At 43.8% G+C, this 72089-nt stretch overlaps 5 pseudogenes; all 5 read right to left on the minus strand.

Annotated features, from left to right (window-relative positions):
* Window positions 1-16300: 16300 nt before the first annotated feature.
* N4bp1l1 (Nedd4 binding protein 1 like 1) lies at window positions 16301-22894 on the minus strand (annotated as a pseudogene).
* Window positions 22935-23575, minus strand: LOC120102149 (NEDD4-binding protein 1-like; annotated as a pseudogene).
* On the minus strand, window positions 37413-41192 carry LOC148006234 (NEDD4-binding protein 1 pseudogene; annotated as a pseudogene).
* Window positions 41193-44663: 3471 nt separating this feature from the next.
* Window positions 44664-48446, minus strand: LOC148006235 (NEDD4-binding protein 1 pseudogene; annotated as a pseudogene).
* Window positions 48447-66418: 17972 nt separating this feature from the next.
* LOC148006236 (NEDD4-binding protein 1 pseudogene) lies at window positions 66419-70201 on the minus strand (annotated as a pseudogene).
* Between the last annotated feature and the right edge of the window lie 1888 nt (window positions 70202-72089).

Here is a 72089-nt window from a genome sequence, read left to right on the forward strand (position 1 = left end):
AGGGGCAGGCTCTGAATGGTTGTTCCTTCTGCCTCTGTTCTAAATCTTGACTCCCTATTCCCCATCAAGGGTATTCTTGTTCCCCTTTAAAGAAGAGTGAAGCATTTACATTTTGGTCATGCTTCTTGAGCTTCATGTGTTCTGTGCATCAAGGGTAATTCAAGCATTTGGACTAATAGCCACTTATCAATGAGTGCATAATATGTGTGTTTTTCTGTGATTGGCTTACCTCACTCAGGATGATATTTTCCAGTTTCATCCATTTGCCTATGAAATTCATATTAATTTTTTGATAGCTGAGTAATATTCCATTGTGTAGATGTATCACATTTTCTGTATCCGTTCCTCTGTTGCAGGGCATCTGGGTTCTTTCCAGCTTCTGGCTATTATAAATAAGGCTGCTATGAACATAGTGGAGCATGTGACTTTGTTATATGTTGGGGCATCTTTTGGGTATATGCCCAAGAGAGGTGTATCTGGGTCCTCAGATAGTACAATGTCCAATTTTCTGAGGAACCTCTAGACTGATTTCCAGAATGGTTTTACCAGTCTGCAATCCCACCAACAATGGAAGAGTGTTCCTCTTTTTCTACATCCTTGCCACCATTTGCTGTCAACTAAGTTATTGATCTTAGTCATTCTCACTGGTGTGAGGTGAAATCTCAGGTTGTTTTGATTTTCATTTCCCTTATGACTAAAGATGTTGAACATTTCTTTAGGTATTTCCTAGTCATTTGGCATTCCTCAGCTGTGAATTCTTTGTTTAGCAATGAACACCATTTTTAAGAGGGCTTTTTGTCTCCTTGCAGTCTAACTTCGTGGGTTCTTAGTATATTTTGGATATGAGCACTCTATCAATTGAAGTATTGGTACAGATCTTTTCCCAATCTGTTGGTTGTCGTTTTGTCCTAACAACAGTGTCCTTTGCCTTACAGAAGCTTTGCAGTTTTATGAGATCCCATTTGCTGATTCTTGATCTTAGAGCATAAGCCCTTGGCGTTTTGAGGAAATTTTCTCCAGTGCCCATGTGTGTGAGATGCTTCCCCACTTTTTCTTCTCTATCTGTTTTGATGTGGAGGTCTTTGATCCACTTGGACTTAAGTTTTCTACAGGGTGATAAGCATGGATCAATCTGCATTCTTCTATATGCTGACCTACAGTTGAACCAGCACCATTTGCTGAAAATGCTATCTTTTTTCCATTGGATAGTTTGGGCTCCTTTGTCAAAAATCAAGTGCCCATAGGTGTGTGGGTTCATTTCCAGGTCTTAAATTCTATTCCACTGGTCTATCTGTCTGTCTCTGTAGGAATACCTTGAAGTTTTTATCACTATTGCTCTGTAATACTGCTTGAGTTCAGGGATAGTGATTCCCCCAGAAGTCCTTTTATTGTTGAGGATAGTTTTAGCTATCCTGGGTTTTTTGTTATTCCAGATGAATTTACAAATTGTTCTGTGTAACTCTCTGAAGAATTGGATTGGCATTTTGATGCGGATTGTATTAAATCTGTAGATCGCTTTTGGTAAAATGGCCATTTTCATAATATTCATCTTGCCAATCCATGAATATGGGAGACCTTTCCATCTTCTGAGATCTTCTTCAATTTCTTTCTTCAGAGGCTTAAAGTTCTTATTGTGGAGATCTTTCACTTGCTTGGTTAAAATCACACAGAGGTATTTTATATTATTTGGGAATATTACGAAGGGTGTCATTTCGCTAATTTCTTTCTTGGCTTGTTTCTCTTTTGTGTAGAGGAAGGGTATTGATTTATTTGAGTTAATTTTATACTCAGTCACTTTGCTGAAGTTGTTTATCAGCTTTAGTAGTTCTCTGGTGGAACTCATGGGATCACTTAAATATATTATCATATCATCTGCAAATAGTGATATTTTGACTTCTTCTTTTCCAATCTGTATCTGCTTGATCTCCTTTTGTTGTCTGATTTCTCTGGCTAGAACTTCAAGAGCTACATTGAGTAAGTAGGGAGAGAGTGGTCAGCCTTGTCTAGTCCCTGATTTTAGTGGGATTGCTTCAAGTTTCTCTCCATTTAGTTTTATGTTGATGGTGTTCCAAATATTAAACCATCCCTGCATGCCTGGGGTGAAGACAACTTGATCTTGGTGGATGATTGTTTTGATGTGCTCTTGGATTCAGTTTGCCAGAATTTTATTATTTTTGCGTTGATATTCATAAGGGAAATTGGTCTGAAGTTCTCTTTCTTTGTTGGGTCTTTGTGTGGTTTAGGTATAAGAGTAATTGTGGCTTGATAGAAGGAATTCAGTAGTGTTCCATCTGTTAAATTTTGGGGAATAGTTTGGATGGTATCGGTATGAAGTCTTCTATGAAGGTCTGATAGAATTCTGTACTAAACCCATCTGAACATGGGCTGTTTTTGGTTGGGAGACCTTTAATGTCTCCTTCTACTTTGTTAGGAGTTATGGGGTTGTTGAAATAGTTTATCTGTTCCTGATTTAACTTTGGTACCTGGTATCTGTCTAGGAAATTTTCCATTTTCTGCAGATTTTCAAGTTATGATAAATGTCGGCTTCTGTAGTAGGATCTGATGATTTTTTGAATTTGCTCTGATTCTGTAACTATGACTAACTTTTTATTTCTGATTGTGTTAATTTGGACAAAATCTCTGTGTACTCTCGTTAGTCTTTCTAAGGGTTTATCTATCTTGTTGATTTTCTCAAAGAACCAACTTTTTTTTCTGTTGATTATTTCTATAGTCCTTTTTGTTTCTACTTGGTTGATTTCAGCTCTGAGTTTGATTATTTCCTGCCTTCTACTCCTCCTGGGTGTATTTGCTTCTTTTTGTTCTAGAGCTTTTAGGTGTGCTGTCAAGCTGGTGACATATGCTCTCTCCTGTTTCTTTCTGCAGGCACTCAAAGCTATGAGTTTTCCTCTTAGCACAGCTTTCACTGTGTCCCATAAGTTTGGGTATGTAGTTCCTTTATTTTCAATAAAATCTAAGAAGTCTTTAAATTCTTTCTTTATTTCTTCCTTGATCAGGTTATCATTGAGTAGAGCATGGTTCAACTTCCATGTGTATGTGGGCGTTCTTCCCTTATTGTTGTTGAAGACCAGCTTTAGCCCGTGTTGGTCAGATAGGACACATGGGAGTATTTGTATCTTTCTGTATCTGTTGAGGCCTGTTTTATGACCAATTATATTGTCAATTTTGGAGAAAGTACCATGAGGTGGTGAGAAGAAGGTACATCCTTTTGCTTTAGGATAGAATGTTCTATAAATATCTGTTAAGTCCATTTGTTTCATGACTTCTCTTAGTCTGTCTAGGCCTCTGTTTACTTTCTGTTTCCATGAACTGTCCATTGATGAGAGTGGGGAATTGAAATCTCCTACTATTATTGTTAGAGGTGCAATATGTGTTTTGAGCTTCAGTATGGTTACTTTTATGTATGTAATTGCCCGTGTATTTGGGGCATAGATATTTAGGATTGAGAGTTCATCTTGGTGGATTTTTCCTTTGATGAATATGAAGTGTCCTTCCTTATCTTTTTGATGACTTTTAGTTAAAAATTGAATTTATTCGATATTAGAATGGCTACTCCAGCTTGCTTCCTCTGACCATTTGCCTAGAAGGTTGTTTTCCAGCCTTTCACGCTGAGGTAGAGTCTGTCTTTGTCTCTGAGGTATGTTTCCTGTAGGCAGCAGAATGGAGGGTCCTCATTGCGTATCCAGTTTGTTAATCTATGACTTTTTATTGGAGAGTTGAGACCATTGATGTTGAGAGATATTAAGTAATAGTGATTATTGCTTCCCGTTACATTCATACTTGGATGTGAGGTTATGTTTGTGTGCTTTTCTTCTCTTTGTTTTGTTGCCAAGACTATTAGTTTCTTGCATTTTCTAGAGGGTAGCTTGCCTCCTCATATTGGGCTTTACCATTTATTATCCTTTATAGCGCTGGATTTGTAGAAAGATATTGTGTAAATTTGGTTTTGTCATGGAGTATCTTGACTTCTCCAGCTATGTTAATTGAGAGTTTTGCAGGATACTGTAACCTGGGCTGGCATTTGTGTTCTCTTAGGATCTGTATGACATCTGTCCAGGATCTTCTGGCTTTCATAGTCTCTGGTGAAAAGTCTGGTGTGAATCCCATAAGTCTGCCTTTATATGTTACTTGACATTTTTCCTTTATTGCTTTTAATATTCTTTCTTTATTTTGTGCATTTCGTGTTTTGACTATTATGTAACAGAAGGAGTTTCTTTTCTAGTCCAATCTATTTGTAGTTCTGTAGGCTTCTTGTATGTTTATGGGCATCTCTTTCTTTAGGTTACGGAAGTTTTCTTCTATGATTTTGATGCAGATATTTACTGGTCCTTTGAGCTAGGAGTCTTCACTCTCTTCTGTACGTATTATCCTTAGGTTTGATCTTCTCATTGAGTCTTGGATTTCCTGTATGTTTTGGACCAGTAGCTTTTTCCATTTTACATTATCTTTGTCATTGATTTCTCTCTTTCCTTCTTTCTTTCTTCCCTTCTTCCTTCCTTTCTTTCTTTTTTATTTAACTTGAGTATTTCTTCTTTACATTTCGAGTGTTATTCCCTTTCCCGGTTTCCGGGCCAACATCCCCCTAATTCCTCCCCCTCACCTTCTTTATGGGTGTTCCCCTCCGCATCCTCCCCCCATTTCCGCCCTCCCCCCACCAATCACCTTCAGTCCTAGCAGGACCCACGACTTCCCCTTACACTGATGATCTTACTAGGATATTCAATGCTATCTATAAGGTCAGAGTCCAGGGTCAGTCCATGTATAGTCTTTAGGTGGTGGCTTAGTCCCTGGAAGCTCTGGTTGCTTGGCATTGTTGTTCATATGGGGTTTCGAGCCCCTTCAAGCTCTTCCAGTTCTTTCTCTGATTCCTTTAACGGGGGTCCTGTTCTCAGTTCAGTGGTTTGCTGTTGGCATTCGCCTCTGTATTTGTTGTATTCTTGCTGTGTCTCTCAGGAGAGATCTACATGCAGTTCCTGTCTGCCTGCACTTCTTTGCTTCATCCATCTTGTCTAATTGGGTGGCTGTATATGTATGGGCCAAATGTGGGGCAGGCTCTGAATGGGTGTTCCTTCAGTCTCTGTTTTAATCTTTGCCTCTCCCTTCCCTGCCAAGGGTATTCTTGTTCCCCTTTTAAAGAAGGAGTGAAGCATTCACATTTTGATCATCTGTCTTGAGTTTCATGTGTTCTATGCATCTAGGGTAATTCATGCATTTTGGCTAATATCCACTTATCAATGAGTGCATACCATGTGTGTTTTTCTGTGATTGGGTTATGTCACTGAGGATGATATTTTCCAGTACAACCATTTGCCTATGAATTTCATAAAGGCATTGTTTTTGATAGCTGAGTAATATTCCATTGTGTAGATGTACCACATTTTCTGTATCCATTCCTCTGTTGAAGGGCATCTGGGTTCTTTCCAGCTTCTGGCTATTATAAATAAGGCTGCTATGAACATAGTGGAGCACATGTCTTTGTTATATGTTGGGGCATCTTTTGGGTATATGCCCAAGAGAGGCATAGCTGGATCCTCAGGCAGTTCAATGTCCAATTTTCTTAGGAACCTCCAGACTGATTTCCAGAATGGTTGTACCAGTCTGCAATCCCACCAACAATGTAGGAGTGTTCCTCTTTCTCCCCATCCTCGCCAGCATTTGCCATAACCGGATTTTTTGATGTTAGCCATTCTCACTGGTGTGAGGTGAAATCTCACGGTTGTTTTGATTTGCATTTCCCTCATGACTCAAGATGTTGAACATTTCTTTAGGTTTTTCTCAACCATTCGGCATTCCTTAGCTGTGAATTCTTTGTTTAGCTCTGAACCCCATTTTTTAATACGGTTATTTGTCTCCCTGAGGTCTAACTCCTTGAGTTCTTTGTATATTTTGGATATAAGGCCTCTATCTGTTGTAGGATTGGTAAAGATCTTTCCCAATCTGTTGGTTGCCGTTTTGTCCTAACCACAGTGTCCTTTGCCTTACAGAAGCTTTGCAGTTTTATGAAATCCCATTTGTCGATTCTTGATCTTACAGCATAAGACATTGGTGTTTTGTTCAGGAAATTTATTCCAGTGCACATAAGTTTGAGATGCTACCCTTGTTTTTCTTCTATTACTTTGAGTGTATATGGTTTGATGTTGAGGTCCTTGATCCACTTGGACTTAAGCATTGTACAGGGTGATAAGCATGGATCGATCTGCATTCTTCTACATGTTGACCTCCAGTTGAACCAGCACCATTTGCTGAAAATGCTATCTTTTTTACATTCGATGGTTTTGGCTCCTTTGTCAAAAATCAAGTGCCCATAGGTGTGTGGGTTCATTTCTGGGTCTTCAATTCTGTTCCATTGGTCTATCTGTCTGTCTCTGTACCAATACCATGCAGTTTTTATCGCTATTGCTCTGGAATACTGCTTGAGTTCAGGGATAGTGATTTCCCCTGAAGTCCTTTTATTGTTGAGGATAGTTTTAGCTATCCTGGGTTTTTTGTTATTCCAGATGAATTTGCAAATTGTTCTGTCTAACTATTTGAAGAATTGGATTGCTATTTTGATGGGGATTGCATTGAATCTGTAGATCGCTTTTGGTAAAATGGCCATTTTTACTATATTAATCCTGCCAATCTATGAGCATGGGAGATCTTTCCATCTTCTGAGGACTTCTTCAATTTCTTTCTTCAGATTCTTGAAGTTCTTAGTGTACAAATCTTTTACTTGCTTGGTTAAAGTCACACCGAGGTACTTTATATAATTTGGGTCTATTATGAAGGGTGTCATTTCCTTAATTTCTTTCTCGGCTTGTTTCTCTTTTGTGTAGAGGAAGGCTACTGATTTATTTGAGTTAATTTTATACCCAGCCACTTTGCTGAAGTTGTCTATCACCTTTAGTAGTTCTCTGGTGGAACTTTTGGGATCACTTAAATATACTATCATATCATCTGCAAATAGTGATATTTTGACTTCTTCTGTTCTTATCTGTATCCCCTTGACCTCCTTTTGTTGTCTGATTGCTCTGGCTAGAACTTCAAGAATTATATTGAATAAGTAGGGAGAGAGTGGGCATCCTTGTCTAGTCCCTGATTTTAGTGGGATTGCTTCAAGTTTCTCTCCATTTAGTTTAATGTTAGCAACTAGTTTGCTGTATTTGGCTTTTTCTATGTTTAGGTACGAGTCTTGAATTGCTATTCTTTCCAGGACTTTTATCATGAAGGGGTGTTGAATTTTGTCAAATGCTTTCTCAGCATCTAATGAAATGATCATGTGGTTTTGTTCTTTCAGTTCGTTTATATAATGGATCACGTTGATGGTTTTCTGTATATTAAACCATCCCAGTCATGCAGGAGCATACTTGATCATGGTGGATGATTGTTTTGATGTGCTCTTGGATTCGGTTTGCCAGAATTTTATTGAGTATTTTTGCATCGATATTCATAAGGGAAATTGTTCTGAAGTTCTCTTTCTTTGTTGGGTCTTTGTGTGATTCACGTATAAGAGTAATTGTGGCTTCATAGAAGGAATTGGGTAGTGCTCCATCTGTTTCAATTTTGTGGAATAGTTTGGACAATATTGGTATGAGGTCTTCTATGAAGGTCAGATAGAATTCTTCAGTAAACCCATCTGGACCTGGGCTCTTTTTGGTTGGGAGACCTTTAATGACTGCTTCTATTTCCTTAGGAGTTATGGGGTTGTTTATCTGGTTAATCCGTTCCTGATTTAACTTCGGTACTTGGTAACTGTCTAGGAAATTGTCTACTTCCTGGAGATTTTCAAGTTTTGTTGAATATAGGCTTTTATAGTATGATCTGATGATTTTTTGAATTTCCTCTGAATCTGTAGTTATGTCTCCCTTTTCATTTCTGATTTTGTTAATTTGGACACATTCTCTGTGTACTCTCCTTAGTCTTTCTAAGGGTTTATCTATCTTGTTGATTTTCTTAAAGAACCAACTTTTGGTTATGTTGACTCTTTCTATGGTCGTTTTTGTTTCTACTTGGTTGATTTCAGCTCTGAGTTTGATTATTTCCTGCCTTCTACTCCTCCTGGGTGTATTTGCTTCTTTTTGTTCTAGAGCTTTTAGGTGTGCTGTCAAGCTGCTGACGTATGCTCTTTCCTGTTTCTTTCTGCAGGCAGTCAGAGCTATGTTTTCCTCTTAGCACAGCTTTCATTATGTCCCATGGGTTCGGGTATGTTGTACCTTCATTTTCATTAAATTCTAAAAAAGTCTTTAATTTCTTTCTTTATTTCTTCCTTGACCAGGTTATCATTGAGTAGAGAATTGTTCAACTTCCACGTATATGTGGGCATTCTTCCCTAATTGTTATTGAAGACCAGGTTTAGGCCGTGGTGGTCTGATAGCACACATGGGATTATTTCTATCTTTCTGTACCTGTTGAGAACGTTTTTTGACCAATTATATGGTCAATTTTGGAGAAAGTACTGTGAGGAGATGAGAAGAAGGTGTGTCCTTTTGCTTTAGGATAGAATGTTCTATAAATATCTGTTAAGTCCATTTGGCTCATGACTTCTCTTAGTCTGTCTACGTATCTGTATAATTTCTGTTTCCATGATCTGTCCATTGATGAGAGTGGGGTGTTGAAATCTCCTACTATTATTGTTAGAGGTGCAATGTGTGTTTTGAGCTTTAGTAAGGTTTCTTTTATGTATGTAGGTGCCCTTGTATTTGGGGCATAGATATTTAGGATTGAGAGTTCATCTTGTTGGATTTTTCCTTTGATGAATATGAAGTGTCCTTCCTTATCTTTTTGATGACTTTTAGTTGAAAATTGATTTTATTTGATATTAGAATGGCTACTCCAGCTTGCTTCTTCTGACAATTTGCTTGGAAAGTTGTTTTCCAGCCTTTCACTCTGAGGTAGTGTCTGTCTTTGTCTCTGAGGTATGTGTCCTATAGGCAGCAGAATGCCGGGTTCTCATTGTGTATTCAGTTTGTTAATCTATGTCTTTTTATTGGGAAGTGGAGTCCATTGATGTTGAGAGATATTAAGTTATAGTGATTATTGCTTCCTGTTATATTCATATTTGGATATGAGGTTATGTTTGTGTGCTTTTCTTCTCTTTGTTTTGTTGCCAAGATGATTAGTTTCTTGCTTCTTTTAGGGTGTAGCTTGCCTTCTTATGTTGGGCTTTACCATTTATTATCCTTTGTAGTGCTGGATTTGTAGAAAGACATTGTGTAAATTTGGTTTTGTCATGGAATATCTTGGTTTTTCCATCTATGTTAATTGAGAGTTTTGCACGAAACAGTAACCTGGGCTGGCAGTTGTGTTCTCTTAGGGTCTGTATGACATCTGTCCAGGATCTTCTGGCTTTCATAGTCTCTGGCGAAAAGTCTGGTGTGATTCTGATAGGTCTGCCTTTATATGTTACTTGACCTTTTTTGCTTACTGCTTTTAATATTCTTTCTTTATTTTGTGCATTTGGTGTTTTGACTATTATGTGGCAGGAGGTGTTTCTTTTCTGGTCCAATCTATTTGGAAGTCTGTAGGCTTCTTGTATGCTTTTCCAGGGTTGTTTCCCTGTGTTCTTTCTTGATGCTTCTATTTCCATATTTAATTCCTTGAACTGCTTGATTTTGTGTTCCTGGAATTTTTTCAGCGATTTTTGTGATTCCTCTCTATAGGCTTCTACTTGTTTATTTATGTTTTCCTGTGTTTCTCTAAGGGATTTCTTCATGTCTTTCTTGAAGTCCCCCAGCATCATGATCAAATATGACTTTAAATCTAGATCTTGCTTTTCTGGTGTGTTTGGATATTCAGTGATTGCTTTGGTGGGAGAAATGAGCTCTGATGATGCAATGTAGTCTTGGTTTCTATTGCTTGGGTTCCTGCGCTTGTCTCTCACCATCAGGTTCTGCTTTCAGTCGTGCAGTCTTTCCTCTCTATTGTTCTTCAGCTGTTCCTGTAGGCCTGTGTCCTCAGTCCACCAGGCAGGTTGCTTGGAGCAGAAAAATTGGTCTTACCTGTGGTGCTGCGGCTGAAGTTGCATGTGGGGGTCTGCTTTTGAGCTCTCTGTGAGGGCGACAACCAGGAAGGCCTGCAACGCATTTCTGGAGGCTCCTGTGCACCGGGGTCCCAGATGGCTTTAGGTGTTTTCCTCTGGAGTCAGAAATGTGGGCAGAGTGTAGTCTCTTCTGTCTTCCCAGGCCTGTCTGCCCCTCTGAAGGTTTAGCTCTCCCTCCCATGGGATTTGGGTGCAGGGAACATTTGAACCGGTCAGCTTTGGTTCTGGGCGGTATCTGGAACACAGAGGACCTGCCACTTGAGTGCTCTTGTCTTCCAGTTCCCCAATGTTTTTCTTTCTTTCTTTTTTTTTTTTTGATCATAGATAATAAACTATTTGTCTTCTGATCAAGTAACTTTCTTTCCCCTTTGTCTCTCAGGTCCAGGATCTGACCCACATCCTCTTCTTTTACTTTCAGTTTATTTAGTTTTACAAGGTGGTCTTTGATCTACTTGGACTTGAGCTTTGTAGAATGTGATGAAAATGTATCAATTTCCATTCGTCTACATGGAGATCTCCACTGGAAAGAGCACCATTTCTTGAAAATACAGTCCTTTTTTTTCTATTGGTTGATTGCAGATCCTTTGTCAAGATCAAGTGACCATAGGTGTGTGAGTTCACTTCCGGGTCTTTAAATCTATTTCCTTGTTCCTCCTGACTTTTCTTGTACTGGGAACTCTTTATCTCTATTGCTCTAAAATACAGCTTGAGGTGATGGGTGATGGTTCTTATTTTTTTATTTTGAAGCAGCAACATATTTCTTATACACTGTAGTTGAATTACCCCTTCAGTGAGACTAAACTTTCCAACGATACGGATTTATGTGTTCTTTAAAACTACAAGCAAACAAGCTAAATGCGAATACTTTTCATCAGCGAAGATGCAAAGAATAGTATAAAAATATTCTTCTAAATTTATAATAATATTATACTATGTGGTGGTGACATCTCCTATTAATGTGTGGTTTTCTCTATAAATTGAAGCTTGAGTAATCTTTCTTTTACACTTCTGAGTGTGCAAATATGTTTAGAGCATGAATGTTCACAATAAAGATGCAATGTTGGTGGGTTTATCTTTCATGGGTATAATATCTTCCTCATCATGTCTTTTGACTCAATGTGGTTGAATCTCTATTTTCCTCGATATTAAAATGTCTCCTCCAGCTTTTTTGATGTGTCAGATTTCTTGGAATATTTAATTCAGGGCTTTATTCAAAACCTGCAACTGCTTTTGTTGCTGAGGTATGTTTCTTGTGTGTAGCAGATTGAAGAATTTCTATTGCATCCATTGTTTCATGTTTTGCCTACTAGGTTGGAATTGAGACCCTTGATGTTGAAAGATGTTAATAACTAATGATGTTTAATTTAGCATAATTAGGTAATTGTTGTGGTGGTGATTGTTTTGTTGGGTGTGGGAGTTGGAGGAAGGCAGGAAGAAGATAGAATGAGGTAGTGAATGCACGAAGAGGAAGACAAAAAAGGAGGAGAAGGAGAAGGAGAAGAAGAGGAAGAAGAAGAAGAAGAGGAATTTTGATCATAATGCCATTACAGAGACAGGCCAATTCACGATCAAATCCCCCATTGTTAGGAGTCTCATCTGTGCATGCCCATAGATCACCTTAAGTCTTTGACTTCTTCCAGTATTCTCTCAGGCCCAGAGATGTCCCATTACCAATACATGTCTCTCTACCCCCATGATCGATACCCTGCCTTACTTATGACCAACACTGAACCCTCTGTCTATCTACCCTCAACTTTTACTTTATCTCTTCTTCTGAGAACGGTTTAATAATTCTCCATCTTTTCTCTTTGTTGTGTGGTTTTGGAGGTTCTTTGGATTCTGTTTAATTTATCTTGTATTTTACAGGTAATATCCATTACAGGTGAATAGATACCACATAAGAAATTTGTGTCTGTTTGATCTCACTCATGATCAATTAGAATTACATCTGATTTCTCAGCAGAGGCCTGAAAGACAGAAGTTCCTGGGTAGGTGTTTTACAAATATTATACAATTAAACTGCTAACTTACACTAATATACCCAGGAAAACATTCATCCACCACTAAGGAAGGAAACAAGATATCCATGACCAACACTTATATAAATTTCTAGTCCCACACACAACCCTATAAAGATAATACAAAGAAAACTGCAACAGGAAGAGGATTACTATATCAAGAAAACAAAGGAGATAGCATCACAGCACCAAAAGGAAGAGAGAAAAAACAAACACAAAAAAAGACCCTACCACCCACACCCCCACACACACTGCCATAACCACCAAAACCATCACAACCACAAAAGTTATATAAATTATTGTAATTAACCATCATTAGTTATTAACATCCTTCAACACCGAAGGACTCAACTCCAACCTAATAGGCGGAAGATAATACAATGGATGCAAAAGAATATCTTCAATCTGCTACACACAAGAATCATACCTCACCAACAAAGGCAGTTGCAGCATTGGAAGAAAGCCCTGAATTTAAAATTCCAAGCAATCTGACACATCCAAAAAGCTGGAGGACATATTTTAATTTCAAGGAAAATAGAGTTTCTACCACGTTGAGTCAAAAGACATGGTGAAGGAGATATTATACACATCAAAGATAAACCCACCAAGATTACATATTGATTGTCAACATTCATGCCCAAATGCTAACACACCCAGAAACATAACAGAAACATTACTCCAGCTTCAATATGTACAGAAAATCACATATTAATAGTAGGACATCTCATTGCCACACCCTATCAATTTATTATAAATTTACAAGAATCTTTACATACTATTCCTTTGCATCTTCACGAATGTAAAATGTTCACATTTAGATTGTATGCTTGTAGTTTTATAGAATCTATGCACCCATATCATTGGAAAGTTTAGTATCACTGAAGGGATAATTCCAATACAGAGTATAAGAAATGTGTTGCTGCTTCAAAATAGAATGTAGGAACCAGCCCCATGACCTCATGCTCTATTGAGGAGCAATAGAGATAAAGAGTACACAGTACAAGGAAAGGCAAGAGGATCAAGGGAATAGAATTGAAGACCGGGGAATGAACTCACACACCTATGGTCACCTGATCTTGACAAAGGAGCTGAAATCACCCAATAGAAAAAAGACTGCATTTCTAAGAAATGGTGCCCTTTCCAGTGGAGATCTCCATGTAGAGGAATGAAAATTGATACATTCTCATCTCCTTGTATAAAACTCAAATCCAAATAGATCAAAGACCACCATGGAAAATCAGATACACTCAAACTACAAGAAGAGAATGTGGGTTAAAACTGGAACTGAGGGGGTTGGGGATTTAGCTCAGTGGTAGAGCGCTTGCCTAGGAAGCGCAAGGCCCTGGGTTCGGTCCCCAGCTCCGAAAAAAAGAACAAAAAAAAAAAAAAAAAAAAAAAAAAAAACTGGAACTGAGAAGCAAAGGGGAAAGAAAATTACTTGATCAGAGGGCAAGTGGTTTATTCTCTAAAGATCAATAAGAAAAAGAAAAAATTAAAATAAAACAAATAATAAAGAAAAAACCCAAAAGACAGAACATCAAAACAAACAAATAATAAACGGACAAAAAGAACAAAGCAACAATTGGGAGCACATAAATGTGCCAAGATATTGTAAGTAAAAAGGCACTGTAAATATGACAAAACAGAGACCAACTGAATGGGGAAAGAAGGATCTTACCAACCTTCCATCCAACAGAAGGCTAATATCTACACTCTACACAAATCTCAAAAATTTAGAATGCAGATAGCAGAATAATCCAAATAAAAATGGGGAAATTAATAAAGAATCTTAACTGGGGAATACTTAATGGCGCTGAAGCACTTAGAAGAAGGTTAAACATCCTCAGTTATCAAGTAAATGGAACTACAAACAACTCTGAGATTTCATCACTCTACACTCAGAGTGGTTAATTTGAAAACTCAGGTTACAAGAGATGCTGGCAAGGATGTGGAGACAAAGGAACCGTCCTCCAATCTTGGTGGGACCGCAAGCTGGTAGAGGCTCTCTGGAAATAAGTTTAGAAGTTCCTCAGAAATGTGGGCACAATACTCCCTTAGGACCCAGCAATACCCTTCCTGGGCACATTCCTAAAGATTACTCCAAACTAGAACAAAGACACTTCCACCACTATGCTCATAGCAGCCTTATTCATACTAGCCAGAAGCTGGAATGTACCCAGATGTCTTTCAACAGAGGAATGTATGGAGAAAATGTGGTATGTTTACTCAAGGGAGTACTACTCAACTATTTAAAAGAAGGACTTTATGAAATTCGTAGGCAAACAGTTACGACTAAAAAACTTCATCATGAGTGAGAGAATACAAATAGTTCTTGATAGTGTTTCTATAGCTCTTAATCCTCCCTTATGGCCCACCACACATCAGAGATAGTCAATAAGAAAGGAAAATGTGAACATGGACCAGTTTAGAAAGGTTCAATTTTTCCTTTTATCACACTTTAGTCTTACATTTACAGTCCAGTCACCATCCCCATGCCATTCCACACTCATCCCAGAACACCTTCCACCTCCCACTGTCCAATGGGCTGTTCCCCAATACCTCTCCCCACCAACCAGACCTCCCCACTCCCTGAGGCCTCAAGTCTCCCTCGGCTTAGTTGCATCTATTCTATGGGACCTGAAAAGGCAGTCCTCTGCAGTATATGTGTTGGAGGCCTCCTCTCAGAAGATATATGCTGTCTGGTTGGTTGCTTGTTCTCAAAGATCTTGAGGATCCAGGTTAGTTGAGTTTTTTGGTCTTCCTGAGGGGCCTCCACGCTTCTCGGATACTCCAGCTTTGCCTTAAGACAACCACATTTCTCTCTGGCTTCTGTCCAATGGTTGTATGAAAGTATCTACAGATGAATTCCTAAGCTGCTGGTTGGGCCTCACAGAATGCTGCCATGCGAGTCTACTCTCTGTAAGCACACCAATAGTTGTTTCCTTGGAGCAGCCACACACAGTTAGTCCAGAAAGTGGCAGCTCAGTCCTCTAGCAAACACTTCAGGGATACAGCAGCAGTCCAATTTGGTAGAGTCAGGATAGAGGTTAAGGAGCAGCAGCTGTGGCAGAAACCAGCAGTGACAGCCAGACCTCAGGCTAAGCATGCCTCAGCAAGAGGAAAAAAGACCAGGAGAGGTTCTAAGCTGTGCTTCTCTCAGTGAATGGAAGACCACTGAAGAAGAAACAAGACCCTCAAGTTCTATTTATATCCTCCATATATCACCTGTGCTCAACAGGTCTAGCCTCAGCACATCTGTCAGCTGACACCAATCAGCAAATCAGCTCAACCACACAAAGCTGCAAGCACACACACACAGAAGATTTTGTAAGACATGTCTCCATGAAAATCAGTGATACAGCAGCAATCCAATTTGCTAGAGTCAGGATAGCAATCAAGGACCAGCAGCTGTGGCAAAAACCAGCAGTGGCAGCCAGACCTCAGGCTAAGCATGCCTCAGCAGGAGGAAGACCAAGAGAGGTTCTCAGCTGAGCTTCTCTCAGGGAATGGGAGACCACTGAAGAAGACAGGAGACCCTCAATTTCTATTTATATCTCTCCATATATCACCTGTGCTCAACAGGTCTAGCCTCAGCACATCTGTCAACTGACATCACTCCCCCAAGCAGCTCAAGCCCACAGAAGCTGCAAGCCCCCTCCCAGAAGGTTCTGTTGGACCTTTTCCGTGTAGTTCAGGAAAAGATAGTTCAAGAAAGCAATGCAAGGAAGACAGATGAGTCCATGCATTTCCTTTGCCTGGATGCTTTCATCAACATCACTTGTCTCTTGTTGATGGCTTTCCCTGAACATTCTCCCTCCTTTGTTTGCTTCAGCTGTACCTATCCTTCCACTCTCTGTTCCACCGAGCCCAGCCAAAGGACGTACCAAGAACCCTTAAGGTTCTACTTCAGTGAGGCAGCATTCTTCAGTGTCTTTCGGGGAGTACTCATTTCCCCTTGCTGTGGAGCAAGCATCTCATGTTGTATATAGTACATATCTCCTTCCCTTTTGTTTTCTATTCCAAGGAACGTTACACTGGGTTCCTTCACATTATGGCACTTCCCACAGTTGGCAGTTTCAACCTCCCAATCAGGGCTCCCTTTGTCCCTGGGCCCTCAGTCCAGCTTGCAGTAAATCACCAGGACAGAGAGGGCACTCAGGTCTCTAAAGTAGGGATAAGCCGCCAGAGTCTGGTAGAACATCAGGTTTTGCTCAGCGTCCGGGAAGGCCATTCACAAAGGCCACACTCAGAGCGCTTTTCTCTGCAGAATCCTGGTCCTGGGTGGAGCAACAAGGCTTGCTTGGGCTCCCTGGATATTGTGGCTTTGGATGGTGTGGCCAAATGTGCGCACATCTGACTGGGCATCGAGTTTTGGAGGCGTGTGTAGAAGAAAGGCCTCCCTTTGAAGAAATTCTTCGAGCCGAGGTCCATGTCTTCCCAGAGGGTCGTCAGGAACCATAAATATGTCCCCCACAAAAGTGTACTGAAGCAGCCTTCTTGCGATAATTTCTCTCCAGGACACGGACTCGGTCACAATCTCTCTAAAGTTGTCATTGGTTACAATGATGCCTACAGTCTTTTCTGCTAAGTAGAGCATGAACCTGTCGTCAAGAGAAGCAATTCTCTGCCCAAGGTTAGTCCGGGAAGGAGTGAAAGCTAATATCCCAAGCTCCCGGAGCTGGCTTAAGAAGTGCTGTCAGGATGCCGAGTGGTTCTCCAGTGTGGGACAAACACAGTGATGTTTCTGTGGCCGAGCTTCCAAAAATATTCAACTGCAACGGCAATGCCACGGCAACTAAAGAACTTGTTCAGACCATGGGCCATTGCAACATTACTGCCATCTATAACGATATGCTTCAGATCTTCTCTGGCTGGTTCATTTCTTAAGTCCAGCTGGTATGGTATTTTCAGAATATCTTGAAATCTTTGATCCCGGGTAATGGAGGAATAGATGTGATCGCAGGGTCGAGCCAATCTTGCATCAGTATGTGAAGTTAAGTGCTGGGGCAGCAGCGCTGGGTCCGTTTGGGGAGCGTTTGGCTTGAGGTGTGGAGAGCTGGAAGAGCGAGTAGCCTCTGCACAGTCCGGCTTCCTATTATTCGGACCTGTAATTCCTGTTTGCTCTTGCAAACCATTTTCAGGCCTCTGTTCCCGGGCCGCTGGGAAAGATAGTGCAGATGGTGAACCTGCCTCAGTAAGGTCCGTAAGAGGGTGTGCTTTATGTTCAATGGGCTGTCTGTCTTCAGCCTCGATTTTATCAGGCACCACAGGTTCACATTTAAGCACTTCCTGTTCTCTTGCTTCCCCTGCGGTTGGTCTTTCAAGCCTTTGTAATATCATGGCTACTTTTGCTCCTAGCACACCTATTTCTTGTTGTTGCCCAGCTAGCTTTGCAACCTTTTTTGAGAGAATTTCTAGTTGTAGATGTCTATTTTTCAGTTCTTCTAAGAGGAAATATATGAAGATTGCAACTGAAAATTGGTAGACGCTTATGCCCGAAATCACACATGCAATCAGCAAAGTCAAGGCTTTCTCAACTATCTTCTGGTAGTCTCCAATCTTTACACTTGTGTGTGAGGGATCAGCACTGGAATTTTCCATTGGTAATGCAGTCAAAGTCTGCCTATACAAGGAAAAGTGTCTTTTCTGTTGACTTGGTAAGGCTTACCTTGTCTGAGTCCTCTGATCGGTGCCTTGCTCTGGCCTTAAGTCTCCAGTGGTTCCAGAGTTGCAGAATGTCTCTGGGTCCCCTGCAGAGCTTGAGGAAATGATTCTTCCTCTGGAGACAACCTTGGTGAATGTCTCTTCTTGAGCTTTCTCTCAGACGACCTGTGGGCTGTATTGGTGGATAATCACTTTGGGTTTGCCCCCGATGTAAACCCCCCAAATAAACCGGATGTACCTTTTAATTGCCAGAAGAAATTATAGTCTCAACTGCTTAATTTTGAATAAGTTCTTGTTCTTCCTGAATTCTTGTAGAATGGTTCAATTCCAACACCTGTCCGAGATGACTGATTCAACCCGTCCTCTCCAAACTTACAGGGCTTTGCCCAAAATAATTCAGTCTATTGTTCTGATCTTCTGACTTATTCTTAGCCTCTGCTTAGAATGGTCTATGTACACACTCACAACGGAGCTCCAGTGCACTCCAATGATCTCAGCTAATGCACTCCCAACTGAAGGCAACTCTGCTAATGGATAAAAACTCTCCCTTCTTTGCTGTGCTTATATAGGAGAGGTGGGTGTATCCAATCTCTGACACACCCTCTGTACTCTGATTGAAAATTTTGTCTGCCTTCCAGTAGGATTATCTTGTTTGGGATTAAAGGCGTGTATGAAGGGTGTGTCCAGAATGATCACACTGACCTTGCAATTCCCTAGATGGGATCAGGGCAGCCACTTTGCTGGATCAATTTACCTCCTCAATTGTTGCAGAGGTGTTGTCAGTCATTTGTTTATCCTGACTTGTTGCATGCTTTGTTGGCCAAAGAGGGTTTATGCCCAACACACACAGAAATCAAATACAATCCCATCAAATCAATGCTAGACATCTAAATACTAGAGGAAAAAGAAAGAGTTTTATTTGAGTTCTACCCTGTCGCAGACAACAGTGAATGAGTATGCCCACACACTTGACCTCAGCCCACATGGTACAAACCAGCCCCAGGCACACAGAGCCCTGGCTAGCACTGCACAGCAGTGTCTCAGAATATTTGGTAGCAATATGAACCCCCAAAATGGTGTGCTTACCAAAAAGGACTGTTTGTAGTTGAGGTGTTTCTCCGTCATAGCACACGCTTTTAAACCCTCAGCTTGGACTATAGTTATGCTCTTTTATACAGCTGGGTTAGATGGAGTGACCAGTGTTTGAAAGGGAAGGTATATTTGAAAAGTAGACTCTGTGATAAAGCACAGGAAGATGTGATGAAGAGGATATGCCTGAATTGTTTGTGTACAGAGAGAAGAGCCTGGCTGCTTAGAAGAAAGCACTGTGGAGGAATGTTCATGAGAGAAGACACACTTTTCCCAAGAGTGTTTTGTAGGGACTGGTTGAGTAGACATATAGGTAGGCAGGAAGAAGTCCAAATGACCTAGTGAATGGAGGAAGAGGAAGAAGAATCAGGAGGAGGAAGAGGAGGAGCAAAAGAAGGAGAAGGAGGACAAGGAGGATGAAGAAAAGGAGGAGGCGGTAAAGAAGAATATTTGATCATAATGTCATGTTACAGGGAGGGGCCTTTTCAGCATCAAATCCCCCATTGTTCGGAGTCTCATCTGTGCTTGCCTACAGATCGCCTTGTGTCTTCCCACTTGTTCCAGTTAGCTCTGAGGCCCAGAGATTTCCCATTACCAATACATGTCTCTCTATCTCCATGATCCCATACCCTGCCTTACCCGATGACCAACTCAGAACCCTCTGTCCATCTACCCTCAAGCTCTATTTTATTTCTCCTTCTGAGAAGGGTTCAATACTTCTCCAACTTTTCTCTGTGTTGTGCGCCTTTGGAGGTTCTTTGGATCCTGTTTACTTTATCTTGTATTTTACAGGTAATATCCATTACAGGTGAATAGATACCACATAAGTTATTTGTGTCTGTTTGATCTCACTCATGATCAATTAGAACTACACCTGAACTCTCAACAGAGGCTCTGAAACACAGAAATTGCTGGGCATGTGTTTTACAGACACCATACAATACAACTGCTCACTTACACTAATATACCCAGAAAAACTTTCATTCTCGACTAAGGAAGGAAAGTAGATTCCCATGACCGATTCAAATATAAACTTTGACTCCCAAACACAGCCCTACAAAGATATTAGAAATAAACCTGCAACTGGAGGAGGATTACTATATTCAAGAAAACGTGGTAGATAATTTCACAGCACCAAAAAGAAAAGTGGAAACAAATACGCAAACACAGTCACAACCTCCCACTCCCACACACACACTGCTGCCGCAACGAAAACCGTCAGCACCACAACAGTTATCTAAATTACCGAAAATAACCATCATTAGTTATTACCATCTTTCAACATGGAAGGACTCAACTCCAACCTAACAGGCAAAAGATAATACAATAGATGCAAAAGAAATTCTTCAATCTGCTACACACGAGAATCAGAACTCAGCAACAAAGGCAGTTGCAGCTTTGGAATAAAGCCCTGAATTTAAAATTCCAAGCAGTCTGACACATCCAAAAAGCTGGAGCAGACATGTTAATGTCGAGGAAAAAAAATTTCTACCATGTTGAGTCCAAAGACATGGTGAGGGAGATATTATACCCATCAATGATAAACCCAACAAGATTACATCTTGATTGTGCTCCAAACACTAGCACACTCAGAACCATAAAAGTAACATTACTCCAGGTTGAATTTTTAGAGAAAACCACACATTAATGGTAGGAGATCTCAGCACCACATCCTATCCAATTATTATAAATTTACAAGAATCTTTTTCTTCTATTCCTTTGCATCTTCACGAACGTAAAACATTCGCCTTTGGTTGGTATGCTTGTAGTTTTAAGGAACCCATGCATCCATATCATTGGAAAGTTTCGTCTCACTGAAGGACAATTCCACTACAGTGTGTAAAAAAATGTATTGCTGCTTCAAAATAAGAAGGTAGGAACCATCCCCCATAACCTCAAGCTCTATTGCAGAGCAATAGAGATAAAGAGTGCCCAGTACAAGGAAAGGCAGGAGGATCAAGGGAATAGAATTGAAGACCCGGGAATGAACTCACACACCTAAGGTCATTTGACCTTGACAAAGGAGCTAAAATCACCCAATAGAAAAAAGACCTAATTTTCAAGAAATGGTGCTCTTTCCAGTGGAGATCCCCTTGTGGAGGAATGGAAATTGATACATTCTAATCTCTTGTACAAAGCTCAACACCAAGTAGATCAAAGACCACCATATAAAACTAGATACACTGAAAATAAAAGAAGAGAATGTGGGTCAGATCCTGGAACTGAGAGGCAAAGGGGAAAGAAAGTCACTTGGTCAGAAGGCAAATGGTTTATGTTCTAAGGCCAAAAAGAAAAAGAAAAAATTCAAACAAATACCAAATCAAAAAAGAAAGAAAATCCCAAACGATAAAAAATGAAAACATAAATAACAAACTGACAAAAAGAACAAAGCAACAAATGGGACCACATGAATGTGGAAAGGTCCTGTAAGTAATATGGCCGTGTAAATCGGGACAAAACAGAGACCAACTGAATGGGGAAAGAAAGATCTTACCTACCCTCCATCCAATAGAAGGCTAATATCTACACTCTACAAAGCTCTCAAAAAGTTAGAATGCAGATAGCAGAGTAAGCCAGATAAAAATGAAAGAGAACAAGAAAGGATAATGTGAACATGGACCAGTTTAGAAAGGTTCAATTTTTCCTTTTATTATACTTTAGTCTTACATTTACAGTCCAGTCATCATCCCCATGCCATTCCACACTCATCCCAGAACACCTCCCACCTCCCACTGTCCAATGGGCTGTTCCCCAATACCTCTCCCCACCAACCAGACCTCCCCACTCCCTGAGGCCTCAAGTCTCCCTCGGCTTAGTTGCATCTATTCTATGGGACCTGAAAAGGCAGTCCTCTGCAGTATATGTGTTGGAGGCCTCCTCTCAGAAGATATACGCTGTCTGGTTGGTTGCTTGTTCTCTAAGATCTTGAGGATCCAGGTTAGTTGAGTCCTTTTGGTCTTCCCGAGGGGCCTCCACGCTTCTCAGATCCTCCAGCTTCTCCTTAAGAGAACCACATTTCTCTCTGGCTTCTGTCCAATGGTTGTGTGAAAGTACCTCCAGATGAATTCGTAAGCTGCTGGTTGGGCCTCACAGAATGCTGCCATGCGAGTCTCCTCTCTGTAAGCACACAAATAGTTGTTTCCTTGGAGCAGCCACACTCAGTTTGTCCAGAAAGTGGCAGCTCAGTCCGCCAGCAAACACTTCAGGGATACAGCAGCACTCCAATTTGGTAGAGTCAGGATAGCAGTCAAGGAGCAGCAGCTGTGGCAGAAACCAGCAGTGACAGCCAGACCTCAGGCTAAGCATGCCTCAGCAGGAGGAAGACCAGGAGAGGTTCTCAGCTGTGCTTCTCTCAGGGAATGGAAGACCACTGAAGAAGACACGAGACCCTCAAGTTCTATTTCTATCCCTCCATATATCACCTGTGCTCAACAGGTCTAGCCTCAGCACATCTGTCAGCTGACATCACTCGGCCAAGCAGTTCAAGCCCGCAGAAGCTGCAAGCCCACTCCCAGAAGGTTTTGTTGGACCGTTCTCCGTGGAGTTCAGGAAAAGGTAGCTCAACCAAGCAATGCAAGGAAGACAGATGAGTCCATGCATTTCGTTTGCCTGGATTCTTTCATCAACATCACTCGTCTCTTTTGTTGCTGGCTTTCCCTGAACATTCTCCCTCCCATGTTTGCTTCAGCTGTACCTTTCCTTCAACTCTCTGTTCCACTGAGCCCAGCCAAAGGACGTTCCGAGAACCCTTAAGGTTCTACTTCCGTGAGGCAGCATTCTTCAGTGTCTTTCGGGGAGTACTCATTTCCCCTTGCTGTGGAGCGAGCATCTCATGTTGTATACAGCACATATCCCCTTCCCTTTTGTTTTCTATCCCAATGAACATTACACTGGGTTCCTTCACATTATGGCACTTCCCGCAGTTGGCAGTTCCAACCTCCCACCCAGGGCTCCCATTGTCCCTGGGCACTCAGGACAGCTTGCAGCAAATCACCAGGACGGAGAGGGCACTCGGGACTCTCAAGTAGGGATGAGCCGCCAGAATCTGGTCGAACATCAGGTTTTGCTCAGCGTCCGGGAAGGCCATTCACAAAGGCCACCCTCAGAGCGCTTTTCTCTGCAGAAGCCTGGTCCTGGGTGGAGCACCAGGGCTTGCTTGGGCTCCCTGGCTATTGCGGCTCTGGATGGCGTGGCCAAATGTGCGCACATCTGACTGGGCATCGAGTTTTGGAGGCGTGTGTAGAAGAAAGGCCTCCCTTCGAAGAAATTCTCCGAGCCGAGGTCCATGTCTTCCCAGAGGGTCGTCAGGAACCATAAATATGTCCCCCACAAAAGTGTACTGAAGCAGCCTTCTTGCGATAATTTCTCTCCAGGACACGGACTCGGTCACAAACTCTCTCAAGTTGTCATTGGTTACAATGATGCCACCAGTCTTTTCTGCTAAGTGGAGCAGGAACCTGTCGTCATGAGAAGCAATTCTCTGCCCAAGGTTCGTCCGGGAAGGAGTGAAAGCTAATAGCCCAAGCTCCCGGAGCTGGCTTAAGAAGTGCTGCTCTGTGGCATCAGGATGCCGACCGGTTCTCCAGTGTGGGACAAACACAGTGATGTTTCTGTGGCCGAGCTTCCAAAAATATTCAACTGCAACGGCAATGCCACGGCAACTAAAGAACTTGTTCAGACCATGGGCCATTGCAACATTACTGCCATCTATAACGATATGCTTCAGATCTTCTCTGGCTGGTTCATTTCTTAAGTCCAGCTGGTATGGTATTTTCAGAATATCTTGAAATCTTTGATCCCGGGTAATGGAGGAATAGATTTGATCGCAGGGTCGAGCCAATCTTGCATCAGTATGTGAAGTTAAGTGCTGGGGCAGCAGCGCTGGGTCCGTTTGGGGAGCCTTTGGCTTGAGGTGAGGAGAGCTGCAAGAGCGAGGAGGCTCCGCACAGTCCGGCTTCCTATTATTCGGACCTGAAATTCCTGTTTGCTCTTGCAAACCATTTTCAGGCCTCTGTTCCCGGGCCGCTGGGAAAGATAGTGCAGATGGTGAACCTGCCTCAGTAAGGTCCGTAAGAGGGGGTGCTGTATGTTCAATGGGCTGTCTGTCTTCAGCCTCGATTTTATCAGGCACCACAGGTTCACAATTAAGCACTTCCTGTTCTCTTGCTTCCTCTGCCGTTGGTCTTTCAAGCCTTTGTAATATCATGGCTACTTTTGCCCCTAGCACACCTATTTCTTGTTGTTGCCCAGCTAGCTTTGCAACCTTTTTTGAGAGAATTTCTAGTTGTAGATGTCTATTTTTCAGTTCTTCTAAGAGGAAATATATGAAGATTGCAACTGAAAATTGGTAGACGCTTATGCCCGAAATCACACATGCAATCAGCAAAGTCAAGGCTTTCTCAACTATCTTCTGGTAGTCTCCAATCTTTACACTTGTGTGTGAGGGATCAGCACTGGAATTTTCCATTGGTAATGCAGTCAAAGTCTGCCTATACAAGGTAAAGTGTCTTTTCTGTTGACTTGGTAAGGCTTACCTTGTCTGAGTCCTCTGATCGGTGCCTTGCTCTGGCCTTAAGTCTCCAGTGGTTCCAGAGTTTCAGAATGTCTCTGGGTCCCCTGCAGAGCTTGAGGAAATGATTCTTCCTCTGGAGACAACCTTGGTGAATGTCTCTTCTGGAGCTTTTTCTCAGAGGACCTGTGGGCTGTATTGGTGGATAATCACTTTGGGTTTGCCCCCGATGTAAACCCCCCAAATAAACCAGATGTACCTTTTAATTGCCAGAAGAAATTATAGTCTCACCTGCTTAATTTTGAATAAGTTCTTGTTCTTCCTGAATTCTGGTAGACTGTTTCAATTCCAACAGCTCTCCAAGATGAGTGATTCAACCCGGACTCTCCAAACTTCACAGGGCTTTGCTCTAAATAATTCTGTCTATTGTTCTGATCTTCTGACTCCTTCTTATTCTCTGCGTTGAATGGTCTATGGACACACTCTCAACGGAGCTCAAGTGCACTGCAATGCGCTCGGCTAATGCACTCCCAACTGCAGGCAACTCTGCTCACGGACAAAAACTCTCCCTTCTTTTGCTGTGCTTATATAGGAGAGATGGGTGTATCCAATCTCTGACACACCCTCTGTACTCTGATTGAACAATTTGTCTGCCTTCCAGTAGGATTAGCTTGTTTGGGATTAAAGGCGTGTATGAAGGGTGTGTCCAGAAGGATCACACTGAGCTTGCAATTCCCTTGATGTGATCAGAGCGGCCACATTTCTGGATCAATTTACCTCCAGGATTGGGCAGAGTGGTTGGCAGTCATTTGTTTATCCTGACTTGTTGTATGCTTTGTTGGCCAAAGCGGTTGTATGCCCAACACACACAGAAATCAAATACAATCCATCAAATCGGTGCTAGACATCTAAATACTAGAGGAAAAAGAAAGAGTTGTGTATGCATTCTACCATGCCTCGGTCCCCAGTGAATGAATATGCCCACACACTTGACCTCAGCCCACATGGTAGAGACAAGCCCTGGACACACAGAGCCCTGGCTACCACTGCACAGCACTGTTTCAGGATATGTGGCAGTAATGTGAACCCCCAAAATGGTGTGTTTAGCTAAAAGGACTGTTTGTAGTTGAGGTGTTTCTCTGTCATAGCGCATGCTTTTAAACCCGCTGCATGGACTGTAGATGTGCACTTTTTATACAGCTGGGTTAGAAGGAGTGACCAGTGTTTGAAAGGGAAGGTATATTTGAAAAGTAGACTGTGTGATAAATCACAGGAAGATGTGATGAAGAGGATATGCCTGAATTGTTTGGGTACAGAGAGAAGAGCCTGGCTGCTTAGAAGAACGCACTGTGGAGGAATGAAAATGAGAGAAGACACACTTTTCCCAAGAGGGTTTTCTAGGGACTGGTGGATTAGACGTGGAGGTAGGCAGGGAGAAGTCCAAATGAGCTAGTGAATGGAGGAAGAGGAAGAAGCATGAGGAGGAGGAGGAGGAGGAGGAGGACAAGAAGGAGAAGGAGGACAAGGAGGACAAAGAAAAGGAGGAGGAGGAGAAGAAGAATGTTTGATCATAATGTCATGTTACAGGGAGGGGCCACTTCAGGATCAAATCCCCCATTGTTAGGAGTCTCATCTGTGCTTGCCGACAGATCACCTTGTGTCTTCCCACTTGTTCCAGTAAGCTCTCAGGCCCAGAGATGTCCCATTACCAATACACGTCTCTCTACCTCCATGATCCCATACCCTGCCTTACCTGATGACCAACTCGGAACCCTCTGTCCATCTACCCTCAACCTCTATTTGCTTTCTCCTTGTTAGAAGGGTTCAATACTTCTCCAACTTTTCTCTGTGTTGTGCGGCTTTGGAGATTCTTTTTATCCTGTTTACTTTATCTTGTATTTTACAGGTAATATCCCTTACAGGTGAATAGATACCACATAAGTTATTTGTGTCTGTTTGATCTCACTCATGATCAATGAGAATTAAACCTGATTTCTCAACAGAGGCCCTGAAACACAGAAGTTGCTGGGCAGGTGTTTTATAGATATTATACAATAAAACTGCTAACATACACTAATATACCCAGCAAAACTTTCATTCTCGACAAAGGAAGGAAACTAGATTCCCATGACCGATTCTAATATAAACTTTGACTCCCACACACAGCCCTACAAAGATATTAGAAAGAAACCTGCATCTGGAGGAGGATTACTATATTCAACAAAACGGGGTAGATAATTTCACAGCACCAAAAAGAAAAGTGGAACACAAACCCACAAACTCAGGCCCCACCTCCCACTCCTCCACAACACTGCTGTCGCCGCCAAAACCATCACCACCACAACAGTTATCTAAATTACTGAAATTAACCATCATTAGTTATTAACATCTTTCAACATCGAAGGACTCGACTCCAACCTAATAGGCAAAAGATAATACAATCGATGCAAAAGAAATTCTTCAATCTGCTACACACAAGAAACATACCTCAGCAGCAAAGGCAGTTGCAGATTTGGAATAAAGTCCTGAATTTAAAATTCCAAGCAATCTGACACACCCAAAAAGCTGGAGCAGATGTTTTAATGTCGAGGAAAATAAAATTTCTACCACGTTGAGTCAAAAGACATGGTGAGGGAGATATTATACCCATCAAAGATAAACCCAACAAGATTACATCTTGATTGTGAACATTCATGCTCCAAACACTAGCACACACAGAACCGTAAAAGAAGCATTACTCCAGCTTGAATTTTTAGAGAAAACCACACATTAATAGTAGGAGATCTCATCACCACACCCTATCAAATTATTATAAATTTACAAGAATCTTTTCCTACTATTCCTTTGCATCTTCACGAATGTAAAACATTGGCGTTTGGTTGGTATGCTTGTAGTTTTAAAGAACCCACGCATCCATATCATTGGAAAGTTTAGTCTCACTGAACGGTAATTCCACGACAGTGTATAAGAAATGTGTTGCTGCTTCACAATAAGAAGGTAGGAACCATCCCCCATGATCTCAACCTCTATTGCGGAGCAATAGAGATAAAGAGTGCCCAGTACAAGGAAAGGCAGGAAGATCAAGGGAACAGAATTGAAGACCCGGGAATGAACTCACACACCTATGGTCACTTGACCCTGACAAAGGAGCTAAAATCACCCAATAGGAAAAAGACCTACTTTTCAAGAAATGGTGCTCTTTCCAGTGGAGATCTCCTCGTGGAGGAAAGGAAATTGATACATTCTCATCTCCTTGTACAAAGCTCAACTCCAAGTAGATCAAAGACCGCCATGCAAAACCAGATACTCTGAAACTGAAAGAAGAGAATGTGGGTCAGATCCTGGAACTGAGAGGCAAAGGGGAAAGAAAGTTCCTTGATCAGAAGGCAAATGGTTTATGCTCTAAGATCAAAAAGAAAAGGGAATAATTGAAGCAAATACCAAATCAAAAAAGAAAGAAAAACCCAAACGATAAAAAATAAAAACAAAAATAACAAACCGACCAAAAGAACAAAGCAAAAAATGGGACCACATGAATTCGGAAAGATCCTGTAAGTAATATGGCCGTGTAAATAGGACAAAACAGAGACCAACTGAATGGGGAAAGAAAGATCTTACCAAACCTCCATCCAATAGAAGGCTAATATCTACACTCTACAAAGATCTCAAAAATTTAGAATGCAGATAGCAGAATAAGCCAAATAAAAGTGGGGAAATTATGAAAGAACCTTAAGTGGGGAGTACTGAATGGCCCCGAAGCAATGAGAAAAAGGTTAAACATCCTCAGTAATCAAGTAAATGCAATTACAAACAACCCTGCGATTTTGTCTCCCAACAGGCAGAGTGGCTAAGTTCAAAACTCAGGTGACAACAGATGCTGGCAAGGATGTGGAGACAAAGGAACCATCCTCCTATCTAGGTGGGACCGAAAGCTGGTAGAGGCTCTCTGGAAATCGGTCTGGAAGTTCCTCAGAAATGTGGACAAAATGCTCCTTTAGGACCCAGCAATACTATTCCTGGGCACATTCCCAAAGCTTGCTCCAACCTAGAACAAAGACACTTCCACCACTATGCTCATAGCAGCCTTATTCATACTAGCCAGGAGCCAGAAAGTACCCAGATGTCTTTCAACAGAGGAATGTATGGAGAAAATGTGGCACGTTTACTCAAGGGAGTACTACTCAACTATTTAAAAGAAGGACTTTATGAAATTCGTAGGCAAACCGTTAGGACTAGAAAATATCATCATGAGTGAGATAACCTAAAAAGCTTCTTCACAGTGTTTCTTAAACTCTTCATCCTCCCTTATGGCCCACCACCCATCGGAGAAAGAGAACAAGAAAGGATAATGTGAACATGGACCAGTTTAGAAAGGTTCAATTTTTCCTTTTATTATACTTTAGTCTTACATTTACAGTCCAGTCATCATCCCCATGCCATTCCACACTCATCCCAGAACACCTCCCACCTCCCACTGTCCAATGGGCTGTTCCCCAATACCTCTCCCCACCAACCAGACCTCCCCACTCCCTGAGGCCTCAAGTCTCCCTCGGCTTAGTTGCATCTATTCTATGGGACCTGAAAAGGCAGTCCTCTGCAGTATATGTGTTGGAGGCCTCCTCTCAGAAGATATACGCTGTCTGGTTGGTTGCTTGTTCTCTAAGATCTTGAGGATCCAGGTTAGTTGAGTCCTTTTGGTCTTCCCGAGGGGCCTCCACGCTTCTCAGATCCTCCAGCTTCTCCTTAAGAGAACCACATTTCTCTCTGGCTTCTGTCCAATGGTTGTGTGAAAGTACCTCCAGATGAATTCGTAAGCTGCTGGTTGGGCCTCACAGAATGCTGCCATGCGAGTCTCCTCTCTGTAAGCACACAAATAGTTGTTTCCTTGGAGCAGCCACACTCAGTTTGTCCAGAAAGTGGCAGCTCAGTCCGCCAGCAAACACTTCAGGGATACAGCAGCACTCCAATTTGGTAGAGTCAGGATAGCAGTCAAGGAGCAGCAGCTGTGGCAGAAACCAGCAGTGACAGCCAGACCTCAGGCTAAGCATGCCTCAGCAGGAGGAAGACCAGGAGAGGTTCTCAGCTGTGCTTCTCTCAGGGAATGGAAGACCACTGAAGAAGACACGAGACCCTCAAGTTCTATTTCTATCCCTCCATATATCACCTGTGCTCAACAGGTCTAGCCTCAGCACATCTGTCAGCTGACATCACTCGGCCAAGCAGTTCAAGCCCGCAGAAGCTGCAAGCCCACTCCCAGAAGGTTTTGTTGGACCGTTCTCCGTGGAGTTCAGGAAAAGGTAGCTCAACCAAGCAATGCAAGGAAGACAGATGAGTCCATGCATTTCGTTTGCCTGGATTCTTTCATCAACATCACTCGTCTCTTTTGTTGCTGGCTTTCCCTGAACATTCTCCCTCCCATGTTTGCTTCAGCTGTACCTTTCCTTCAACTCTCTGTTCCACTGAGCCCAGCCAAAGGACGTTCCGAGAACCCTTAAGGTTCTACTTCCGTGAGGCAGCATTCTTCAGTGTCTTTCGGGGAGTACTCATTTCCCCTTGCTGTGGAGCGAGCATCTCATGTTGTATACAGCACATATCCCCTTCCCTTTTGTTTTCTATCCCAATGAACATTACACTGGGTTCCTTCACATTATGGCACTTCCCGCAGTTGGCAGTTCCAACCTCCCACCCAGGGCTCCCATTGTCCCTGGGCACTCAGGACAGCTTGCAGCAAATCACCAGGACGGAGAGGGCACTCGGGACTCTCAAGTAGGGATGAGCCGCCAGAATCTGGTCGAACATCAGGTTTTGCTCAGCGTCCGGGAAGGCCATTCACAAAGGCCACCCTCAGAGCGCTTTTCTCTGCAGAAGCCTGGTCCTGGGTGGAGCACCAGGGCTTGCTTGGGCTCCCTGGCTATTGCGGCTCTGGATGGCGTGGCCAAATGTGCGCACATCTGACTGGGCATCGAGTTTTGGAGGCGTGTGTAGAAGAAAGGCCTCCCTTCGAAGAAATTCTCCGAGCCGAGGTCCATGTCTTCCCAGAGGGTCGTCAGGAACCATAAATATGTCCCCCACAAAAGTGTACTGAAGCAGCCTTCTTGCGATAATTTCTCTCCAGGACACGGACTCGGTCACAAACTCTCTCAAGTTGTCATTGGTTACAATGATGCCACCAGTCTTTTCTGCTAAGTGGAGCAGGAACCTGTCGTCATGAGAAGCAATTCTCTGCCCAAGGTTCGTCCGGGAAGGAGTGAAAGCTAATAGCCCAAGCTCCCGGAGCTGGCTTAAGAAGTGCTGCTCTGTGGCATCAGGATGCCGACCGGTTCTCCAGTGTGGGACAAACACAGTGATGTTTCTGTGGCCGAGCTTCCAAAAATATTCAACTGCAACGGCAATTCCACGGCAACTAAAGAACTTGTTCAGACCATGGGCCATTGCAACATTACTGCCATCTATAACGATATGCTTCAGATCTTCTCTGGCTGGTTCATTTCTTAAGTCCAGCTGGTATGGTATTTTCAGAATATCTTGAAATCTTTGATCCCGGGTAATGGAGGAATAGATTTGATCGCAGGGTCGAGCCAATCTTGCATCAGTATGTGAAGTTAAGTGCTGGGGCAGCAGCGCTGGGTCCGTTTGGGGAGCCTTTGGCTTGAGGTGAGGAGAGCTGCAAGAGCGAGGAGGCTCCGCACAGTCCGGCTTCCTATTATTCGGACCTGAAATTCCTGTTTGCTCTTGCAAACCTTTTTCAGGCCTCTGTTCCCGGGCCGCTGGGAAAGATAGTGCAGATGGTGAACCTGCCTCAGTAAGGTCCGTAAGAGGGGGTGCTGTATGTTCAATGGGCTGTCTGTCTTCAGCCTCGATTTTATCAGGCACCACAGGTTCACAATTAAGCACTTCCTGTTCTCTTGCTTCCTCTGCCGTTGGTCTTTCAAGCCTTTGTAATATCATGGCTACTTTTGCCCCTAGCACACCTATTTCTTGTTGTTGCCCAGCTAGCTTTGCAACCTTTTTTGAGAGAATTTCTAGTTGTAGATGTCTATTTTTCAGTTCTTCTAAGAGGAAATATATGAAGATTGCAACTGAAAATTGGTAGACGCTTATGCCCGAAATCACACATGCAATCAGCAAAGTCAAGGCTTTCTCAACTATCTTCTGGTAGTCTCCAATCTTTACACTTGTGTGTGAGGGATCGGCCCTGGAATTTTCCATTGGTAATGCAGTCAAAGTCTGCCTATACAAGGTAAAGTGTCTTTTCTGTTGACTTGGTAAGGCTTACCTTGTCTGAGTCCTCTGATCGGTGCCTTGCTCTGGCCTTAAGTCTCCAGTGGTTCCAGAGTTGCAGAATGTCTCTGGGTCCCCTGCAGAGCTTGAGGAAATGATTCTTCCTCTGGAGACAGCCTTGGTGAATGTCTCTTCTGGAGCTTTTTCTCAGAGGACCTGTGGGCTGTATTGGTGGATAATCACTTTGGGTTTGCCCCCGATGTAAACCCCCCAAATAAACCAGATGTACCTTTTAATTGCCAGAAGAAATTATAGTCTCACCTGCTTAATTTTGAATAAGTTCTTGTTCTTCCTGAATTCTGGTAGACTGTTTCAATTCCAACAGCTCTCCAAGATGAGTGATTCAACCCGGACTCTCCAAACTTCACAGGGCTTTGCTCAAAATAATTCTGTCTATTGTTCTGATCTTCTGACTCCTTCTTATTCTCTGCGTTGAATGGTCTATGGACACACTCTCAACGGAGCTCAAGTGCACTGCAATGCGCTCGGCTAATGCACTCCCAACTGCAGGCAACTCTGCTCACGGACAAAAACTCTCCCTTCTTTTGCTGTGCTTATATAGGAGAGATGGGTGTATCCAATCTCTGACACACCCTCTGTACTCTGATTGAACAATTTGTCTGCCTTCCAGTAGGATTAGCTTGTTTGGGATTAAAGGCGTGTATGAAGGGTGTGTCCAGAAGGATCACACTGAGCTTGCAATTCCCTTGATGTGATCAGAGCGGCCACATTTCTGGATCAATTTACCTCCAGGATTGGGCAGAGTGGTTGGCAGTCATTTGTTTATCCTGACTTGTTGTATGCTTTGTTGGCCAAAGCGGTTGTATGCCCAACACACACAGAAATCAAATACAATCCATCAAATCGGTGCTAGACATCTAAATACTAGAGGAAAAAGAAAGAGTTGTGTATGCATTCTACCATGCCTCGGTCCCCAGTGAATGAATATGCCCACACACTTGACCTCAGCCCACATGGTAGAGACAAGCCCTGGACACACAGAGCCCTGGCTACCACTGCACAGCACTGTTTCAGGATATGTGGCAGTAATGTGAACCCCCAAAATGGTGTGTTTAGCTAAAAGGACTGTTTGTAGTTGAGGTGTTTCTCTGTCATAGCGCATGCTTTTAAACCCGCTGCATGGACTGTAGATGTGCACTTTTTATACAGCTGGGTTAGAAGGAGTGACCAGTGTTTGAAAGGGAAGGTATATTTGAAAAGTAGACTGTGTGATAAATCACAGGAAGATGTGATGAAGAGGATATGCCTGAATTGTTTGGGTACAGAGAGAAGAGCCTGGCTGCTTAGAAGAACGCACTGTGGAGGAATGAAAATGAGAGAAGACACACTTTTCCCAAGAGGGTTTTCTAGGGACTGGTGGATTAGACGTGGAGGTAGGCAGGGAGAAGTCCAAATGAGCTAGTGAATGGAGGAAGAGGAAGAAGCATGAGGAGGAGGAGGAGGAGGAGGAGGACAAGAAGGAGAAGGAGGACAAGGAGGACAAAGAAAAGGAGGAGGAGGAGAAGAAGAATGTTTGATCATAATGTCATGTTACAGGGAGGGGCCACTTCAGGATCAAATCCCCCATTGTTAGGAGTCTCATCTGTGCTTGCCGACAGATCACCTTGTGTCTTCCCACTTGTTCCAGTAAGCTCTCAGGCCCAGAGATGTCCCATTACCAATACACGTCTCTCTACCTCCATGATCCCATACCCTGCCTTACCTGATGACCAACTCGGAACCCTCTGTCCATCTACCCTCAACCTCTATTTGCTTTCTCCTTGTTAGAAGGGTTCAATACTTCTCCAACTTTTCTCTGTGTTGTGCGGCTTTGGAGATTCTTTTTATCCTGTTTACTTTATCTTGTATTTTACAGGTAATATCCCTTACAGGTGAATAGATACCACATAAGTTATTTGTGTCTGTTTGATCTCAGTCATGATCAATGAGAATTAAACCTGATTTCTCAACAGAGGCCCTGAAACACAGAAGTTGCTGGGCAGGTGTTTTATAGATATTATACAATAAAACTGCTAACATACACTAATATACCCAGCAAAACTTTCATTCTCGACAAAGGAAGGAAACTAGATTCCCATGACCGATTCTAATATAAACTTTGACTCCCACACACAGCCCTACAAAGATATTAGAAAGAAACCTGCATCTGGAGGAGGATTACTATATTCAACAAAACGGGGTAGATAATTTCACAGCACCAAAAAGAAAAGTGGAACACAAACCCACAAACTCAGGCCCCACCTCCCACTCCTCCACAACACTGCTGTCGCCGCCAAAACCATCACCACCACAACAGTTATCTAAATTACTGAAATTAACCATCATTAGTTATTAACATCTTTCAACATCGAAGGACTCGACTCCAACCTAATAGGCAAAAGATAATACAATCGATGCAAAAGAAATTCTTCAATCTGCTACACACAAGAAACATACCTCAGCAGCAAAGGCAGTTGCAGATTTGGAATAAAGTCCTGAATTTAAAATTCCAAGCAATCTGACACACCCAAAAAGCTGGAGCAGATGTTTTAATGTCGAGGAAAATAAAATTTCTACCACGTTGAGTCAAAAGACATGGTGAGGGAGATATTATACCCATCAAAGATAAACCCAACAAGATTACATCTTGATTGTGAACATTCATGCTCCAAACACTAGCACACACAGAACCGTAAAAGAAGCATTACTCCAGCTTGAATTTTTAGAGAAAACCACACATTAATAGTAGGAGATCTCATCACCACACCCTATCAAATTATTATAAATTTACAAGAATCTTTTCCTACTATTCCTTTGCATCTTCACGAATGTAAAACATTGGCGTTTGGTTGGTATGCTTGTAGTTTTAAAGAACCCACGCATCCATATCATTGGAAAGTTTAGTCTCACTGAACGGTAATTCCACGACAGTGTATAAGAAATGTGTTGCTGCTTCACAATAAGAAGGTAGGAACCATCCCCCATGATCTCAACCTCTATTGCGGAGCAATAGAGATAAAGAGTGCCCAGTACAAGGAAAGGCAGGAAGATCAAGGGAACAGAATTGAAGACCCGGGAATGAACTCACACACCTATGGTCACTTGACCCTGACAAAGGAGCTAAAATCACCCAATAGGAAAAAGACCTACTTTTCAAGAAATGGTGCTCTTTCCAGTGGAGATCTCCTCGTGGAGGAAAGGAAATTGATACATTCTCATCTCCTTGTACAAAGCTCAACTCCAAGTAGATCAAAGACCGCCATGCAAAACCAGATACTCTGAAACTGAAAGAAGAGAATGTGGGTCAGATCCTGGAACTGAGAGGCAAAGGGGAAAGAAAGTTCCTTGATCAGAAGGCAAATGGTTTATGCTCTAAGATCAAAAAGAAAAGGGAATAATTGAAGCAAATACCAAATCAAAAAAGAAAGAAAAACCCAAACGATAAAAAATAAAAACAAAAATAACAAACCGACCAAAAGAACAAAGCAAAAAATGGGACCACATGAATTCGGAAAGATCCTGTAAGTAATATGGCCGTGTAAATAGGACAAAACAGAGACCAACTGAATGGGGAAAGAAAGATCTTACCAAACCTCCATCCAATAGAAGGCTAATATCTACACTCTAAAAAGATCTCAAAAATTTAGAATGCAGATAGCAGAATAAGCCAAATAAAAGTGGGGAAATTATGAAAGAACCTTAAGTGGGGAGTACTGAATGGCCCCGAAGCAATGAGAAAAAGGTTAAACATCCTCAGTAATCAAGTAAATGCAATTACAAACAACCCTGCGATTTTGTCTCCCAACAGGCAGAGTGGCTAAGTTCAAAACTCAGGTGACAACAGATGCTGGCAAGGATGTGGAGACAAAGGAACCATCCTCCTATCTAGGTGGGACCGAAAGCTGGTAGAGGCTCTCTGGAAATCGGTCTGGAAGTTCCTCAGAAATGTGGACAAAATGCTCCTTTAGGACCCAGCAATACTATTCCTGGGCACATTCCCAAAGCTTGCTCCAACCTAGAACAAAGACACTTCCACCACTATGCTCATAGCAGCCTTATTCATACTAGCCAGGAGCCAGAAAGTACCCAGATGTCTTTCAACAGAGGAATGTATGGAGAAAATGTGGCACGTTTACTCAAGGGAGTACTACTCAACTATTTAAAAGAAGGACTTTATGAAATTCGTAGGCAAACCGTTAGGACTAGAAAATATCATCATGAGTGAGATAACCTAAAAAGCTTCTTCACAGTGTTTCTTAAACTCTTCATCCTCCCTTATGGCCCACCACCCATCGGAGAAAGAGAACAAGAAAGGATAATGTGAACATGGACCAGTTTAGAAAGGTTCAATTTTTCCTTTTATTATACTTTAGTCTTACATTTACAGTCCAGTCATCATCCCCATGCCATTCCACACTCATCCCAGAACACCTCCCACCTCCCACTGTCCAATGGGCTGTTCCCCAATACCTCTCCCCACCAACCAGACCTCCCCACTCCCTGAGGCCTCAAGTCTCCCTCGGCTTAGTTGCATCTATTCTATGGGACCTGAAAAGGCAGTCCTCTGCAGTATATGTGTTGGAGGCCTCCTCTCAGAAGATATACGCTGTCTGGTTGGTTGCTTGTTCTCTAAGATCTTGAGGATCCAGGTTAGTTGAGTCCTTTTGGTCTTCCCGAGGGGCCTCCACGCTTCTCAGATCCTCCAGCTTCTCCTTAAGAGAACCACATTTCTCTCTGGCTTCTGTCCAATGGTTGTGTGAAAGTACCTCCAGATGAATTCGTAAGCTGCTGGTTGGGCCTCACAGAATGCTGCCATGCGAGTCTCCTCTCTGTAAGCACACAAATAGTTGTTTCCTTGGAGCAGCCATACTCAGTTTGTCCAGAAAGTGGCAGCTCAGTCCGCCAGCAAACACTTCAGGGATACAGCAGCACTCCAATTTGGTAGAGTCAGGATAGCAGTCAAGGAGCAGCAGCTGTGGCAGAAACCAGCAGTGACAGCCAGACCTCAGGCTAAGCATGCCTCAGCAGGAGGAAGACCAGGAGAGGTTCTCAGCTGTGCTTCTCTCAGGGAATGGAAGACCACTGAAGAAGACACGAGACCCTCAAGTTCTATTTCTATCCCTCCATATATCACCTGTGCTCAACAGGTCTAGCCTCAGCACATCTGTCAGCTGACATCACTCGGCCAAGCAGTTCAAGCCCGCAGAAGCTGCAAGCCCACAACCCAGAAGGTTTTGTTGGACCGTTCTCCGTGGAGTTCAGGAAAAGGTAGCTCAACCAAGCAATGCAAGGAAGACAGATGAGTCCATGCATTTCGTTTGCCTGGATTCTTTCATCAACATCACTCGTCTCTTTTGTTGCTGGCTTTCCCTGAACATTCTCCCTCCCATGTTTGCTTCAGCTGTACCTTTCCTTCAACTCTCTGTTCCACTGAGCCCAGCCAAAGGACGTTCCGAGAACCCTTAAGGTTCTACTTCCGTGAGGCAGCATTCTTCAGTGTCTTTCGGGGAGTACTCATTTCCCCTTGCTGTGGAGCGAGCATCTCATGTTGTATACAGCACATATCCCCTTCCCTTTTGTTTTCTATCCCAATGAACATTACACTGGGTTCCTTCACATTATGGCACTTCCCGCAGTTGGCAGTTCCAACCTCCCACCCAGGGCTCCCATTGTCCCTGGGCACTCAGGACAGCTTGCAGCAAATCACCAGGACGGAGAGGGCACTCGGGACTCTCAAGTAGGGATGAGCCGCCAGAATCTGGTCGAACATCAGGTTTTGCTCAGCGTCCGGGAAGGCCATTCACAAAGGCCACCCTCAGAGCGCTTTTCTCTGCAGAAGCCTGGTCCTGGGTGGAGCACCAGGGCTTGCTTGGGCTCCCTGGCTATTGCGGCTCTGGATGGCGTGGCCAAATGTGCGCACATCTGACTGGGCATCGAGTTTTGGAGGCGTGTGTAGAAGAAAGGCCTCCCTTCGAAGAAATTCTCCGAGCCGAGGTCCATGTCTTCCCAGAGGGTCGTCAGGAACCATAAATATGTCCCCCACAAAAGTGTACTGAAGCAGCCTTCTTGCGATAATTTCTCTCCAGGACACGGACTCGGTCACAAACTCTCTCAAGTTGTCATTGGTTACAATGATGCCACCAGTCTTTTCTGCTAAGTGGAGCAGGAACCTGTCGTCATGAGAAGCAATTCTCTGCCCAAGGTTCGTCCGGGAAGGAGTGAAAGCTAATAGCCCAAGCTCCCGGAGCTGGCTTAAGAAGTGCTGCTCTGTGGCATCAGGATGCCGACCGGTTCTCCAGTGTGGGACAAACACAGTGATGTTTCTGTGGCCGAGCTTCCAAAAATATTCAACTGCAACGGCAATGCCACGGCAACTAAAGAACTTGTTCAGACCATGGGCCATTGCAACATTACTGCCATCTATAACGATATGCTTCAGATCTTCTCTGGCTGGTTCATTTCTTAAGTCCAGCTGGTATGGTATTTTCAGAATATCTTGAAATCTTTGATCCCGGGTAATGGAGGAATAGATTTGATCGCAGGGTCGAGCCAATCTTGCATCAGTATGTGAAGTTAAGTGCTGGGGCAGCAGCGCTGGGTCCGTTTGGGGAGCCTTTGGCTTGAGGTGAGGAGAGCTGCAAGAGCGAGGAGGCTCCGCACAGTCCGGCTTCCTATTATTCGGACCTGAAATTCCTGTTTGCTCTTGCAAACCATTTTCAGGCCTCTGTTCCCGGGCCGCTGGGAAAGATAGTGCAGATGGTGAACCTGCCTCAGTAAGGTCCGTAAGAGGGGGTGCTGTATGTTCAATGGGCTGTCTGTCTTCAGCCTCGATTTTATCAGGCACCACAGGTTCACAATTAAGCACTTCCTGTTCTCTTGCTTCCTCTGCCGTTGGTCTTTCAAGCCTTTGTAATATCATGGCTACTTTTGCCCCTAGCACACCTATTTCTTGTTGTTGCCCAGCTAGCTTTGCAACCTTTTTTGAGAGAATTTCTAGTTGTAGATGTCTATTTTTCAGTTCTTCTAAGAGGAAATATATGAAGATTGCAACTGAAAATTGGTAGACGCTTATGCCCGAAATCACACATGCAATCAGCAAAGTCAAGGCTTTCTCAACTATCTTCTGGTAGTCTCCAATCTTTACACTTGTGTGTGAGGGATCGGCCCTGGAATTTTCCATTGGTAATGCAGTCAAAGTCTGCCTATACAAGGTAAAGTGTCTTTTCTGTTGACTTGGTAAGGCTTACCTTGTCTGAGTCCTCTGATCGGTGCCTTGCTCTGGCCTTAAGTCTCCAGTGGTTCCAGAGTTGCAGAATGTCTCTGGGTCCCCTGCAGAGCTTGAGGAAATGATTCTTCCTCTGGAGACAGCCTTGGTGAATGTCTCTTCTGGAGCTTTTTCTCAGAGGACCTGTGGGCTGTATTGGTGGATAATCACTTTGGGTTTGCCCCCGATGTAAACCCCCCAAATAAACCAGATGTACCTTTTAATTGCCAGAAGAAATTATAGTCTCACCTGCTTAATTTTGAATAAGTTCTTGTTCTTCCTGAATTCTGGTAGACTGTTTCAATTCCAACAGCTCTCCAAGATGAGTGATTCAACCCGGACTCTCCAAACTTCACAGGGCTTTGCTCTAAATAATTCTGTCTATTGTTCTGATCTTCTGACTCCTTCTTATTCTCTGCGTTGAATGGTCTATGGACACACTCTCAACGGAGCTCAAGTGCACTGCAATGCGCTCGGCTAATGCACTCCCAACTGCAGGCAACTCTGCTCACGGACAAAAACTCTCCCTTCTTTTGCTGTGCTTATATAGGAGAGATGGGTGTATCCAATCTCTGACACACCCTCTGTACTCTGATTGAACAATTTGTCTGCCTTCCAGTAGGATTAGCTTGTTTGGGATTAAAGGCGTGTATGAAGGGTGTGTCCAGAAGGATCACACTGAGCTTGCAATTCCCTTGATGTGATCAGAGCGGCCACATTTCTGGATCAATTTACCTCCAGGATTGGGCAGAGTGGTTGGCAGTCATTTGTTTATCCTGACTTGTTGTATGCTTTGTTGGCCAAAGCGGTTGTATGCCCAACACACACAGAAATCAAATACAATCCATCAAATCGGTGCTAGACATCTAAATACTAGAGGAAAAAGAAAGAGTTGTGTATGCATTCTACCATGCCTCGGTCCCCAGTGAATGAATATGCCCACACACTTGACCTCAGCCCACATGGTAGAGACAAGCCCTGGACACACAGAGCCCTGGCTACCACTGCACAGCACTGTTTCAGGATATGTGGCAGTAATGTGAACCCCCAAAATGGTGTGTTTAGCTAAAAGGACTGTTTGTAGTTGAGGTGTTTCTCTGTCATAGCGCATGCTTTTAAACCCGCTGCATGGACTGTAGATGTGCACTTTTTATACAGCTGGGTTAGAAGGAGTGACCAGTGTTTGAAAGGGAAGGTATATTTGAAAAGTAGACTGTGTGATAAATCACAGGAAGATGTGATGAAGAGGATATGCCTGAATTGTTTGGGTACAGAGAGAAGAGCCTGGCTGCTTAGAAGAACGCACTGTGGAGGAATGAAAATGAGAGAAGACACACTTTTCCCAAGAGGGTTTTCTAGGGACTGGTGGATTAGACGTGGAGGTAGGCAGGGAGAAGTCCAAATGAGCTAGTGAATGGAGGAAGAGGAAGAAGCATGAGGAGGAGGAGGAGGAGGAGGAGGACAAGAAGGAGAAGGAGGACAAGGAGGACAAAGAAAAGGAGGAGGAGGAGAAGAAGAATGTTTGATCATAATGTCATGTTACAGGGAGGGGCCACTTCAGGATCAAATCCCCCATTGTTAGGAGTCTCATCTGTGCTTGCCGACAGATCACCTTGTGTCTTCCCACTTGTTCCAGTAAGCTCTCAGGCCCAGAGATGTCCCATTACCAATACACGTCTCTCTACCTCCATGATCCCATACCCTGCCTTACCTGATGACCAACTCGGAACCCTCTGTCCATCTACCCTCAACCTCTATTTGCTTTCTCCTTGTTAGAAGGGTTCAATACTTCTCCAACTTTTCTCTGTGTTGTGCGGCTTTGGAGATTCTTTTTATCCTGTTTACTTTATCTTGTATTTTACAGGTAATATCCCTTACAGGTGAATAGATACCACATAAGTTATTTGTGTCTGTTTGATCTCACTCATGATCAATGAGAATTAAACCTGATTTCTCAACAGAGGCCCTGAAACACAGAAGTTGCTGGGCAGGTGTTTTATAGATATTATACAATAAAACTGCTAACATACACTAATATACCCAGCAAAACTTTCATTCTCGACAAAGGAAGGAAACTAGATTCCCATGACCGATTCTAATATAAACTTTGACTCCCACACACAGCCCTACAAAGATATTAGAAAGAAACCTGCATCTGGAGGAGGATTACTATATTCAACAAAACGGGGTAGATAATTTCACAGCACCAAAAAGAAAAGTGGAACACAAACCCACAAACTCAGGCCCCACCTCCCACTCCTCCACAACACTGCTGTCGCCGCCAAAACCATCACCACCACAACAGTTATCTAAATTACTGAAATTAACCATCATTAGTTATTAACATCTTTCAACATCGAAGGACTCGACTCCAACCTAATAGGCAAAAGATAATACAATCGATGCAAAAGAAATTCTTCAATCTGCTACACACAAGAAACATACCTCAGCAGCAAAGGCAGTTGCAGATTTGGAATAAAGTCCTGAATTTAAAATTCCAAGCAATCTGACACACCCAAAAAGCTGGAGCAGATGTTTTAATGTCGAGGAAAATAAAATTTCTACCACGTTGAGTCAAAAGACATGGTGAGGGAGATATTATACCCATCAAAGATAAACCCAACAAGATTACATCTTGATTGTGAACATTCATGCTCCAAACACTAGCACACACAGAACCGTAAAAGAAGCATTACTCCAGCTTGAATTTTTAGAGAAAACCACACATTAATAGTAGGAGATCTCATCACCACACCCTATCAAATTATTATAAATTTACAAGAATCTTTTCCTACTATTCCTTTGCATCTTCACGAATGTAAAACATTGGCGTTTGGTTGGTATGCTTGTAGTTTTAAAGAACCCACGCATCCATATCATTGGAAAGTTTAGTCTCACTGAACGGTAATTCCACGACAGTGTATAAGAAATGTGTTGCTGCTTCACAATAAGAAGGTAGGAACCATCCCCCATGATCTCAACCTCTATTGCGGAGCAATAGAGATAAAGAGTGCCCAGTACAAGGAAAGGCAGGAAGATCAAGGGAACAGAATTGAAGACCCGGGAATGAACTCACACACCTATGGTCACTTGACCCTGACAAAGGAGCTAAAATCACCCAATAGGAAAAAGACCTACTTTTCAAGAAATGGTGCTCTTTCCAGTGGAGATCTCCTCGTGGAGGAAAGGAAATTGATACATTCTCATCTCCTTGTACAAAGCTCAACTCCAAGTAGATCAAAGACCGCCATGCAAAACCAGATACTCTGAAACTGAAAGAAGAGAATGTGGGTCAGATCCTGGAACTGAGAGGCAAAGGGGAAAGAAAGTTCCTTGATCAGAAGGCAAATGGTTTATGCTCTAAGATCAAAAAGAAAAGGGAATAATTGAAGCAAATACCAAATCAAAAAAGAAAGAAAAACCCAAACGATAAAAAATAAAAACAAAAATAACAAACCGACCAAAAGAACAAAGCAAAAAATGGGACCACATGAATTCGGAAAGATCCTGTAAGTAATATGGCCGTGTAAATAGGACAAAACAGAGACCAACTGAATGGGGAAAGAAAGATCTTACCAAACCTCCATCCAATAGAAGGCTAATATCTACACTCTACAAAGATCTCAAAAATTTAGAATGCAGATAGCAGAATAAGCCAAATAAAAGTGGGGAAATTATGAAAGAACCTTAAGTGGGGAGTACTGAATGGCCCCGAAGCAATGAGAAAAAGGTTAAACATCCTCAGTAATCAAGTAAATGCAATTACAAACAACCCTGCGATTTTGTCTCCCAACAGGCAGAGTGGCTAAGTTCAAAACTCAGGTGACAACAGATGCTGGCAAGGATGTGGAGACAAAGGAACCATCCTCCTATCTAGGTGGGACCGAAAGCTGGTAGAGGCTCTCTGGAAATCGGTCTGGAAGTTCCTCAGAAATGTGGACAAAATGCTCCTTTAGGACCCAGCAATACTATTCCTGGGCACATTCCCAAAGCTTGCTCCAACCTAGAACAAAGACACTTCCACCACTATGCTCATAGCAGCCTTATTCATACTAGCCAGGAGCCAGAAAGTACCCAGATGTCTTTCAACAGAGGAATGTATGGAGAAAATGTGGCACGTTTACTCAAGGGAGTACTACTCAACTATTTAAAAGAAGGACTTTATGAAATTCGTAGGCAAACCGTTAGGACTAGAAAATATCATCATGAGTGAGATAACCTAAAAAGCTTCTTCACAGTGTTTCTTAAACTCTTCATCCTCCCTTATGGCCCACCACCCATCGGAGAAAGAGAACAAGAAAGGATAATGTGAACATGGACCAGTTTAGAAAGGTTCAATTTTTCCTTTTATTATACTTTAGTCTTACATTTACAGTCCAGTCATCATCCCCATGCCATTCCACACTCATCCCAGAACACCTCCCACCTCCCACTGTCCAATGGGCTGTTCCCCAATACCTCTCCCCACCAACCAGACCTCCCCACTCCCTGAGGCCTCAAGTCTCCCTCGGCTTAGTTGCATCTATTCTATGGGACCTGAAAAGGCAGTCCTCTGCAGTATATGTGTTGGAGGCCTCCTCTCAGAAGATATACGCTGTCTGGTTGGTTGCTTGTTCTCTAAGATCTTGAGGATCCAGGTTAGTTGAGTCCTTTTGGTCTTCCCGAGGGGCCTCCACGCTTCTCAGATCCTCCAGCTTCTCCTTAAGAGAACCACATTTCTCTCTGGCTTCTGTCCAATGGTTGTGTGAAAGTACCTCCAGATGAATTCGTAAGCTGCTGGTTGGGCCTCACAGAATGCTGCCATGCGAGTCTCCTCTCTGTAAGCACACAAATAGTTGTTTCCTTGGAGCAGCCACACTCAGTTTGTCCAGAAAGTGGCAGCTCAGTCCGCCAGCAAACACTTCAGGGATACAGCAGCACTCCAATTTGGTAGAGTCAGGATAGCAGTCAAGGAGCAGCAGCTGTGGCAGAAACCAGCAGTGACAGCCAGACCTCAGGCTAAGCATGCCTCAGCAGGAGGAAGACCAGGAGAGGTTCTCAGCTGTGCTTCTCTCAGGGAATGGAAGACCACTGAAGAAGACACGAGACCCTCAAGTTCTATTTCTATCCCTCCATATATCACCTGTGCTCAACAGGTCTAGCCTCAGCACATCTGTCAGCTGACATCACTCGGCCAAGCAGTTCAAGCCCGCAGAAGCTGCAAGCCCACTCCCGGAAGGTTTTGTTGGACCGTTCTCCGTGGAGTTCAGGAAAAGGTAGCTCAACCAAGCAATGCAAGGAAGACAGATGAGTCCATGCATTTCGTTTGCCTGGATTCTTTCATCAACATCACTCGTCTCTTTTGTTGCTGGCTTTCCCTGAACATTCTCCCTCCCATGTTTGCTTCAGCTGTACCTTTCCTTCAACTCTCTGTTCCACCGAGCCCAGCCAAAGGACGTTCCGAGAACCCTTAAGGTTCTACTTCCGTGAGGCAGCATTCTTCAGTGTCTTTCGGGGAGTACTCATTTCCCCTTGCTGTGGAGCGAGCATCTCATGTTGTATACAGCACATATCCCCTTCCCTTTTGTTTTCTATCCCAATGAACATTACACTGGGTTCCTTCACATTATGGCACTTCCCGCAGTTGGCAGTTCCAACCTCCCACCCAGGGCTCCCATTGTCCCTGGGCACTCAGGACAGCTTGCAGCAAATCACCAGGACGGAGAGGGCACTCGGGACTCTCAAGTAGGGATGAGCCGCCAGAATCTGGTCGAACATCAGGTTTTGCTCAGCGTCCGGGAAGGCCATTCACAAAGGCCACCCTCAGAGCGCTTTTCTCTGCAGAAGCCTGGTCCTGGGTGGAGCACCAGGGCTTGCTTGGGCTCCCTGGCTATTGCGGCTCTGGATGGCGTGGCCAAATGTGCGCACATCTGACTGGGCATCGAGTTTTGGAGGCGTGTGTAGAAGAAAGGCCTCCCTTCGAAGAAATTCTCCGAGCCGAGGTCCATGTCTTCCCAGAGGGTCGTCAGGAACCATAAATATGTCCCCCACAAAAGTGTACTGAAGCAGCCTTCTTGCGATAATTTCTCTCCAGGACACGGACTCGGTCACAAACTCTCTCAAGTTGTCATTGGTTACAATGATGCCACCAGTCTTTTCTGCTAAGTGGAGCAGGAACCTGTCGTCATGAGAAGCAATTCTCTGCCCAAGGTTCGTCCGGGAAGGAGTGAAAGCTAATAGCCCAAGCTCCCGAAGCTGGCTTAAGAAGTGCTGCTCTGTGGCATCAGGATGCCGACCGGTTCTCCAGTGTGGGACAAACACAGTGATGTTTCTGTGGCCGAGCTTCCAAAAATATTCAACTGCAACGGCAATGCCACGGCAACTAAAGAACTTGTTCAGACCATGGGCCATTGCAACATTACTGCCATCTATAACGATATGCTTCAGATCTTCTCTGGCTGGTTCATTTCTTAAGTCCAGCTGGTATGGTATTTTCAGAATATCTTGAAATCTTTGATCCCGGGTAATGGAGGAATAGATTTGATCGCAGGGTCGAGCCAATCTTGCATCAGTATGTGAAGTTAAGTGCTGGGGCAGCAGCGCTGGGTCCGTTTGGGGAGCCTTTGGCTTGAGGTGAGGAGAGCTGCAAGAGCGAGGAGGCTCCGCACAGTCCGGCTTCCTATTATTCGGACCTGAAATTCCTGTTTGCTCTTGCAAACCATTTTCAGGCCTCTGTTCCCGGGCCGCTGGGAAAGATAGTGCAGATGGTGAACCTGCCTCAGTAAGGTCCGTAAGAGGGGGTGCTGTATGTTCAATGGGCTGTCTGTCTTCAGCCTCGATTTTATCAGGCACCACAGGTTCACAATTAAGCACTTCCTGTTCTCTTGCTTCCTCTGCCGTTGGTCTTTCAAGCCTTTGTAATATCATGGCTACTTTTGCCCCTAGCACACCTATTTCTTGTTGTTGCCCAGCTAGCTTTGCAACCTTTTTTGAGAGAATTTCTAGTTGTAGATGTCTATTTTTCAGTTCTTCTAAGAGGAAATATATGAAGATTGCAACTGAAAATTGGTAGACGCTTATGCCCGAAATCACACATGCAATCAGCAAAGTCAAGGCTTTCTCAACTATCTTCTGGTAGTCTCCAATCTTTACACTTGTGTGTGAGGGATCGGCCCTGGAATTTTCCATTGGTAATGCAGTCAAAGTCTGCCTATACAAGGTAAAGTGTCTTTTCTGTTGACTTGGTAAGGCTTACCTTGTCTGAGTCCTCTGATCGGTGCCTTGCTCTGGCCTTAAGTCTCCAGTGGTTCCAGAGTTGCAGAATGTCTCTGGGTCCCCTGCAGAGCTTGAGGAAATGATTCTTCCTCTGGAGACAACCTTGGTGAATGTCTCTTCTGGAGCTTTTTCTCAGAGGACCTGTGGGCTGTATTGGTGGATAATCACTTTGGGTTTGCCCCCGATGTAAACCCCCCAAATAAACCAGATGTACCTTTTAATTGCCAGAAGAAATTATAGTCTCACCTGCTTAATTTTGAATAAGTTCTTGTTCTTCCTGAATTCTGGTAGACTGTTTCAATTCCAACAGCTCTCCAAGATGAGTGATTCAACCCGGACTCTCCAAACTTCACAGGGCTTTGCTCTAAATAATTCTGTCTATTGTTCTGATCTTCTGACTCCTTCTTATTCTCTGCGTTGAATGGTCTATGGACACACTCTCAACGGAGCTCAAGTGCACTGCAATGCGCTCGGCTAATGCACTCCCAACTGCAGGCAACTCTGCTCACGGACAAAAACTCTCCCTTCTTTTGCTGTGCTTATATAGGAGAGATGGGTGTATCCAATCTCTGACACACCCTCTGTACTCTGATTGAACAATTTGTCTGCCTTCCAGTAGGATTAGCTTGTTTGGGATTAAAGGCGTGTATGAAGGGTGTGTCCAGAAGGATCACACTGAGCTTGCAATTCCCTTGATGTGATCAGAGCGGCCACATTTCTGGATCAATTTACCTCCAGGATTGGGCAGAGTGGTTGGCAGTCATTTGTTTATCCTGACTTGTTGTATGCTTTGTTGGCCAAAGCGGTTGTATGCCCAACACACACAGAAATCAAATACAATCCATCAAATCGGTGCTAGACATCTAAATACTAGAGGAAAAAGAAAGAGTTGTGTATGCATTCTACCATGCCTCGGTCCCCAGTGAATGAATATGCCCACACACTTGACCTCAGCCCACATGGTACAGACAAGCCCTGGACACACAGAGCCCTGGCTACCACTGCACAGCACTGTTTCAGGATATGTGGTAGTAATGTGAACCCCCAAAATGGTGTGTTTAGCTAAAAGGACTGTTTGTAGTTGAGGTGTTTCTCTGTCATAGCGCATGCTTTTAAACCCGCTGCATGGACTGTAGATGTGCACTTTTTATACAGCTGGGTTAGAAGGAGTGACCAGTGTTTGAAAGGGAAGGTATATTTGAAAAGTAGACTGTGTGATAAATCACAGGAAGATGTGATGAAGAGGATATGCCTGAATTGTTTGGGTACAGAGAGAAGAGCCTGGCTGCTTAGAAGAACGCACTGTGGAGGAATGAAAATGAGAGAAGACACACTTTTCCCAAGAGGGTTTTCTAGGGACTGGTGGATTAGACGTGGAGGTAGGCAGGGAGAAGTCCAAATGAGCTAGTGAATGGAGGAAGAGGAAGAAGCATGAGGAGGAGGAGGAGGAGGAGGAGGAGGACAAGAAGGAGAAGGAGGACAAGGAGGACAAAGAAAAGGAGGAGGAGGAGAAGAAGAATGTTTGATCATAATGTCATGTTACAGGGAGGGGCCACTTCAGGATCAAATCCCCCATTGTTAGGAGTCTCATCTGTGCTTGCCGACAGATCACCTTGTGTCTTCCCACTTGTTCCAGTAAGCTCTCAGGCCCAGAGATGTCCCATTACCAATACACGTCTCTCTACCTCCATGATCCCATACCCTGCCTTACCTGATGACCAACTCGGAACCCTCTGTCCATCTACCCTCAACCTCTATTTGCTTTCTCCTTGTTAGAAGGGTTCAATACTTCTCCAACTTTTCTCTGTGTTGTGCGGCTTTGGAGATTCTTTTTATCCTGTTTACTTTATCTTGTATTTTACAGGTAATATCCCTTACAGGTGAATAGATACCACATAAGTTATTTGTGTCTGTTTGATCTCAGTCATGATCAATGAGAATTAAACCTGATTTCTCAACAGAGGCCCTGAAACACAGAAGTTGCTGGGCAGGTGTTTTATAGATATTATACAATAAAACTGCTAACTTACACTAATATACCCAGCAAAACTTTCATTCTCGACAAAGGAAGGAAACTAGATTCCCATGACCGATTCTAATATAAACTTTGACTCCCACACACAGCCCTACAAAGATATTAGAAAGAAACCTGCATCTGGAGGAGGATTACTATATTCAACAAAACGGGGTAGATAATTTCACAGCACCAAAAAGAAAAGTGGAACACAAACCCACAAACTCAGGCCCCACCTCCCACTCCTCCACAACACTGCTGTCACCGCCAAAACCATCACCACCACAACAGTTATCTAAGTTACTGAAATTAACCATCATTAGTTATTAACATCTTTCAACATCGAAGGACTCGACTCCAACCTAATAGGCAAAAGATAATACAATCGATGCAAAAGAAATTCTTCAATCTGCTACACACAAGAAACATACCTCAGCAGCAAAGGCAGTTGCAGATTTGGAATAAAGTCCTGAATTTAAAATTCCAAGCAATCCGACACACCCAAAAAGCTGGAGCAGATGTTTTAATGTCGAGGAAAATAGAATTTCTACCACGTTGAGTCAAAAGACATGGTGAGGGAGATATTATACCCACCAAAGATAAACCCAACAAGATTACATCTTGATTGTGAACATTCATGCTCCAAACACTAGCACACACAGAACCGTAAAAGAAGCATTACTCCAGCTTGAATTTTTAGAGAAAACCACACATTAATAGTAGGAGATCTCATCACCACACCCTATCAAATTATTATAAATTTACAAGAATCTTTTCCTACTATTCCTTTGCATCTTCACGAATGTAAAACATTGGCGTTTGGTTGGTATGCTTGTAGTTTTAAAGAACCCACGCATCCATATCATTGGAAAGTTTAGTCTCACTGAACGGTAATTCCACGACAGTGTATAAGAAATGTGTTGCTGCTTCACAATAAGAAGGTAGGAACCATCCCCCATGATCTCAACCTCTATTGCGGAGCAATAGAGATAAAGAGTGCCCAGTACAAGGAAAGGCAGGAAGATCAAGGGAACAGAATTGAAGACCCGGGAATGAACTCACACACCTATGGTCACTTGACCCTGACAAAGGAGCTAAAATCACCCAATAGGAAAAAGACCTACTTTTCAAGAAATGGTGCTCTTTCCAGTGGAGATCTCCTCGTGGAGGAAAGGAAATTGATACATTCTCATCTCCTTGTACAAAGCTCAACTCCAAGTAGATCAAAGACCGCCATGCAAAACCAGATACTCTGAAACTGAAAGAAGAGAATGTGGGTCAGATCCTGGAACTGAGAGGCAAAGGGGAAAGAAAGTTCCTTGATCAGAAGGCAAATGGTTTACGCTCTAAGATCAAAAAGAAAAGGGAATAATTGAAGCAAATACCAAATCAAAAAAGAAAGAAAAACCCAAACGATAAAAAATAAAAACAAAAATAACAAACCGACCAAAAGAACAAAGCAAAAAATGGGACCACATGAATTCGGAAAGATCCTGTAAGTAATATGGCCATGTAAATAGGACAAAACAGAGACCAACTGCATGGGGAAAGAAAGATCTTACCAAACCTCCATCCAATAGAAGGCTAATATCTACACTCTACAAAGATCTCAAAAATTTAGAATGCAGATAGCAGAATAAGCCAAATAAAAGTGGGGAAATTATGAAAGAACCTTAAGTGGGGAGTACTGAATGGCCCCGAAGCAATGAGAAAAAGGTTAAACATCCTCAGTAATCAAGTAAATGCAATTACAAACAACCCTGCGATTTCGTCTCCCAACAGGCAGAGTGGCTAAGTTCAAAACTCAGGTGACAACAGATGCTGGCAAGGATGTGGAGACAAAGGAACCATCCTCCTATCTAGGTGGGACCGAAAGCTGGTAGAGGCTCTCTGGAAATCGGTCTGGAAGTTCCTCAGAAATGTGGACAAAATGCTCCTTTAGGACCCAGCAATACTATTCCTGGGCACATTCCCAAAGCTTGCTCCAACCTAGAACAAAGACACTTCCACCACTATGCTCATAGCAGCCTTATTCATACTAGCCAGGAGCCAGAAAGTACCCAGATGTCTTTCAACAGAGGAATGTATGGAGAAAATGTGGCACGTTTACTCAAGGGAGTACTACTCAACTATTTAAAAGAAGGACTTTATGAAATTCGTAGGCAAACCGTTAGGACTAGAAAATATCATCATGAGTGAGATAACCTAAAAAGCTTCTTCACAGTGTTTCTTAAACTCTTCATCCTCCCTTATGGCCCACCACCCATCGGAGAAAGAGAACAAGAAAGGATAATGTGAACATGGACCAGTTTAGAAAGGTTCAATTTTTCCTTTTATTATACTTTAGTCTTACATTTACAGTCCAGTCATCATCCCCATGCCATTCCACACTCATCCCAGAACACCTCCCACCTCCCACTGTCCAATGGGCTGTTCCCCAATACCTCTCCCCACCAACCAGACCTCCCCACTCCCTGAGGCCTCAAGTCTCCCTCGGCTTAGTTGCATCTATTCTATGGGACCTGAAAAGGCAGTCCTCTGCAGTATATGTGTTGGAGGCCTCCTCTCAGAAGATATACGCTGTCTGGTTGGTTGCTTGTTCTCTAAGATCTTGAGGATCCAGGTTAGTTGAGTCCTTTTGGTCTTCCCGAGGGGCCTCCACGCTTCTCAGATCCTCCAGCTTCTCCTTAAGAGAACCACATTTCTCTCTGGCTTCTGTCCAATGGTTGTGTGAAAGTACCTCCAGATGAATTCGTAAGCTGCTGGTTGGGCCTCACAGAATGCTGCCATGCGAGTCTCCTCTCTGTAAGCACACAAATAGTTGTTTCCTTGGAGCAGCCACACTCAGTTTGTCCAGAAAGTGGCAGCTCAGTCCGCCAGCAAACACTTCAGGGATACAGCAGCACTCCAATTTGGTAGAGTCAGGATAGCAGTCAAGGAGCAGCAGCTGTGGCAGAAACCAGCAGTGACAGCCAGACCTCAGGCTAAGCATGCCTCAGCAGGAGGAAGACCAGGAGAGGTTCTCAGCTGTGCTTCTCTCAGGGAATGGAAGACCACTGAAGAAGACACGAGACCCTCAAGTTCTATTTCTATCCCTCCATATATCACCTGTGCTCAACAGGTCTAGCCTCAGCACATCTGTCAGCTGACATCACTCGGCCAAGCAGTTCAAGCCCGCAGAAGCTGCAAGCCCACTCCCGGAAGGTTTTGTTGGACCGTTCTCCGTGGAGTTCAGGAAAAGGTAGCTCAACCAAGCAATGCAAGGAAGACAGATGAGTCCATGCATTTCGTTTGCCTGGATTCTTTCATCAACATCACTCGTCTCTTTTGTTGCTGGCTTTCCCTGAACATTCTCCCTCCCATGTTTGCTTCAGCTGTACCTTTCCTTCAACTCTCTGTTCCACCGAGCCCAGCCAAAGGACGTTCCGAGAACCCTTAAGGTTCTACTTCCGTGAGGCAGCATTCTTCAGTGTCTTTCGGGGAGTACTCATTTCCCCTTGCTGTGGAGCGAGCATCTCATGTTGTATACAGCACATATCCCCTTCCCTTTTGTTTTCTATCCCAATGAACATTACACTGGGTTCCTTCACATTATGGCACTTCCCGCAGTTGGCAGTTCCAACCTCCCACCCAGGGCTCCCATTGTCCCTGGGCACTCAGGACAGCTTGCAGCAAATCACCAGGACGGAGAGGGCACTCGGGACTCTCAAGTAGGGATGAGCCGCCAGAATCTGGTCGAACATCAGGTTTTGCTCAGCGTCCGGGAAGGCCATTCACAAAGGCCACCCTCAGAGCGCTTTTCTCTGCAGAAGCCTGGTCCTGGGTGGAGCACCAGGGCTTGCTTGGGCTCCCTGGCTATTGCGGCTCTGGATGGCGTGGCCAAATGTGCGCACATCTGACTGGGCATCGAGTTTTGGAGGCGTGTGTAGAAGAAAGGCCTCCCTTCGAAGAAATTCTCCGAGCCGAGGTCCATGTCTTCCCAGAGGGTCGTCAGGAACCATAAATATGTCCCCCACAAAAGTGTACTGAAGCAGCCTTCTTGCGATAATTTCTCTCCAGGACACGGACTCGGTCACAAACTCTCTCAAGTTGTCATTGGTTACAATGATGCCACCAGTCTTTTCTGCTAAGTGGAGCAGGAACCTGTCGTCATGAGAAGCAATTCTCTGCCCAAGGTTCGTCCGGGAAGGAGTGAAAGCTAATAGCCCAAGCTCCCGAAGCTGGCTTAAGAAGTGCTGCTCTGTGGCATCAGGATGCCGACCGGTTCTCCAGTGTGGGACAAACACAGTGATGTTTCTGTGGCCGAGCTTCCAAAAATATTCAACTGCAACGGCAATGCCACGGCAACTAAAGAACTTGTTCAGACCATGGGCCATTGCAACATTACTGCCATCTATAACGATATGCTTCAGATCTTCTCTGGCTGGTTCATTTCTTAAGTCCAGCTGGTATGGTATTTTCAGAATATCTTGAAATCTTTGATCCCGGGTAATGGAGGAATAGATTTGATCGCAGGGTCGAGCCAATCTTGCATCAGTATGTGAAGTTAAGTGCTGGGGCAGCAGCGCTGGGTCCGTTTGGGGAGCCTTTGGCTTGAGGTGAGGAGAGCTGCAAGAGCGAGGAGGCTCCGCACAGTCCGGCTTCCTATTATTCGGACCTGAAATTCCTGTTTGCTCTTGCAAACCATTTTCAGGCCTCTGTTCCCGGGCCGCTGGGAAAGATAGTGCAGATGGTGAACCTGCCTCAGTAAGGTCCGTAAGAGGGGGTGCTGTATGTTCAATGGGCTGTCTGTCTTCAGCCTCGATTTTATCAGGCACCACAGGTTCACAATTAAGCACTTCCTGTTCTCTTGCTTCCTCTGCCGTTGGTCTTTCCAGCCTTTGTAATATCATGGCTACTTTTGCCCCTAGCACACCTATTTCTTGTTGTTGCCCAGCTAGCTTTGCAACCTTTTTTGAGAGAATTTCTAGTTGTAGATGTCTATTTTTCAGTTCTTCTAAGAGGAAATATATGAAGATTGCAACTGAAAATTGGTAGACGCTTATGCCCGAAATCACACATGCAATCAGCAAAGTCAAGGCTTTCTCAACTATCTTCTGGTAGTCTCCAATCTTTACACTTGTGTGTGAGGGATCGGCCCTGGAATTTTCCATTGGTAATGCAGTCAAAGTCTGCCTATACAAGGTAAAGTGTCTTTTCTGTTGACTTGGTAAGGCTTACCTTGTCTGAGTCCTCTGATCGGTGCCTTGCTCTGGCCTTAAGTCTCCAGTGGTTCCAGAGTTGCAGAATGTCTCTGGGTCCCCTGCAGAGCTTGAGGAAATGATTCTTCCTCTGGAGACAACCTTGGTGAATGTCTCTTCTGGAGCTTTTTCTCAGAGGACCTGTGGGCTGTATTGGTGGATAATCACTTTGGGTTTGCCCCCGATGTAAACCCCCCAAATAAACCAGATGTACCTTTTAATTGCCAGAAGAAATTATAGTCTCACCTGCTTAATTTTGAATAAGTTCTTGTTCTTCCTGAATTCTGGTAGACTGTTTCAATTCCAACAGCTCTCCAAGATGAGTGATTCAACCCGGACTCTCCAAACTTCACAGGGCTTTGCTCAAAATAATTCTGTCTATTGTTCTGATCTTCTGACTCCTTCTTATTCTCTGCGTTGAATGGTCTATGGACACACTCTCAACGGAGCTCAAGTGCACTGCAATGCGCTCGGCTAATGCACTCCCAACTGCAGGCAACTCTGCTCACGGACAAAAACTCTCCCTTCTTTTGCTGTGCTTATATAGGAGAGATGGGTGTATCCAATCTCTGACACACCCTCTGTACTCTGATTGAACAATTTGTCTGCCTTCCAGTAGGATTAGCTTGTTTGGGATTAAAGGCGTGTATGAAGGGTGTGTCCAGAAGGATCACACTGAGCTTGCAATTCCCTTGATGTGATCAGAGCGGCCACATTTCTGGATCAATTTACCTCCAGGATTGGGCAGAGTGGTTGGCAGTCATTTGTTTATCCTGACTTGTTGTATGCTTTGTTGGCCAAAGCGGTTGTATGCCCAACACACACAGAAATCAAATACAATCCATCAAATCGGTGCTAGACATCTAAATACTAGAGGAAAAAGAAAGAGTTGTGTATGCATTCTACCATGCCTCGGTCCCCAGTGAATGAATATGCCCACACACTTGACCTCAGCCCACATGGTACAGACAAGCCCTGGACACACAGAGCCCTGGCTACCACTGCACAGCACTGTTTCAGGATATGTGGTAGTAATGTGAACCCCCAAAATGGTGTGTTTAGCTAAAAGGACTGTTTGTAGTTGAGGTGTTTCTCTGTCATAGCGCATGCTTTTAAACCCGCTGCATGGACTGTAGATGTGCACTTTTTATACAGCTGGGTTAGAAGGAGTGACCAGTGTTTGAAAGGGAAGGTATATTTGAAAAGTAGACTGTGTGATAAATCACAGGAAGATGTGATGAAGAGGATATGCCTGAATTGTTTGGGTACAGAGAGAAGAGCCTGGCTGCTTAGAAGAACGCACTGTGGAGGAATGAAAATGAGAGAAGACACACTTTTCCCAAGAGGGTTTTCTAGGGACTGGTGGATTAGACGTGGAGGTAGGCAGGGAGAAGTCCAAATGAGCTAGTGAATGGAGGAAGAGGAAGAAGCATGAGGAGGAGGAGGAGGAGGAGGAGGAGGACAAGAAGGAGAAGGAGGACAAGGAGGACAAAGAAAAGGAGGAGGAGGAGAAGAAGAATGTTTGATCATAATGTCATGTTACAGGGAGGGGCCACTTCAGGATCAAATCCCCCATTGTTAGGAGTCTCATCTGTGCTTGCCGACAGATCACCTTGTGTCTTCCCACTTGTTCCAGTAAGCTCTCAGGCCCAGAGATGTCCCATTACCAATACACGTCTCTCTACCTCCATGATCCCATACCCTGCCTTACCTGATGACCAACTCGGAACCCTCTGTCCATCTACCCTCAACCTCTATTTGCTTTCTCCTTGTTAGAAGGGTTCAATACTTCTCCAACTTTTCTCTGTGTTGTGCGGCTTTGGAGATTCTTTTTATCCTGTTTACTTTATCTTGTATTTTACAGGTAATATCCCTTACAGGTGAATAGATACCACATAAGTTATTTGTGTCTGTTTGATCTCAGTCATGATCAATGAGAATTAAACCTGATTTCTCAACAGAGGCCCTGAAACACAGAAGTTGCTGGGCAGGTGTTTTATAGATATTATACAATAAAACTGCTAACTTACACTAATATACCCAGCAAAACTTTCATTCTCGACAAAGGAAGGAAACTAGATTCCCATGACCGATTCTAATATAAACTTTGACTCCCACACACAGCCCTACAAAGATATTAGAAAGAAACCTGCATCTGGAGGAGGATTACTATATTCAACAAAACGGGGTAGATAATTTCACAGCACCAAAAAGAAAAGTGGAACACAAACCCACAAACTCAGGCCCCACCTCCCACTCCTCCACAACACTGCTGTCACCGCCAAAACCATCACCACCACAACAGTTATCTAAATTACTGAAATTAACCATCATTAGTTATTAACATCTTTCAACATCGAAGGACTCGACTCCAACCTAATAGGCAAAAGATAATACAATCGATGCAAAAGAAATTCTTCAATCTGCTACACACAAGAAACATACCTCAGCAGCAAAGGCAGTTGCAGATTTGGAATAAAGTCCTGAATTTAAAATTCCAAGCAATCTGACACACCCAAAAAGCTGGAGCAGATGTTTTAATGTCGAGGAAAATAAAATTTCTACCACGTTGAGTCAAAAGACATGGTGAGGGAGATATTATACCCACCAAAGATAAACCCAACAAGATTACATCTTGATTGTGAACATTCATGCTCCAAACACTAGCACACACAGAACCGTAAAAGAAGCATTACTCCAGCTTGAATTTTTAGAGAAAACCACACATTAATAGTAGGAGATCTCATCACCACACCCTATCAAATTATTATAAATTTACAAGAATCTTTTCCTACTATTCCTTTGCATCTTCACGAATGTAAAACATTGGCGTTTGGTTGGTATGCTTGTAGTTTTAAAGAACCCACGCATCCATATCATTGGAAAGTTTAGTCTCACTGAACGGTAATTCCACGACAGTGTATAAGAAATGTGTTGCTGCTTCACAATAAGAAGGTAGGAACCATCCCCCATGATCTCAACCTCTATTGCGGAGCAATAGAGATAAAGAGTGCCCAGTACAAGGAAAGGCAGGAAGATCAAGGGAACAGAATTGAAGACCCGGGAATGAACTCACACACCTATGGTCACTTGACCCTGACAAAGGAGCTAAAATCACCCAATAGGAAAAAGACCTACTTTTCAAGAAATGGTGCTCTTTCCAGTGGAGATCTCCTCGTGGAGGAAAGGAAATTGATACATTCTCATCTCCTTGTACAAAGCTCAACTCCAAGTAGATCAAAGACCGCCATGCAAAACCAGATACTCTGAAACTGAAAGAAGAGAATGTGGGTCAGATCCTGGAACTGAGAGGCAAAGGGGAAAGAAAGTTCCTTGATCAGAAGGCAAATGGTTTACGCTCTAAGATCAAAAAGAAAAGGGAATAATTGAAGCAAATACCAAATCAAAAAAGAAAGAAAAACCCAAACGATAAAAAATAAAAACAAAAATAACAAACCGACCAAAAGAACAAAGCAAAATGGGACCACATGAATTCGGAAAGATCCTGTAAGTAATATGGCCGTGTAAATAGGACAAAACAGAGACCAACTGCATGGGGAAAGAAAGATCTTACCAAACCTCCATCCAATAGAAGGCTAATATCTACACTCTACAAAGATCTCAAAAATTTAGAATGCAGATAGCAGAATAAGCCAAATAAAAGTGGGGAAATTATGAAAGAACCTTAAGTGGGGAGTACTGAATGGCCCCGAAGCAATGAGAAAAAGGTTAAACATCCTCAGTAATCAAGTAAATGCAATTACAAACAACCCTGCGATTTTGTCTCCCAACAGGCAGAGTGGCTAAGTTCAAAACTCAGGTGACAACAGATGCTGGCAAGGATGTGGAGACAAAGGAACCATCCTCCTATCTAGGTGACACCGAAAGCTGGTAGAGGCTCTCTGGAAATCGGTCTGGAAGTTCCTCAGAAATGTGGACAAAATGCTCCTTTAGGACCCAGCAATACTATTCCTGGGCACATTCCCAAAGCTTGCTCCAACCTAGAACAAAGACACTTCCACCACTATGCTCATAGCAGCCTTATTCATACTAGCCAGGAGCCAGAAAGTACCCAGATGTCTTTCAACAGAGGAATGTATGGAGAAAATGTGGCACGTTTACTCAAGGGAGTACTACTCAACTATTTAAAAGAAGGACTTTATGAAATTCGTAGGCAAACCGTTAGGACTAGAAAATATCATCATGAGTGAGATAACCTAAAAAGCTTCTTCACAGTGTTTCTTAAACTCTTCATCCTCCCTTATGGCCCACCACCCATCGGAGAAAGAGAACAAGAAAGGATAATGTGAACATGGACCAGTTTAGAAAGGTTCAATTTTTCCTTTTATTATACTTTAGTCTTACATTTACAGTCCAGTCATCATCCCCATGCCATTCCACACTCATCCCAGAACACCTCCCACCTCCCACTGTCCAATGGGCTGTTCCCCAATACCTCTCCCCACCAACCAGACCTCCCCACTCCCTGAGGCCTCAAGTCTCCCTCGGCTTAGTTGCATCTATTCTATGGGACCTGAAAAGGCAGTCCTCTGCAGTATATGTGTTGGAGGCCTCCTCTCAGAAGATATACGCTGTCTGGTTGGTTGCTTGTTCTCTAAGATCTTGAGGATCCAGGTTAGTTGAGTCCTTTTGGTCTTCCCGAGGGGCCTCCACGCTTCTCAGATCCTCCAGCTTCTCCTTAAGAGAACCACATTTCTCTCTGGCTTCTGTCCAATGGTTGTGTGAAAGTACCTCCAGATGAATTCGTAAGCTGCTGGTTGGGCCTCACAGAATGCTGCCATGCGAGTCTCCTCTCTGTAAGCACACAAATAGTTGTTTCCTTGGAGCAGCCACACTCAGTTTGTCCAGAAAGTGGCAGCTCAGTCCGCCAGCAAACACTTCAGGGATACAGCAGCACTCCAATTTGGTAGAGTCAGGATAGCAGTCAAGGAGCAGCAGCTGTGGCAGAAACCAGCAGTGACAGCCAGACCTCAGGCTAAGCATGCCTCAGCAGGAGGAAGACCAGGAGAGGTTCTCAGCTGTGCTTCTCTCAGGGAATGGAAGACCACTGAAGAAGACACGAGACCCTCAAGTTCTATTTCTATCCCTCCATATATCACCTGTGCTCAACAGGTCTAGCCTCAGCACATCTGTCAGCTGACATCACTCGGCCAAGCAGTTCAAGCCCGCAGAAGCTGCAAGCCCACTCCCGGAAGGTTTTGTTGGACCGTTCTCCGTGGAGTTCAGGAAAAGGTAGCTCAACCAAGCAATGCAAGGAAGACAGATGAGTCCATGCATTTCGTTTGCCTGGATTCTTTCATCAACATCACTCGTCTCTTTTGTTGCTGGCTTTCCCTGAACATTCTCCCTCCCATGTTTGCTTCAGCTGTACCTTTCCTTCAACTCTCTGTTCCACCGAGCCCAGCCAAAGGACGTTCCGAGAACCCTTAAGGTTCTACTTCCGTGAGGCAGCATTCTTCAGTGTCTTTCGGGGAGTACTCATTTCCCCTTGCTGTGGAGCGAGCATCTCATGTTGTATACAGCACATATCCCCTTCCCTTTTGTTTTCTATCCCAATGAACATTACACTGGGTTCCTTCACATTATGGCACTTCCCGCAGTTGGCAGTTCCAACCTCCCACCCAGGGCTCCCATTGTCCCTGGGCACTCAGGACAGCTTGCAGCAAATCACCAGGACGGAGAGGGCACTCGGGACTCTCAAGTAGGGATGAGCCGCCAGAATCTGGTCGAACATCAGGTTTTGCTCAGCGTCCGGGAAGGCCATTCACAAAGGCCACCCTCAGAGCGCTTTTCTCTGCAGAAGCCTGGTCCTGGGTGGAGCACCAGGGCTTGCTTGGGCTCCCTGGCTATTGCGGCTCTGGATGGCGTGGCCAAATGTGCGCACATCTGACTGGGCATCGAGTTTTGGAGGCGTGTGTAGAAGAAAGGCCTCCCTTCGAAGAAATTCTCCGAGCCGAGGTCCATGTCTTCCCAGAGGGTCGTCAGGAACCATAAATATGTCCCCCACAAAAGTGTACTGAAGCAGCCTTCTTGCGATAATTTCTCTCCAGGACACGGACTCGGTCACAAACTCTCTCAAGTTGTCATTGGTTACAATGATGCCACCAGTCTTTTCTGCTAAGTGGAGCAGGAACCTGTCGTCATGAGAAGCAATTCTCTGCCCAAGGTTCGTCCGGGAAGGAGTGAAAGCTAATAGCCCAAGCTCCCGAAGCTGGCTTAAGAAGTGCTGCTCTGTGGCATCAGGATGCCGACCGGTTCTCCAGTGTGGGACAAACACAGTGATGTTTCTGTGGCCGAGCTTCCAAAAATATTCAACTGCAACGGCAATGCCACGGCAACTAAAGAACTTGTTCAGACCATGGGCCATTGCAACATTACTGCCATCTATAACGATATGCTTCAGATCTTCTCTGGCTGGTTCATTTCTTAAGTCCAGCTGGTATGGTATTTTCAGAATATCTTGAAATCTTTGATCCCGGGTAATGGAGGAATAGATTTGATCGCAGGGTCGAGCCAATCTTGCATCAGTATGTGAAGTTAAGTGCTGGGGCAGCAGCGCTGGGTCCGTTTGGGGAGCCTTTGGCTTGAGGTGAGGAGAGCTGCAAGAGCGAGGAGGCTCCGCACAGTCCGGCTTCCTATTATTCGGACCTGAAATTCCTGTTTGCTCTTGCAAACCATTTTCAGGCCTCTGTTCCCGGGCCGCTGGGAAAGATAGTGCAGATGGTGAACCTGCCTCAGTAAGGTCCGTAAGAGGGGGTGCTGTATGTTCAATGGGCTGTCTGTCTTCAGCCTCGATTTTATCAGGCACCACAGGTTCACAATTAAGCACTTCCTGTTCTCTTGCTTCCTCTGCCGTTGGTCTTTCCAGCCTTTGTAATATCATGGCTACTTTTGCCCCTAGCACACCTATTTCTTGTTGTTGCCCAGCTAGCTTTGCAACCTTTTTTGAGAGAATTTCTAGTTGTAGATGTCTATTTTTCAGTTCTTCTAAGAGGAAATATATGAAGATTGCAACTGAAAATTGGTAGACGCTTATGCCCGAAATCACACATGCAATCAGCAAAGTCAAGGCTTTCTCAACTATCTTCTGGTAGTCTCCAATCTTTACACTTGTGTGTGAGGGATCGGCCCTGGAATTTTCCATTGGTAATGCAGTCAAAGTCTGCCTATACAAGGTAAAGTGTCTTTTCTGTTGACTTGGTAAGGCTTACCTTGTCTGAGTCCTCTGATCGGTGCCTTGCTCTGGCCTTAAGTCTCCAGTGGTTCCAGAGTTGCAGAATGTCTCTGGGTCCCCTGCAGAGCTTGAGGAAATGATTCTTCCTCTGGAGACAACCTTGGTGAATGTCTCTTCTGGAGCTTTTTCTCAGAGGACCTGTGGGCTGTATTGGTGGATAATCACTTTGGGTTTGCCCCCGATGTAAACCCCCCAAATAAACCAGATGTACCTTTTAATTGCCAGAAGAAATTATAGTCTCACCTGCTTAATTTTGAATAAGTTCTTGTTCTTCCTGAATTCTGGTAGACTGTTTCAATTCCAACAGCTCTCCAAGATGAGTGATTCAACCCGGACTCTCCAAACTTCACAGGGCTTTGCTCAAAATAATTCTGTCTATTGTTCTGATCTTCTGACTCCTTCTTATTCTCTGCGTTGAATGGTCTATGGACACACTCTCAACGGAGCTCAAGTGCACTGCAATGCGCTCGGCTAATGCACTCCCAACTGCAGGCAACTCTGCTCACGGACAAAAACTCTCCCTTCTTTTGCTGTGCTTATATAGGAGAGATGGGTGTATCCAATCTCTGACACACCCTCTGTACTCTGATTGAACAATTTGTCTGCCTTCCAGTAGGATTAGCTTGTTTGGGATTAAAGGCGTGTATGAAGGGTGTGTCCAGAAGGATCACACTGAGCTTGCAATTCCCTTGATGTGATCAGAGCGGCCACATTTCTGGATCAATTTACCTCCAGGATTGGGCAGAGTGGTTGGCAGTCATTTGTTTATCCTGACTTGTTGTATGCTTTGTTGGCCAAAGCGGTTGTATGCCCAACACACACAGAAATCAAATACAATCCATCAAATCGGTGCTAGACATCTAAATACTAGAGGAAAAAGAAAGAGTTGTGTATGCATTCTACCATGCCTCGGTCCCCAGTGAATGAATATGCCCACACACTTGACCTCAGCCCACATGGTACAGACAAGCCCTGGACACACAGAGCCCTGGCTACCACTGCACAGCACTGTTTCAGGATATGTGGCAGTAATGTGAACCCCCAAAATGGTGTGTTTAGCTAAAAGGACTGTTTGTAGTTGAGGTGTTTCTCTGTCATAGCGCATGCTTTTAAACCCGCTGCATGGACTGTAGATGTGCACTTTTTATACAGCTGGGTTAGAAGGAGTGACCAGTGTTTGAAAGGGAAGGTATATTTGAAAAGTAGACTGTGTGATAAATCACAGGAAGATGTGATGAAGAGGATATGCCTGAATTGTTTGGGTACAGAGAGAAGAGCCTGGCTGCTTAGAAGAACGCACTGTGGAGGAATGAAAATGAGAGAAGACACACTTTTCCCAAGAGGGTTTTCTAGGGACTGGTGGATTAGACGTGGAGGTAGGCAGGGAGAAGTCCAAATGAGCTAGTGAATGGAGGAAGAGGAAGAAGCATGAGGAGGAGGAGGAGGAGGAGGAGGACAAGAAGGAGAAGGAGGACAAGGAGGACAAAGAAAAGGAGGAGGAGGAGAAGAAGAATGTTTGATCATAATGTCATGTTACAGGGAGGGGCCACTTCAGGATCAAATCCCCCATTGTTAGGAGTCTCATCTGTGCTTGCCGACAGATCACCTTGTGTCTTCCCACTTGTTCCAGTAAGCTCTCAGGCCCAGAGATGTCCCATTACCAATACACGTCTCTCTACCTCCATGATCCCATACCCTGCCTTACCTGATGACCAACTCGGAACCCTCTGTCCATCTACCCTCAACCTCTATTTGCTTTCTCCTTGTTAGAAGGGTTCAATACTTCTCCAACTTTTCTCTGTGTTGTGCGGCTTTGGAGATTCTTTTTATCCTGTTTACTTTATCTTGTATTTTACAGGTAATATCCCTTACAGGTGAATAGATACCACATAAGTTATTTGTGTCTGTTTGATCTCAGTCATGATCAATGAGAATTAAACCTGATTTCTCAACAGAGGCCCTGAAACACAGAAGTTGCTGGGCAGGTGTTTTATAGATATTATACAATAAAACTGCTAACTTACACTAATATACCCAGCAAAACTTTCATTCTCGACAAAGGAAGGAAACTAGATTCCCATGACCGATTCTAATATAAACTTTGACTCCCACACACAGCCCTACAAAGATATTAGAAAGAAACCTGCATCTGGAGGAGGATTACTATATTCAACAAAACGGGGTAGATAATTTCACAGCACCAAAAAGAAAAGTGGAACACAAACCCACAAACTCAGGCCCCACCTCCCACTCCTCCACAACACTGCTGTCACCGCCAAAACCATCACCACCACAACAGTTATCTAAATTACTGAAATTAACCATCATTAGTTATTAACATCTTTCAACATCGAAGGACTCGACTCCAACCTAATAGGCAAAAGATAATACAATCGATGCAAAAGAAATTCTTCAATCTGCTACACACAAGAAACATACCTCAGCAACAAAGGCAGTTGCAGATTTGGAATAAAGTCCTGAATTTAAAATTCCAAGCAATCTGACACACCCAAAAAGCTGGAGCAGATGTTTTAATGTCGAGGAAAATAAAATTTCTACCACGTTGAGTCAAAAGACATGGTGAGGGAGATATTATACCCACCAAAGATAAACCCAACAAGATTACATCTTGATTGTGAACATTCATGCTCCAAACACTAGCACACACAGAACCGTAAAAGAAGCATTACTCCAGCTTGAATTTTTAGAGAAAACCACACATTAATAGTAGGAGATCTCATCACCACACCCTATCAAATTATTATAAATTTACAAGAATCTTTTCCTACTATTCCTTTGCATCTTCACGAATGTAAAACATTGGCGTTTGGTTGGTATGCTTGTAGTTTTAAAGAACCCACGCATCCATATCATTGGAAAGTTTAGTCTCACTGAACGGTAATTCCACGACAGTGTATAAGAAATGTGTTGCTGCTTCACAATAAGAAGGTAGGAACCATCCCCCATGATCTCAACCTCTATTGCGGAGCAATAGAGATAAAGAGTGCCCAGTACAAGGAAAGGCAGGAAGATCAAGGGAACAGAATTGAAGACCCGGGAATGAACTCACACACCTATGGTCACTTGACCCTGACAAAGGAGCTAAAATCACCCAATAGGAAAAAGACCTACTTTTCAAGAAATGGTGCTCTTTCCAGTGGAGATCTCCTCGTGGAGGAAAGGAAATTGATACATTCTCATCTCCTTGTACAAAGCTCAACTCCAAGTAGATCAAAGACCGCCATGCAAAACCAGATACTCTGAAACTGAAAGAAGAGAATGTGGGTCAGATCCTGGAACTGAGAGGCAAAGGGGAAAGAAAGTTCCTTGATCAGAAGGCAAATGGTTTACGCTCTAAGATCAAAAAGAAAAGGGAATAATTGAAGCAAATACCAAATCAAAAAAGAAAGAAAAACCCAAACGATAAAAAATAAAAACAAAAATAACAAACCGACCAAAAGAACAAAGCAAAATGGGACCACATGAATTCGGAAAGATCCTGTAAGTAATATGGCCGTGTAAATAGGACAAAACAGAGACCAACTGCATGGGGAAAGAAAGATCTTACCAAACCTCCATCCAATAGAAGGCTAATATCTACACTCTACAAAGATCTCAAAAATTTAGAATGCAGATAGCAGAATAAGCCAAATAAAAGTGGGGAAATTATGAAAGAACCTTAAGTGGGGAGTACTGAATGGCCCCGAAGCAATGAGAAAAAGGTTAAACATCCTCAGTAATCAAGTAAATGCAATTACAAACAACCCTGCGATTTTGTCTCCCAACAGGCAGAGTGGCTAAGTTCAAAACTCAGGTGACAACAGATGCTGGCAAGGATGTGGAGACAAAGGAACCATCCTCCTATCTAGGTGACACCGAAAGCTGGTAGAGGCTCTCTGGAAATCGGTCTGGAAGTTCCTCAGAAATGTGGACAAAATGCTCCTTTAGGACCCAGCAATACTATTCCTGGGCACATTCCCAAAGCTTGCTCCAACCTAGAACAAAGACACTTCCACCACTATGCTCATAGCAGCCTTATTCATACTAGCCAGGAGCCAGAAAGTACCCAGATGTCTTTCAACAGAGGAATGTATGGAGAAAATGTGGTACGTTTACTCAAGGGAGTACTACTCAACTATTTAAAAGAAGGACTTTATGAAATTCGTAGGCAAACCGTTAGGACTAGAAAATATCATCATGAGTGAGATAACCTAAAAAGCTTCTTCACAGTGTTTCTTAAACTCTTCATCCTCCCTTATGGCCCACCACCCATCGGAGAAAGAGAACAAGAAAGGATAATGTGAACATGGACCAGTTTAGAAAGGTTCAATTTTTCCTTTTATTATACTTTAGTCTTACATTTACAGTCCAGTCATCATCCCCATGCCATTCCACACTCATCCCAGAACACCTCCCACCTCCCACTGTCCAATGGGCTGTTCCCCAATACCTCTCCCCACCAACCAGACCTCCCCACTCCCTGAGGCCTCAAGTCTCCCTCGGCTTAGTTGCATCTATTCTATGGGACCTGAAAAGGCAGTCCTCTGCAGTATATGTGTTGGAGGCCTCCTCTCAGAAGATATACGCTGTCTGGTTGGTTGCTTGTTCTCTAAGATCTTGAGGATCCAGGTTAGTTGAGTCCTTTTGGTCTTCCCGAGGGGCCTCCACGCTTCTCAGATCCTCCAGCTTCTCCTTAAGAGAACCACATTTCTCTCTGGCTTCTGTCCAATGGTTGTGTGAAAGTACCTCCAGATGAATTCGTAAGCTGCTGGTTGGGCCTCACAGAATGCTGCCATGCGAGTCTCCTCTCTGTAAGCACACAAATAGTTGTTTCCTTGGAGCAGCCACGCTCAGTTTGTCCAGAAAGTGGCAGCTCAGTCCGCCAGCAAACACTTCAGGGATACAGCAGCACTCCAATTTGGTAGAGTCAGGATAGCAGTCAAGGAGCAGCAGCTGTGGCAGAAACCAGCAGTGACAGCCAGACCTCAGGCTAAGCATGCCTCAGCAGGAGGAAGACCAGGAGAGGTTCTCAGCTGTGCTTCTCTCAGGGAATGGAAGACCACTGAAGAAGACACGAGACCCTCAAGTTCTATTTCTATCCCTCCATATATCACCTGTGCTCAACAGGTCTAGCCTCAGCACATCTGTCAGCTGACATCACTCGGCCAAGCAGTTCAAGCCCGCAGAAGCTGCAAGCCCACTCCCGGAAGGTTTTGTTGGACCGTTCTCCGTGGAGTTCAGGAAAAGGTAGCTCAACCAAGCAATGCAAGGAAGACAGATGAGTCCATGCATTTCGTTTGCCTGGATTCTTTCATCAACATCACTCGTCTCTTTTGTTGCTGGCTTTCCCTGAACATTCTCCCTCCCATGTTTGCTTCAGCTGTACCTTTCCTTCAACTCTCTGTTCCACCGAGCCCAGCCAAAGGACGTTCCGAGAACCCTTAAGGTTCTACTTCCGTGAGGCAGCATTCTTCAGTGTCTTTCGGGGAGTACTCATTTCCCCTTGCTGTGGAGCGAGCATCTCATGTTGTATACAGCACATATCCCCTTCCCTTTTGTTTTCTATCCCAATGAACATTACACTGGGTTCCTTCACATTATGGCACTTCCCGCAGTTGGCAGTTCCAACCTCCCACCCAGGGCTCCCATTGTCCCTGGGCACTCAGGACAGCTTGCAGCAAATCACCAGGACGGAGAGGGCACTCGGGACTCTCAAGTAGGGATGAGCCGCCAGAATCTGGTCGAACATCAGGTTTTGCTCAGCGTCCGGGAAGGCCATTCACAAAGGCCACCCTCAGAGCGCTTTTCTCTGCAGAAGCCTGGTCCTGGGTGGAGCACCAGGGCTTGCTTGGGCTCCCTGGCTATTGCGGCTCTGGATGGCGTGGCCAAATGTGCGCACATCTGACTGGGCATCGAGTTTTGGAGGCGTGTGTAGAAGAAAGGCCTCCCTTCGAAGAAATTCTCCGAGCCGAGGTCCATGTCTTCCCAGAGGGTCGTCAGGAACCATAAATATGTCCCCCACAAAAGTGTACTGAAGCAGCCTTCTTGCGATAATTTCTCTCCAGGACACGGACTCGGTCACAAACTCTCTCAAGTTGTCATTGGTTACAATGATGCCACCAGTCTTTTCTGCTAAGTGGAGCAGGAACCTGTCGTCATGAGAAGCAATTCTCTGCCCAAGGTTCGTCCGGGAAGGAGTGAAAGCTAATAGCCCAAGCTCCCGGAGCTGGCTTAAGAAGTGCTGCTCTGTGGCATCAGGATGCCGACCGGTTCTCCAGTGTGGGACAAACACAGTGATGTTTCTGTGGCCGAGCTTCCAAAAATATTCAACTGCAACGGCAATGCCACGGCAACTAAAGAACTTGTTCAGACCATGGGCCATTGCAACATTACTGCCATCTATAACGATATGCTTCAGATCTTCTCTGGCTGGTTCATTTCTTAAGTCCAGCTGGTATGGTATTTTCAGAATATCTTGAAATCTTTGATCCCGGGTAATGGAGGAATAGATTTGATCGCAGGGTCGAGCCAATCTTGCATCAGTATGTGAAGTTAAGTGCTGGGGCAGCAGCGCTGGGTCCGTTTGGGGAGCCTTTGGCTTGAGGTGAGGAGAGCTGCAAGAGCGAGGAGGCTCCGCACAGTCCGGCTTCCTATTATTCGGACCTGAAATTCCTGTTTGCTCTTGCAAACCATTTTCAGGCCTCTGTTCCCGGGCCGCTGGGAAAGATAGTGCAGATGGTGAACCTGCCTCAGTAAGGTCCGTAAGAGGGGGTGCTGTATGTTCAATGGGCTGTCTGTCTTCAGCCTCGATTTTATCAGGCACCACAGGTTCACAATTAAGCACTTCCTGTTCTCTTGCTTCCTCTGCCGTTGGTCTTTCCAGCCTTTGTAATATCATGGCTACTTTTGCCCCTAGCACACCTATTTCTTGTTGTTGCCCAGCTAGCTTTGCAACCTTTTTTGAGAGAATTTCTAGTTGTAGATGTCTATTTTTCAGTTCTTCTAAGAGGAAATATATGAAGATTGCAACTGAAAATTGGTAGACGCTTATGCCCGAAATCACACATGCAATCAGCAAAGTCAAGGCTTTCTCAACTATCTTCTGGTAGTCTCCAATCTTTACACTTGTGTGTGAGGGATCGGCCCTGGAATTTTCCATTGGTAATGCAGTCAAAGTCTGCCTATACAAGGTAAAGTGTCTTTTCTGTTGACTTGGTAAGGCTTACCTTGTCTGAGTCCTCTGATCGGTGCCTTGCTCTGGCCTTAAGTCTCCAGTGGTTCCAGAGTTTCAGAATGTCTCTGGGTCCCCTGCAGAGCTTGAGGAAATGATTCTTCCTCTGGAGACAACCTTGGTGAATGTCTCTTCTGGAGCTTTTTCTCAGAGGACCTGTGGGCTGTATTGGTGGATAATCACTTTGGGTTTGCCCCCGATGTAAACCCCCCAAATAAACCAGATGTACCTTTTAATTGCCAGAAGAAATTATAGTCTCACCTGCTTAATTTTGAATAAGTTCTTGTTCTTCCTGAATTCTGGTAGACTGTTTCAATTCCAACAGCTCTCCAAGATGAGTGATTCAACCCGGACTCTCCAAACTTCACAGGGCTTTGCTCAAAATAATTCTGTCTATTGTTCTGATCTTCTGACTCCTTCTTATTCTCTGCGTTGAATGGTCTATGGACACACTCTCAACGGAGCTCAAGTGCACTGCAATGCGCTCGGCTAATGCACTCCCAACTGCAGGCAACTCTGCTCACGGACAAAAACTCTCCCTTCTTTTGCTGTGCTTATATAGGAGAGATGGGTGTATCCAATCTCTGACACACCCTCTGTACTCTGATTGAACAATTTGTCTGCCTTCCAGTAGGATTAGCTTGTTTGGGATTAAAGGCGTGTATGAAGGGTGTGTCCAGAAGGATCACACTGAGCTTGCAATTCCCTTGATGTGATCAGAGCGGCCACATTTCTGGATCAATTTACCTCCAGGATTGGGCAGAGTGGTTGGCAGTCATTTGTTTATCCTGACTTGTTGTATGCTTTGTTGGCCAAAGCGGTTGTATGCCCAACACACACAGAAATCAAATACAATCCATCAAATCGGTGCTAGACATCTAAATACTAGAGGAAAAAGAAAGAGTTGTGTATGCATTCTACCATGCCTCGGTCCCCAGTGAATGAATATGCCCACACACTTGACCTCAGCCCACATGGTAGAGACAAGCCCTGGACACACAGAGCCCTGGCTACCACTGCACAGCACTGTTTCAGGATATGTGGTAGTAATGTGAACCCCCAAAATGGTGTGTTTAGCTAAAAGGACTGTTTGTAGTTGAGGTGTTTCTCTGTCATAGCGCATGCTTTTAAACCCGCTGCATGGACTGTAGATGTGCACTTTTTATACAGCTGGGTTAGAAGGAGTGACCAGTGTTTGAAAGGGAAGGTATATTTGAAAAGTAGACTGTGTGATAAATCACAGGAAGATGTGATGAAGAGGATATGCCTGAATTGTTTGGGTACAGAGAGAAGAGCCTGGCTGCTTAGAAGAACGCACTGTGGAGGAATGAAAATGAGAGAAGACACACTTTTCCCAAGAGGGTTTTCTAGGGACTGGTGGATTAGACGTGGAGGTAGGCAGGGAGAAGTCCAAATGAGCTAGTGAATGGAGGAAGAGGAAGAAGCATGAGGAGGAGGAGGAGGAGGAGGAGGAGGACAAGAAGGAGAAGGAGGACAAGGAGGACAAAGAAAAGGAGGAGGAGGAGAAGAAGAATGTTTGATCATAATGTCATGTTACAGGGAGGGGCCACTTCAGGATCAAATCCCCCATTGTTAGGAGTCTCATCTGTGCTTGCCGACAGATCACCTTGTGTCTTCCCACTTGTTCCAGTAAGCTCTCAGGCCCAGAGATGTCCCATTACCAATACACGTCTCTCTACCTCCATGATCCCATACCCTGCCTTACCTGATGACCAACTCGGAACCCTCTGTCCATCTACCCTCAACCTCTATTTGCTTTCTCCTTGTTAGAAGGGTTCAATACTTCTCCAACTTTTCTCTGTGTTGTGCGGCTTTGGAGATTCTTTTTATCCTGTTTACTTTATCTTGTATTTTACAGGTAATATCCCTTACAGGTGAATAGATACCACATAAGTTATTTGTGTCTGTTTGATCTCACTCATGATCAATGAGAATTAAACCTGATTTCTCAACAGAGGCCCTGAAACACAGAAGTTGCTGGGCAGGTGTTTTATAGATATTATACAATAAAACTGCTAACATACACTAATATACCCAGCAAAACTTTCATTCTCGACAAAGGAAGGAAACTAGATTCCCATGACCGATTCTAATATAAACTTTGACTCCCACACACAGCCCTACAAAGATATTAGAAAGAAACCTGCATCTGGAGGAGGATTACTATATTCAACAAAACGGGGTAGATAATTTCACAGCACCAAAAAGAAAAGTGGAACACAAACCCACAAACTCAGGCCCCACCTCCCACTCCTCCACAACACTGCTGTCGCCGCCAAAACCATCACCACCACAACAGTTATCTAAATTACTGAAATTAACCATCATTAGTTATTAACATCTTTCAACATCGAAGGACTCGACTCCAACCTAATAGGCAAAAGATAATACAATCGATGCAAAAGAAATTCTTCAATCTGCTACACACAAGAAACATACCTCAGCAGCAAAGGCAGTTGCAGATTTGGAATAAAGTCCTGAATTTAAAATTCCAAGCAATCTGACACACCCAAAAAGCTGGAGCAGATGTTTTAATGTCGAGGAAAATAAAATTTCTACCACGTTGAGTCAAAAGACATGGTGAGGGAGATATTATACCCATCAAAGATAAACCCAACAAGATTACATCTTGATTGTGAACATTCATGCTCCAAACACTAGCACACACAGAACCGTAAAAGAAGCATTACTCCAGCTTGAATTTTTAGAGAAAACCACACATTAATAGTAGGAGATCTCATCACCACACCCTATCAAATTATTATAAATTTACAAGAATCTTTTCCTACTATTCCTTTGCATCTTCACGAATGTAAAACATTGGCGTTTGGTTGGTATGCTTGTAGTTTTAAAGAACCCACGCATCCATATCATTGGAAAGTTTAGTCTCACTGAACGGTAATTCCACGACAGTGTATAAGAAATGTGTTGCTGCTTCACAATAAGAAGGTAGGAACCATCCCCCATGATCTCAACCTCTATTGCGGAGCAATAGAGATAAAGAGTGCCCAGTACAAGGAAAGGCAGGAAGATCAAGGGAACAGAATTGAAGACCCGGGAATGAACTCACACACCTATGGTCACTTGACCCTGACAAAGGAGCTAAAATCACCCAATAGGAAAAAGACCTACTTTTCAAGAAATGGTGCTCTTTCCAGTGGAGATCTCCTCGTGGAGGAAAGGAAATTGATACATTCTCATCTCCTTGTACAAAGCTCAACTCCAAGTAGATCAAAGACCGCCATGCAAAACCAGATACTCTGAAACTGAAAGAAGAGAATGTGGGTCAGATCCTGGAACTGAGAGGCAAAGGGGAAAGAAAGTTCCTTGATCAGAAGGCAAATGGTTTATGCTCTAAGATCAAAAAGAAAAGGGAATAATTGAAGCAAATACCAAATCAAAAAAGAAAGAAAAACCCAAACGATAAAAAATAAAAACAAAAATAACAAACCGACCAAAAGAACAAAGCAAAAAATGGGACCACATGAATTCGGAAAGATCCTGTAAGTAATATGGCCGTGTAAATAGGACAAAACAGAGACCAACTGAATGGGGAAAGAAAGATCTTACCAAACCTCCATCCAATAGAAGGCTAATATCTACACTCTACAAAGATCTCAAAAATTTAGAATGCAGATAGCAGAATAAGCCAAATAAAAGTGGGGAAATTATGAAAGAACCTTAAGTGGGGAGTACTGAATGGCCCCGAAGCAATGAGAAAAAGGTTAAACATCCTCAGTAATCAAGTAAATGCAATTACAAACAACCCTGCGATTTTGTCTCCCAACAGGCAGAGTGGCTAAGTTCAAAACTCAGGTGACAACAGATGCTGGCAAGGATGTGGAGACAAAGGAACCATCCTCCTATCTAGGTGGGACCGAAAGCTGGTAGAGGCTCTCTGGAAATCGGTCTGGAAGTTCCTCAGAAATGTGGACAAAATGCTCCTTTAGGACCCAGCAATACTATTCCTGGGCACATTCCCAAAGCTTGCTCCAACCTAGAACAAAGACACTTCCACCACTATGCTCATAGCAGCCTTATTCATACTAGCCAGGAGCCAGAAAGTACCCAGATGTCTTTCAACAGAGGAATGTATGGAGAAAATGTGGCACGTTTACTCAAGGGAGTACTACTCAACTATTTAAAAGAAGGACTTTATGAAATTCGTAGGCAAACCGTTAGGACTAGAAAATATCATCATGAGTGAGATAAC

Source organism: Rattus norvegicus, chromosome 4 (assembly GCF_021556685.1).
Source record: "Rattus norvegicus strain SHRSP/BbbUtx chromosome 4, alternate assembly SHRSP_T2T, whole genome shotgun sequence".
Taxonomy (NCBI): Eukaryota; Metazoa; Chordata; class Mammalia; order Rodentia; family Muridae; genus Rattus; species Rattus norvegicus.